We start from the raw sequence: 72,089 nt of genomic DNA on the forward strand, positions 1-72,089 counted from the left end.
TTTCCAAAACACTGCTTAAAAACATTTTAAACCACATAAAACATCATGCCGAAACAGGCCATAGCAAAGAGTGTGCAAAAACAGCCAATAACACGCTTAAAAGGCATAAAGAAAAATTTCACCAAAAATTCAAGGCTATAGTATGGCAAAAATGTCAAAAAAATGCCATTTCCAAAAAACTGCTGAAAACCACTTTAAACACGTGAAACAGCGTGCCGAGACACGCCATAGCAAAGGATTCTGCAAATACATTCCAAAACACTTTTAAAGAGCATGTCCAAAAATTCACAAAAAATACAAGGCTATAGTATGGCAAAAATGTAAAAACAAATGCCATTTCCAAAAAACTGCTTAAAACCATTTTAAACCACATAAAATAGTGTGGCGAGACATACCATAGCAAAGGATGTTGCAAAAACATCCCAAAGCACACTAGCTAGCATGTCCAAAAATCCAACAAAATTGCAACGCTGTCTAATAGCAAACGTAAAAAAAAATTCAATTTTCGAAAACACTGCTTTAAACCAGTTTAAATCACAAAAAAACAACGTGCTGAGATACCACAGCAAAGGATGGTGCACCAAAATCCCAAAAAAAACAATGAATAGCATGTCCACAAAATCCACCAGAAATGCAAGGCAATAGTATGGCAAACATGTCAAAAAATAACATTCCCAAAAAGTTGCTTAAAGCCATTTTAAACTGCGTAAAATAGCGTGCCAAGACAAAGGATGTTGCAAAAACATCCCAAAACACCATTAACTATCATGTCCCAAAATCCAACAAAAATGCAACGCTATCTAATGGCAAACATGTCAAAAAATGCCATTTCCAAAAAACTGTTAACAACCATTTCAAACCATATAAAATATGGCAAAATGTCAAAAAAAAATCCATTTTCGAAAACATTGCTATTAAACCACTAAACAAACTATTTAAACCACAAAAAAACAACATGCTGTGACATGACATAACAAAGGATGTTGCAAAAACATGCCATAACACCATTAAATAGCATGTCCAAATCCACCAAAAATGTAAGACTATAGTATAGCAAAAAAAATGTCTAAAAATGACATTCCCAAAAAACTGCTCAAAACCATTGAAAACCACATAAATTAGAGTGCTGAGACACGCAATAGCAAAGGATGTTGCAAAAATATTCCAAAACAACATTAAATAGCATGTCCAAAAATCCACCAAAAATGCAAGGCTATAGTATAGCAAAAAATGTCTAAAAATGACATTCCCAAAAAACTGCTTTAAACCACTTTTAACCACACACAATCGCGTGCCATGACACGCCATATCAAAGTATGTTGGCAAAACACATCCCAAGACACGATTAAAAAGCAAGTCTATAGTATGGCAAAAAATGTAAAAAAATACAATTACCAAAAAGTTGCTTAAAACCACTTTAAACCATGTAAAATAGCGTACAGAAAAGGCCATAGCAAAGTTTATTGCAAAAACATCCCAACACACCATTAAATAGCATGTCCCAAAAATCCAACAAAAATGCAAGGCTATAGTATGGCAAAAATGCCAAAAAATGCCATTCTCAAAAACCTGCTTAAAACCATTTGAAACTACATAAAATAGCATGCCGAGACACGCCATAGCAAAGGATGTTGCAAAAACATCCCTAAACACCATAAAATAGCATGTCCAAAAAACAACCAAAAATGCCACATTATCGTATGGCGAAAAATGTCAAAATATGACTAAAAATGAGCTCAAATCCACATAAATTCACTTAATATAGCATGCCAAGACAAGACATAGCAAACAATTTTGTAAAAATGTCCAAAACCACCATAATAGAGCATGTCCAAATTAGACCAAAAATGCCATATTATAGTATGTCGAAAAATTTCAAATTATGACATGTCCAAAAAACAGCTGAAAACCCCATTAAACAACATAAAATAGCATGCCAAGACACGCCATAGCATAGGATGTTGCCAAAACTGACAAAATTACCATAAAATTGCATGTCCAGAAAACAACAAAAATGCCATTTTATAGTAAAATGAAAAAATGTCAAAATATGTCATGTCCAAAACACAGCTTAAAACCACATAATATAACATGTCAAGATATGTCATAGTATAGAATGTTGAAATAACATCCAAAAACATAACAATATAGCACGTCGAAAAAATGACAGAAAATGTCATAGGATAGTATGTCGAAAAATGTCAAAACATGACTTGTCAAAAAAAACGCTGAACACTAATGATGCTGAGTCAAGTCATCGTATAGAATGGTGATAAAACATCCAAAAACATCAAACAATAGTATAGTATGTCAAAAAATGGTCGAAAAAAGCATGTTGCCAAATATCAAAAATGAGTATTTTTTAGCGCACGTTAAAAAACAGTCCAAAAAGTCAATATTTTTACAGTTTTAAAGTGAAGTGGTTGAAAAAATTGTGGTTCCAAATGAGTCATAGTATAGCATGTTTAAGTATTTCTAAGCATGGCCTCTGCCAGGGTTGTCCCTTGCTGTTCCTTGAGCCAGTGTCTCAACTTGCCCAAGGTCCTCTGGCTTAAATTACCCTATCCCAGCCAACAAACAGTATAATCCCATATTGTAACTTACTGAAGCACTAAAATGTATGGAAATATTTTTTTCCAACTTTTTCTGCAATTCTTCAAGCACCAGAACCATGATTCTTTGAGCATGAAAAATTTACTTTGAATGGTAAAAATTAGTTTTTTTATAATTAAATATGCTTACCTCTTATGCCATGTGCCTCTCTTCATCACTGGGTGAGTAAAATGTATTTGTCTTAAAAGAAAAGTTTGACCACATGACTAACTTTGTCTATGGTTCCCCCAGAAACAAGGGGGTCGTTTAACTTCCCCTCAGGCTCAAATCACCCCACTCTCCGCTACTATAGTATGGCATTTTCTGTCATTCTTTTGACATGCTATTTTGTGATGCTCTTGGACGTTTTTTCGCCATTCTATGAAATGACGTGTCTCCACATGCTATACCACTGTTTCTTAAATTGGGGTACACGTACAACTGGGGGTACGTGGAGGTGCTCCAGGGGTTACATGAGATTTTTAGAAAAGGTATTTAAAAATAGCAGTCATGCATAACTCCTAAAAATAATTATATTATAAAAGTTCAGTAAAAATATAAATCTAAGCTCATAAACAAAATTTTATACTCAATATTCAATTTCAGTGAATATTGAGTATAAAATTTATTATTATATTTCAAGTGATGCTTATGAAAAAAATGTTATGCATTAAGAATTACATGATGGCAAAAGAAATGTTTTGCAATGAATTTAGTCATGGATTCTTAAAATTAGAAATTTTTAAAATGAGTATTTTCAAATGTTTGAAATGTTTTTCAGTTACGTTGTTTAATGTCGTTTAATAAATCAGACACTGATGGCACCGTTACACTGTTACACTATAACTTTTTTGACTTTTGGAAGGATGACTTTTTCCACCATTTTTCAACATACTATAGTTTGAAATTTTTTGGACATACTATACTATGACATGTCAACATTGTAAATGTTGCCTTTTTGAACCAATTTTCATCAGGCTATACAATAATCTCCTTCAAAATGCTACTCTATAACTTTTTTGACATTTGGAAGGATTACTTTTTTTTACCGTTTTTCAACATGTTATAGTATGACATTTTTCGACTTTGGAAGGTTGACTCTTTCGACTATTTTTGGACATGCTATAGTATATTTTTCCATGTACTATACTATGGCATGTCAAAATTTGAAATGTTTTTTTATTTTGGACCGGTTTTCATCATGCTATGCTATAATGTTCTTCAACGTGCTATTCTATGACATTTTTTGACATTTGGAATGATGACTTTTTTAACCAATGTCATGCTATAGTATGACATATTTTGACATACTACATTATCACTTTCTAACGACTGAAATCTTGTCCTTTGTGGTACGATTTTCATCATGCTATACGTTAACCTGCTTCTACATGCTATACTTTGGCTTTTTTCAACATTTGGTACAATAACTTTCCTGACTTTTTTCAACATGCGTTAGTATGGTGTTTGTTGACATCCTATACTATGACTTTTTTAAACATATGAAATGTTGACTTTTTCACCAATGTTTTCAACATGTTAAACTAAAATATAAAAAATGCTATACTATGATTTTTTTCGACATTTGGAAGGATTCTTTTGATCGTTTTTTTCGTCACAATATACCATGACTTTTCAGCATTTGCAATCTTCCCTGTTCTGGACTGATTTTCATCATATTTTACTATTATATTTTTCAACATGCTATACTGACTGTTTATTGAAATTTGAAATGATGTCTTTTTTAACATGCTATACTATCACTATTGTTTTTTCAAAACTATCATATGACTTTTCAACATTTGAGTTTTTGCCTTTTTGGACCTTGTTTTGGACATGGTATATTCTAGTCTTCTTCAGCATGTTGTACTTTGACCTTTGATTTGGAACTATTACTTTTTCAATGTGTTTTTTGATAGGCTATAATATGGCCATTTTTCAATGGGACACCCGACTAGATTTTATTGACAATTCTTAGACACATACTATATTTTGATGTTTTTGATGATTTTTTGACAACTACACTGTTGCTTTTTTATAATTTTTGGATTAAATACTATACTATGATGTTTTTGATGATTTTTGGACAACAAACTATTATGTTGTTGATTATTTTTCGACAACTAAATTATGGTTTTGATGATTTCTGGACGACTACACTGACATACACTGACTGTATTTGATCATTTTTGGATGGCAAAGTGTACCAGCCATTTTTGATGATTTTTTTAACACAAACTATGAATTTTGTATGATTTTTGGACAATATACCACACTATGACATTTTTGATTATTTTTAGACGACATAATTTATAATGACGTTTTTGATGAGTTCTGGACGACATACTATACTATGGTGTTTCTGATGATTTTTAGATGACAAAATAATCTATGATGCTTTTGATGATAGTTGGATGACATACTATACTATGACATTTTGATGATTTTTTTGACACATATTACACTATGATTTTTTTTGTCATTTTTGAATGACAAACTATACTGTGATGTTTTTGATTATTTCTTTTTGACATAACATAGTATGACATTTTTTATGATCTTTGGATGACATACTATACTATGTCGTTTTTGATGATTTTTGGACTTGCTATTTTGTTTTTGATCGACATACTGGACTATGACGTTTCTGATCATCTTTGGACGATATACTATGGAAACATCTACTGATTCCAAAAGATTATTTATGATTACTTACAACACCTAAACAGACGCTAACATAAATTAAAAAAATAAAATTAAAAAATAAATTAAACAAATATCTCTTTGCCCCTTTTTCTTAAAGACAACTTGCGTATTCCATTTTTTTCTGTTGTCTTGTGATTTACTCTTTACGTATCTAATTGTTTAAGGCTGTCTACATATTAAATTATGTTTGATTACTGCCCCCATTCAGTTCACTTTATGTGAATGATATGAACATAACCATGATGTGCCTTTTTTTACCTGTTTTATATTAATGTTCAATACATTTCAATATAGATTATTTTAAAAGTCCTGCCAACAACTACTCTTGAGTATGCTCTTGTAGACATGCCTATTGTGCATGTGCTTGCAGACCTCCACTGTGTCTGCAGGCATGTGCCTCTTGGATCTTCACTGATAATTACTAAGGTATGAGAGGTAATGAGATAATGATGGTGTGATATCACCCATTCATATAAATCTCCAGGCCAGCTTTTCTACCAGACAGTCAGTTAATAGCTCAGATTAGACCTCAGGTACCTGAGATTAGAGGCTTTGTGTCGCTGACTCCCTTTCTCTGTCCATGTGTGTTGTGAGTGTGAAGGGTTAACAGTGCAGGTTGGCTGGATATTAATGCCACTCGCTCAGAGAACCCAGGAGAAAGCTGGCTTTAGCCCAGGGCCCAGCCCTCCCAGGCCTCTCTCAAACTCCCAGATCTCTTCAGCATACTTCTCATATTAAAAGAAAACAAGTTACACAAATGAGACAGATGGTTCTTGTTTGTGATGACAGTTGCAATTCTCTCTCCTTCAACCCTCCTCCCCTCTTCTTCCCTCTCAACTTTCCTCTGGTGTCTCCGACATTTACTTTTTTTTTTTTTTTTTTACCCTGAAATGGCCACGTTGTGCAACACGAGCAGAGCGGTCGTGAGAATTGGGTTTGTGGGCATCAAGACACTGACGGCGGGCTCCATGGCTGGCATGTACTAGTGCAGAGGACTTTCTAATAACTGACTGCACTTTACCTTTACACTGCTGTAGGTTTTCTGCCCTTTCTGCCCACCAGTGCACATTAAGTCAATTTTCATTCAGTCTTTCTCCTTAATTTATAGACCTTAATGACAGGCCAGGAATCAGGGGCAGACAAAGAGTTATGCAGGAGAGGAGGTAAAGATGTCTGATCATTGACTAATTTGAAGTCATTGTAGGGGGGGAGTGGTGAGACAAACCCCAGGAGAGGTGGGTGAAGGGGGTTGGTGGTTGACTTTGAAGAGTGATGTAGGTGACCCACAGATTATTGTCTGCATTCCTCCTCTGTGTACCCGTATAACCTTGTGGGTCTTGATGGACAGACAGAAACTCAGATCCTCAGAACGAAAAAGGGAGATGTAGCCTGAAACTTGAAATGACAACATTATAGAAGTTATTTAGTTTTTTTATATAACAAAGACTGAACACATCACTCGGCCATGCTCTTTATCGCCAAGTTCAGGTAATGAATGCAGTTTTGAAACTTGTAAAGGCATCATGACACACTAGCAGTGACTTGTCACCAACACTCTTGTCCTACTCTGGTCTACTCCTTCGATGTCACCCTGAAATCATTAATGAAAGACTTAGCAATATAGTAACAAGGCAGGGTCCAGGACAATACGTTTTTGTCTGATTTAAAATAAACATTGGCTTCAAGAACATTAAAACCTCTTAAAACCCACCAGGGTTGCCACCACTGACCCACCTGAGCTACCGTAGTTCTAAGCAGCTTAGCATCATGCATATAAATATAAATCTTTAATGTTAGACTTTGGTGAGTATGAACATGTTACACATTGTTAGCTCAGTTAGATTATCCTAAATTTAATCAGTCAGTTAGGAAATCTATGAGTAGCAAAGTATAATTCATTCAGATTTACCAGCAAGAGACAAAAAAGCAGTGACTCCCTCCCTCTGAAGTAGTCATTAAGTCCAAATATGCATCCATTTCTTGATTATTTATATTCTTTTAGTCCATAAGGGTCCACCGATAAAAATAAATAAATAAATTCTAAATGGTTTTTCATTAAAAAAAATAATCCAAGTTTCAAATAGTCATGTCAAGTCCATAACTGCTGACTGTGTCTGTCAAAAAGACTATAGTGCTACCAACATAAACAATATTTTTTGTTACCTTTCTGGGTACAATTCAAAAGAAAAAACAATACTGATTCCATTAAAAGGTTAAGAATCTCGTCTTTCCAAGTGTGTAAAACAAAAAATGTGTCAGTGTCACATAAGCATCCAAGATATCCCAAGTCCCCAGGAACCACGCCAGACATTGAAACCAATTTTACATAGTGGTCAAACATGGAATTACAATTTCTGGGTCCAGTAAACAATAACATGGGGCTCAAGGCTTTTTCCAATTTACTTACATTGTGAAAAAGATGAAAAAAAGGTAAATCACAGGATACTTTTCTTTTTCTTTTTAGTTCTACAACCAGCGTGAAATGATTCATTTCATTGTCAAAATTTGATCTATTCAGGGATTAGCTGCTTGGCCAGCAAAAGTATATAGTGCATTTACTCTATTGGCCCCAATGTCGTTGAAGAGCCAGGTAATATTTTACTTGGGAAGTCAAACTTTTTGGCTTTTTGCACTGAGCAGCTTTCATGGGTATGAATGGGGCCCCGACTGTATCAGGTTCACATCCATGTAATATTCTTACTCACTGCAATACCATTTTATAGCGATTGTTTACAAGCAGATCAATTAGCTTTTGATGGCTGCTGCTCCTATACTGGTTCTAGATCTATTATGTTATCAGAGTAACAGCAACAAATACCATCATTGAATACCTTTGAGTGATTTCCGTGTCACAAGCTGGAGGACTGGATGAAGCTCAATCAACAGAAACCAACGCTCTTACTCAGAAGCTTCTTCATGTGAACATATGGGAATAAAGCTAAAACTCTGCATATACACAAACATAGAAGCATGCAATGTGGGCTCTAAGCTGTGCACCTGACTTTGGCCCATAAGTTAAACTGTGCACATTTAATGAGTATGGTTCAGAAAGCTGGAATAATTTCATTCACTCATAAAAGTTTCAGACTTGCCTGGGGAGACTTGAGATTTGACTTGGACTTCAAAAGACCTAAATCAGCTCAAAGGTAAGCGGTGGACAGGTGGACGCTTTGGTTTTCTGAGACATTTACAGTGAAACCAAACCACCTCTGTTTTTTTTCACATCTGTAAACTCTCTGAGCTTTTGATAGTAGTGAATTCCAAGCACTCGTCTTATGGCCACCATCCCAGCATGGACGGATCAGATGAAGACAGATCAGTCAGACGAGTGAAAGTGACGACACAGACACACATGGTGGATCAGGCTGTTGATAAGGGCTTAGCTGCCACAGCTTCATCTCTTGATGCTGGTATGGAGGAGCTTACCTCTCTCCATACACACACACACACACACACACACACACACACACACACACATCCCAACACACACACACAGCAGCAGCAAACACTCTGCAGCAATGGTTTTGGCCGTGCATCTGTCATCAGGGAGATTTCAGCTGAACTGCAAAGAACTTTTCCTTAACACCTGGACACTATGTAGGTGTGTGTATGCGGGTGAAAGGGGTTGGGACGTGTGTGTTACATGCATCTATTAGCCAACAGCAACCTGCCATGTCAAAATAATCTTTGCAGTGACCAGTAGTAGCGACAAATCATGGTCGCCTAGCTGTCATACACGCAGTCGACTCACACAAAACACACAAGCATCTTAGGTTATTGTAGGACACATGCACACACACACACACACACACACGTACAGCTGTTTTAAGCAATGGAAAAAGACATTAACGTGAGTATACAAAGTACAATGATCCATTGAGCTCACAGATCTTGACTTCTTAGATAAATTATGTGCAACATCCCCTGGACCATATTCATATTTAATCGTGCTTAAGGCCAACAGTCATATATCATTATCCCATTGTTCTTTACTTCCAATGAACCCAGTTCCAGTATTGATCATATAGTATATGCCTGGCCCCAAAATTCAAGATGACACAACACTGATAGTGTAATAACAAACTATGAAGATGCAATATTTCTCATGTTGTGCTGTGTTCACAAGAGGAATACAAATATGATTTTGCTATATGTACTGCATAGAGATAGACATTTATATTAAAATGATATTTCTACCTTAAGTGCATCGGAATGCTAAATATGCTGTGCAGATTTGTGTTGAAGAAATACACTTGATCAGTATACACAGGGTAAACGATTAATATAATGAAAATTTATGCTATTGCTACACACTTGCATTTACATTTCATCCTACTTAAACATTTTTTTAATTAAAGAGAAAGTCAACTTTGGTTTCTGTATGTTTTTCAACACTAATTCAGCTAAGTTGGAATAGTATATTTAAAAGGTCGATGCACAGAATTTACTCAGAGATTTAATGAATTTCTTAATTTTTCATGGATGCCTCACCATTATACTGTAGGTTTTATTCACTCAGGTCTGCTTTCATCCTGGTACAGTGGAGGTGCACAGAATTTTGTTTGTCTTAAATATTTGTGATATGAGACTAGGTATTATACTAGATATTGGATGTCACACGTTCTTCTGGTTTTAAATGCTGCATTACAGTAAGCCGCTGTGATTTTGTGACTACTCTAGCTGCACTATTGTTTGTGTTTACCCATGTAGTCATTATATCCACATTACTGATTATTATTTATCTAAAATGTTGCTGTTTAATTTGAGTATTTTGTGAAAGCACAGTCAAGCCTACAACATCATCACAATGTTGTTGTCAAGGTATTTAGTCAAAAATATATATATTTGATTTTCTACATATCACCCACCCCAACATCAAAAAATATATTCAAAAGATTGACAGCATCTCTTTCAGAAACAATCTAATCAGGATAATATGCAAAACCTTTCTACCAACACTTTTCAGGGGATGTTCTTCCACAAAAATAGTTTCTATAAAATGGTTACGGTTAGGGGTACTGTTGACAATGCATTAGATTATTCAGAGTATTGTTATTTTAGGAGAGACGGGCCATAATGTTTCGAGCGCCACAATCCATTCAGTTGAAATCTCTGACGCATCATTCCCACTGCACAAAACTCGCTAATAACTGCATTTTTAATGCAATGACAAAGTGTACAATCGCCACTCACACCCAGGTCAAATGACTCTGCAGGAGTCAATGGGTATTTAATGTCTCTAGCTCCAATTGGCAATGTTGGAGCACAACAGGTGAATGCACTAATTTTAGCTCCTTAACCAGCGAGACGCATTGATGAGCCAGCAAAAATTGAGACTGAATAAGTAAGAGATGTATAAAGAGAAGTAATCACTGTTAAGTTTTCACAGACCTCTGTCCATGCTGCTGTCTACTGTCAACCTGCTCCCCAGTCTGTCCATGATGTCAAACGACACACCAAAACAAGCCACACACACACACACACACACACACACACACACACACCCTCAAGAGGCAGACAGCTCAGACGACGACAGCATGCTTTTCAATTCATACTGCAGCCCAGAGATAACTTTCCCCACATGATTTATAATGAGGTAAAAACAAAGATGGCCCCTTTCCATTTTCTCTTACTTGTGCCCCTCCTGCTACCTGCTGGAGACCGTTTAAACCAGGTAGTCTGGGCCAAACCTGCACCTCTACACCGCTGCCAACATGTACATGAAAACCACATTGTGTTCTGTGTGTTGGCAGGATCTCTGGACACTGGAACAGCAGAGACTGTCAAAGGTTCAGCACAGGCACGGCTAAGCAGGCTGCGTCCTAGCCCGAGCCAGCATCAGAGATTTATTTTCATGCACACACATAGCAGCCGTACCCTCGCACAGTGTACAGCTGAGAAGTCTGAACATTGATTTACAGCTGAGCTCTGATAAACTGCTTAAATCCTCAGCATGTTTTTCATCACAAGTCAGTATCTGTGCAGATCATCATAAAATCGTCTCATAAAAGTGGGTGCAGCACACACACAGACAGCCAGCACTGTGTGTGTTTGTGTGTGTGTGTGTGTGTGTGTGTATTCTCAGTGTCCTGCATGGTCATTGTATCCCCACCTCTGCCTGCTCGTCCCACCCAGAGGAGACACCCGGCCAGGCTGGATGCTGATTGGACAACCCCAGAGGACAAAACATTTAGACTCATTTGTCAAACATGATGAAGACCAATGGAGGCCAGGTGGTGTCTCTCTGTGTTTGTGTGTGTGGACACGCAGGGCTGCGGAGCGTGTGTGTGTGTGTGTGTGTGTGTGTGTGTGCGTGTGCGTGCGCACGCGCGCGTGTGTGCATACACCAATATTTCAGCAGAGAGGAATGCCCTTCGTTCAGCTTGTGTGATAATTAATGGCTGTCAGCGTCTCTTTAGCGGAAGAAGGCGCTGACAGACAGCACTCCAGAAACGCAGGGAATGTGTGAACGCCTCACAGGGGTGGATGAGGGTGGAGAAGGGAGGATGACGGGTGGGGGCTGCAGCTTAACATCCCTCCTAACTGCCTGTTTCAGATGATTCAGGTCACCGAACCTGGGATATCACCCTCATTTGCTGCCATTTGAGGAATTTCCAGGACATCTGTGTGAGTGTGTGAAAGTGATACTGATCTCTCAACACCAACATTACAGCAATACACTGTCAGATACTGTAGGTATGTGTGTGTGTTTGTGTTATGTGTTTAAGTATAATTTGAGCAACCTGATCGCCCGAAAAAAAATGTTGGCATTGTATGTTTCTGCGAACCACTGATACATCACATTTGCATGCTATTATAGTAGATATGTTGAAACTTCACGTTTCTTTAGGCTACATTTCAGTAACGCAAAAGTAAAACCACTTGGTAATAATCAGGAAAAGGTCATGTTTGGGATAAACTAGACTTACCAACTTTTGTGAAAGATGGTGATTCAGTGACCTTTGACTGGATTTTATTGATACCGATACAGTTTATTGATACTGATATTTATGGATACTACACGATATACGATATTACACTCTATAATTGGGTGTAGAAATAAAGACATGGTATGTAAAGCTGTGTTAAAAAAAAAAAAAAGTTATTTCGCCACAAATTGGGCAACTGCACTTCTCGTGTGACACGGGCTATTCGTTGGCGCTTAAATATAATATAATAATAATATATATAATACCGACCCAATCACATAAAAGCACCAATTAATACCGGCTCTCGATACCAATCCCTACCTTTGACCTCCAGAATTCTCATTTGTTTATTCTTGAGTTCAAACTGAAATTTGTGCGAAATTTGAGAAAACTCCCTCTAGGTGTACTTGAGAAATTGCAATCACTAGAATAAGTCGGACACAAGGTCATATCAACCATGACCTTTGACCACCAAAATCTAATCAGTTAAACGTTGAGTACAAGTGGACATTTGTGCTGAATTTTAAGAAAAACCCTTGAGGTGTTCTTAGCCATCACGTTAACAAGAATGGGATAGATGGACAACCTGGGAACATAATACCCCTGGTTGCAGCTATCGTTGGCGTGTCCACATACAAATTAATACATTTTTAAAAAAGGAAAGATTTGGTGGCACGATTGCTTGTGGAGAAGCTGTCAATGTTTTGGTGAAAAAAAACAACAAATTACTCTTTGTTGTAGCACAATCTTGGCTGGCTAGCTAAAAAATGTTTAGAGGCTAAAAGGTCACAGGAAAGACAGCAATGGTTTGCTTAATTGCAACCATTTAACTGGTTACAAAAAGTGGTCCAATTTAATGCGCATGAAACATAGAAATGTATCATATTCATGGTTTGCTGAAACATACAATGTCAATCTTTTCCTCTGGCAACTTGCTGCATTTTAAATTTATCTATTTCCATACAATGACATTTTTACTGTCTTTAACAATGGTATGGAAAACATGTCTGGAAAGGTGCTATATATATATAAAGTTATTATTAAAATAATTATGATTAATCTAATCAAGCAAGCCATTTATATCACATACCAGAAAAAGGGTTTTCTGTAAAACATCTTAGTCAAGATCCAGCTATTAATAAGCTGAATGTTTGCAGGTTTAATTTCCAAAGCTGCTTTAACTTCATCTGGACCCCTCTGTAGCCTCTATGTGGACCTCTGTAGGTCTGTTAATATAATTCTGGCCCTATCAAGTGTTACCTTTAGTCTATTTTATTATTTCATGTATTAAATATATTGCTGGAATCAATGCACTTCAGTGGATTGTGGATAGCATCAGTGACTGTGACCTACAGAGGGGTACCAACACCTGGGGTGATAACATTTGGGTGGACAGCACCGCCTGCTGGCCAAACACACAACAACAGGCTCATTCAGGGGTCCTAGAATACAAACAGATGAACAGTCCATAAACAGGATCAGTGCATCACAAAGACATAGCACAAGGTCCACCAATATATGGGTTTTACCACTGATGCTGCTGAAAGCTCTGGTCGAGAAGAAGTCACAATAAAAAAGAAAGAAACAAGAACAGTGAGCAAAAAGTGGTAAAGGCAATTAAGGTATAAGTTTAATATTTTTTAAAAGAATGCATATACAAAGAACAAAGACTTTAGACAGAGCATTTGGTTTTGCACCAAAACAACAACAGGTTATAATAATTATACTGACTTGGGCTGGAAATCAACCCAACTCTAAGCCACCAGTAAAGAAAAACAAGAACCAACCAATCACAAATAATCTTTACCAAACAGTCTCTCTGCCATTGGAGGTTTTTATTCAACTGAACCATTCAGAGCTTTTCATGGTATGAACTGGCAGGTAAGAGTTCAGATGGGTTCCGACCCCTAAATGTAAAAGGAGTGAAAGTAACCTTTTTTTTTTTATATATTTATATATATAAAATAAAAAAAAAACAGCACAAACAGAAATAATGAAGAAAAAAAAAATTTGGTAAAAACACCTGGAGCCTACATCAACATTGTGTGCCAGCTTACATTATAATTACATCTGTTAAACCTATCATTTAGAACAGAGACCAAGGCTCAGCTACATGCAGCACCGAACAGTCTGAACGGGAACAACAGACCGGACAGCCCATTCCGTGGCCGTCTCTGTTGTACCCATTCTAAGTGTGAGGTGATGACAATGTTAAAACAGTATCCTGCTTTACCCTCCCTTGGTCCCCGGCAACGCATTAAGAACACACCGCTTGTTCTGCTAACACTGTTTAAGTTCCCTGCATCTAGAAGGCCAATTCCTGCGGTCGACTCGTGGACCCGTTACTACTGGATGCCTTTAGCTCTTCAAGTGATTACCACACTCCAAAAATGGACTGTAACTGCGCTGTGAACGTCCACACTAAGAGGACTGGATACTAGATGGCAATATTGTCTAACTTCTTCAATGTGGAGCTTTAGCTGTATTGCTCTGAATTACTGAGTCCTGTCAGACCTTTCCTTAGTGGTTAAGAGCGCGTCTCTGGAATAAATATCTCACACTTGCGTTTGAGGAGAAAAAGGGGTGTTGGCAAACAGAAACAAAACACTACTTTGTTAGCTTCTGGTAGTGCTGAGGAAGAGGGATCGGCTGATGAGTGTGCTCGTCAAAAAAAGGGGACGGGATCAGCAGCATGGGAAGCCGCCAGTCAGGCGGCTGGGAGGGAGCTGGGGCAGGGCTTAAATCCACAAAACCTTTACATTGGCTGAGGACTTCTATATAGCTGGGCATCTAAAAAGTTGATTAGGCCACAACACTGACTGAATCAAAATCAATCTATCAAACGCTCGACAGAATGAGTTCTACTTGTATGTAAGCTCTGTGTCTGGATACCCGTCCGAGGCTAAGCCACCCAGCCCCGGAGCCCGCAGCAGCCTGTTGGCCAGTTTAGGTTGATCTTCTGTCCCAAACTCAAGACTTAAGAGTGAAGCTTCTTATTATTGCAGAGAATTATCTGAAACGTTGGAGGCTGTTTTCTTTCTAGTCGTCTCTGTGGAGGACAATGCTGTCAACCAACCTTAGCAGAGCGAGGGAAAGGGGGGCTGTGGCGGGGGAGGGTGTGTGTTTGTGAGTGAGTGAGTGTGAGTGTGAGTGTGTGTGTGTGTGTGTGTGTGTGTGTGTGTGTGTATTTAAGGTGTGTGTGTGTGTGTTGTGTTATGTGTGTTATGCTTTGAAAAGGTAGGAGCTTCTCATAGCAGCACACATTTGCGTTTCTTCTTGGGCTCTGGGGGCTCCAATGCAGCCAATATCGCCTCATCAAACACATTCTTTAGGCCTTTCTGTGAACACAAACACACAAATGCAACAGGCTCAATGAGGGGGCAACGCAAACACACACAGGTCAATAAAAAAAAGGCAGAGCAGAGGGGAACACAATTGCGGCTTAAACAGAGGGAAAATAACTGGGTGAAAACAAAGCACCATTTAACCTCTTTAGGTGAAGTGTCAGAAGAAACACTGACTTTGTTAACATGCACAAAGTATTCCAATATTTGCCCTTATTTTGAAAAAAGACACTATTCCTACTAAGCTGTTTAAATGGCTAATGATAAATGTTGGTGTGGGAATCATCAGAGGCCCCACAATACAATATTCTACTTTAAATACAAGACTTCTGTTACGACATGATTTTATGCAGCCATGGATAATCCACATGTTGTCTTATCACATCAATATGGAAAATTGGAACAGCTGGAGCAACTTTGCTTGCATCTTCATTATAACTTTTTTTTTGTTTTTCAGTTTTCCAACCGTTGGTGGACTCGTTTGTATGCAGACAGCCTCCCTCTTTCAGTGCTACAACCACCTTCTTTAGAAAGGTCAGCATTGTAATGTTTGCTCATATCTATAAAACTGCTGATATCGAAGTCTTTCATGTTTAAAAGTAGATGTTTTTCTCCTTCTGATCAAAAATGTGGGCTTGTGTACAATGCATCTATGATAACACAAACACTGCCATAAAACTGCAATTTAGAGCCATGTTCAGAATATGGAGTATGCATTTCCTGAAACCTAAATTATCCCAACATATTCCATAGGTCTTAATCAGAAAATGCAACATTCACAAAAAGGCCAATATTAAAACAGAAAATGCTGTTTACGCGACCCTTATCAAATTCAGAATATTGTCATATTCGAAATTATAGTGGAATATTATGTGTACATGTTACTGGAGTCACTGGAACATGCGAGTGCTGTCGGGGACAAGAAATAATGATAATAATGTAAATATGCAAATTATTTCAAGATCATCCAATCAGATCTGAAAAAAAATATCATTAGAATTTTCCACTTTCCTATAAATGTGGTTAGCTGTGTGAGACAGATAAGGAGTTAAGTGTCAACAACACAAAATCACATGCGTCTTTAAGTGCAAAGTGTAGCTGACCTGTGACAGCTGAAATCAAAGGCAAGTCAGACAAGAAAAGTGGAGGAAAAAGGCAGCATAACCCCTGAACTACAACACAAAAATGGAATGTGAGGGTTTCCATTCCACGCCACCTGCTTTTCTTCATCGGCTCTGCTCTTCAGATTGCTGACTGACTCACTACAAGAGGCCATCCAGATTCAACATATTTAATCCAGGTCCACAACCTGGGTCTACTCTCAGCCTCAGAAGTGAATGTTTCTTCTCTCTTTGAGTTTGCCCCAGAGCCAAGCTGCTTACACCATGAGCTTGGTCATGTGAAATAACCAGAGCTGCTCTGACACAGAGCTGCACTATACAGTAAACCAGAAAGAACCTCAGCGTTGCTTCACTCAGTTGACCAACCCTACCGAATTCTTCTCTTACAGAGCACTGGAAAAAGAAGGGAGGCAGAGAGGAGAGCAAGTTCATCTGTCCTTTATTAATTCATTTCACAGGTCATTTCACACAATTTTAGCTTTTTGATTATCTGGTTATGCACCACAGTTAATGGCACGTGTCATATATAGAGAGAGTTGTGCAAGTAAACAAGAGTAATTTTCAGAACTAAGACACATTAAGTGTATCTTAGCTATAAACCAGATCTATAAGACATGACCACCATCAGGTAAAGCTTTTAGTGGTTACATGACCCAACAATCCCTATATATGACTCAAGTACTTATAAGCCCTACATGTAACCATAGTCAGACTCAAAGTTCTGTTTCATCAAACATCAATAGTAGTACAAAAAATACATTAGCATTAGAAATGGAAGCTCTGTTTAGTGTTGAGATCAATCTCCACGTGCAGCCATGTGAAGCCTCCGCCCTCACTTTAGTCCAAACCCTCCCCACATTAACTACTACAGGACAGAGGGGAAATACTAACTTAAACAATAGCTGCATCCCAAATGACATCCTACATCCTCTGTAAGATGCCCCTCTGCTGTTGGCCAGGACCCACATTAGGGCTGGGCGGTACAACGACTTTTCCACAAGACATAAAATGAGACTAGACCATTTATATTAATATAATTTGACGTTGTTTTACTTTAGGCCAAGTGTCCACAAACTTATTTTTTCCGAGCACCAGCTACTTTTTTCAAATAAGGAAAAAGCATTTAGACACTGCAGACAATCTGAGTGCACTCCAATTTTTCATGCATCCGCTTCAAGCATTTCTAGTTAACATCGGCACTGGTGTTTCATCACTGTCATTTATTTTCTAACTTTTTAAACGTAAGCTACCTGGCTAAAATAAATGTCAAAATATTTGTCATATAAAAGTAGAGTTGTGTCAATACAGAATGCCCCGCCACAAAAATGAAATCATTGTCCATCACTGTGTTTTAGCGTGGACATCGTCAATTGGCAATTTGGTAGATGTTGCCCATCTTTACTTCTATCTTCCTGGCCAGTGCTTTACTGCCGGTGAAAAAACGCAATATGGAAACATGCCCTAACCTGTTTCCTCTTTGAAACTGTGCAAGTATGCACACAAACCCAGCATTTGCGTGTCAGAGCCACTTGCTTGTGTGTGAGAAGAATATGAGGTGACAGTTGCAGTCACTGTAGTCACTTGAACAACAGTAAGGCGCCTGGATGATGGATGCCTTCATAAAAATGCAGCGCAGTGGCAATACAGACATTTCCTCCACATGACCTAACACGAAAAAAGTCTAAATCTCTCTTTGTCAATGCTACGTGTATGAATAATTAAGATTTTTAAAACAATGACTGCATTTTGTTCAGCACAACATTAACTTGAAAGGTCATGAAAAGTGACTTTATAAACTCCCCCTAACAGAATTTGAATAATTGCAAGCTACACTGGCTAATACTCACGCTTAGGACTAGGCATCTGTGCTCGATGCTTTAAAGGTATCAGCCAAAATAACTCTGTACCAAGTAGTATTGAACCATCTGTAGTCAACCAATACCTGCATTCTATCCTTTTTGCGTCAGGAGTTTGATCCAGACTCCCTGTCACATTAGCAAACTTTCTGTTACTGGAATCTCTCTACTCCCAGAGAGTCTACTCAGTTAGCACGAGCTAACACAGCAGCAGCTAACATCCAACACAGTCCCAGCAAACTTACAAAACAGCTAGACTCTGTTGTTTAACCTGCTATGTAACTTTAATCACATTGTCGTCATCAAATTAAGTATCTACTGGTATCAGCATCACTTCAAGGCTACTGGTATTGGTACTGCTATTCTAACTTTTTTAAACAAGACCCAGCACCACTCATGCTACAAAGCACTCAACCTCTGTAGCGCCAGTGCTATGTGTAAATAAAGTTAGCATATAGCACTACTATTCATTTATATACTTATTCATTTACATGTTTTGCAGCTGTAGATTTTTTGACAGGGGAGGAAACCTGTGTTTGCATTTTCATTTTGTTCTCAGTCTATTTTATTAAAATAGTGCGTGTAACATCTGACTTACAACTCAACATATAGCCCACTTAACAGAAAGAAAATGTATGACGTGCATTGCCATTTAGTCTAAAAATATTGAGGTATTATTTTTAGTCCATATCGCCCAGCCCTAGGCCACAGGAACGAGCACTGGGCTTAAATACGAAAACTAGGAATGATACAGTGGTGAAGTGCCAGATTTATGATGTAAAATGAAGCTGTCATAAACCACTCCAGAAATCAGAACATTAATACAACAACCAAACAGACTGTAATCAGTTACAGGTTAGAAGAAGGCAACAGGTTAAGTCACTGAAGTGCAGAAAGGCCCACATGAGTCAGTGATTGAGGCCATCAAACAAAGATTAGTTGCAATGCACTCTGACTGATGGATTGGTTAGTTTGATGGCTGGGACTGAGATTGGTCTAGATTTAAAAAGCAGCACATGTAAATACATTGAGAGAGGAAAAAAGAGGGGTGGGATAAAGGAATGAAAAATGAAGAAGATAATGGCAACCGAATGAGGAAGAGATGAAAGCAGCGGCACAGAGAAAGTTTAAAATATACAGCATTTCCTCTTTCTCTGCGTCTCAGGTGGCTCTAGGGCAGCTAGGATAGCTTCGTCAAATACATTCTTCAGCCCTCGCTACAACGACAGGAGAGGGAAGAGAACAACAGCACGATTAGCACAGCAAACACAGAAAGAGATAGAAGGGAGAGGAGGATCAGAGGAACATGGCAGAACAAGGAGTAAAGTATAGGTGTTAAATACAAAGAAGTATGAGAGCTATAGGACATCTGTGTGAAGCAGATACATAGCGCAAAGATGATAGTGTTGACATGAAGGCAGTCGCTGAATAGTGAGCTGTGGAGTGCTGAGATCCCCGACAGGAAACAGGATATTACATCAACAGCTATGCAACAGTAATGCCAGGGAGAGGAGGGGGAGGAGGAAGGAAGGGGCAGAGCAGAGAGGAGGGGGCTCCGCCTCAACTCCATCAACACTATTGTTCTCTGCCCGAGTGAGGCCTAGCTCAGCTGTACTCCTGTGAGTCATGTTCCCTCTCCTCGCTTTCCTCCTCAAGTTTCCAGCAGTGATGCACTAAAGCCTACACAAGTACTCAGGACTCACTGAGGCAGACAAACTCATAAACGCACAGACTGGTTTATTAATCAGAAAAGTTGACACAAGTACTGACTGCCACAATATTAAATCGAATATTGAGTTAAAAAACAAAACCGTCCACCTGCCACTGTGGCTGATGGATTCCAAAATCTATCTGCAACTCAACCGACCACATTGTTTTTTTGGCTGTTGAGTGAAAGTAATGTGGCAGCCACTTACATATTTTACCAGCATTTAGCTGGTGCTAATTTCAAACCCTGGTTAGCAGCCCTGAACAATCGCATGCACAGGTGCATGTAGAGGTGAGAACTACATGCACAGTTCAAATGTTTCATGCACTACAGTGCATGTGCTATTTTGAAGCCTGAACTCTTATTAAAAGGTTTGCCTGCACAACCAAGGTGTCGCTCCCAAATTACAAAAGGTCTCCTTTTAACTTCAGTAACAGCAGTACTTTCACATTTTGCCCCCAAATGAAAATTACAGCTATTTTGTTGTTAAATTACTGATATCTTAACATTTTGATTAGCTAATCCAAGTCAGTGTCCTCTAAAGCTGCACTGTGCCCTTTTTAAGATTGTCGACACTATCAGCTCACCTTTCACTCTGCAGGACAAGGCCCAGGGTCATGTTGTACTGGGATACTCCCAGGTAAAAGGAGCAAAAGACCAGATTAGTGTCACTCTCACTGTACTTTTGTGTTGGTGGGGCTTGTAGATAACAAATGGACTTCACTCTGGAGGGTCACAGATTCTAATACATACAGCTTGAACTGCTCCCTTCAGCAACACTAATGCAGTCCAAAGCACCATTAAGTCCACACCTAAGAGCATTCACTGAAACCAAACTGGCATCTGGCAACTCATCAACCATAGCATGCACAGACCAGGGGAAATATTGACATGTTCCTCTTTCCTCCTTTTCCTTAGTTCTTGCCATTGAGTTGTGGATCATGTGTGTAAAGAGTGTGTGTATATGTATGACTGTATAACTGCAAAAAATCAGATATATTACCTGCGTGAGGGCTGAGCACTCCACATATTTCACAGCCTTGAGGTCTCTTGCAAGCTTCTCAGCTGTCTCCGGAGTGATGGGTTTTTGCTTGTTCTTAGCCAGCTTCTCTATAGTGGAGGGGTCATCCCGCAAGTCAATCTGAGTCCCAACTAGCAGGAAGGGGGTCTTTGGACAGTGGTGGGTGATCTCTGGAACCCACTGCGTGCAAAAACACAGGGTTATGCAATGGTCAACACACAGCACAAGCATTTTAACATTTTACGGTTCTTTAACATTTTATAATTCAGTGGTGGAGGCCCATTCAAAATAGCATGGGGACAGAAAGCCAACTAGCTTGTTTCAGCTTACATTTAATCAAAGTTTTAGGTATTGTTCAGCCACTGACCAGCTCCTACAACATATTCTACAGCAAATGTTATAATAAAGGTAGCAAACTGTGATTAATATGATTGATTATCCTATTTTTTGTTAAGGAAGATTTCCAATATAACTGAGTATTTTGATTTCAATTTAATTTATAAAGCTTAGTATCACAAATCACAAATTCCCTCAGAGGGCTTTACGACACAGGACATCAGTCTGTCCTTGAACTCTCACCACAAATAAGGAAAAACTCCCCAAAAGCCCCTTTAACAAGGAAAAAAATCCAGAAACCTACCACTTGCAGATATTACAACAAAGTAAAACAATATATCCACATTTCACAACAGACTGGGAAACAGATCGATGGCAAGAAAATAAGAAAGATTGACTTGACTTGCCTTTTCTTTGACATTTTCAAAGGAGGAGGGGGACACGACGGAGAAACAGACGAGGAAGACATCTGTCTGGGGATAACTCAGGGGTCGTAACCTGTCGTAGTCTTCCTGACCTGGAGAAACCACATACAACCAGGTTTAACTCACAGTCTGGCCATCAAGCACCAGCACTGATCTACTGAACAAAGCAGGGTATCTCTGTTGGTGAAATGGGGCACAGCACCAAAACACAGGGCACTCTAAAATTTAATTGCAATCAACACATATCCTATGTTTTTAAAAGTAAAGCTAAGGACGCAAAGTGGAGGAATACAAATCATATCTGTTTTTATTATTTACATTAAATATCACAGAAACACTTGACTATACAAAATGCTTAGAATGACAATGGCTTAATGGGTAATAGGCACATAAAGTGGATATAATGAATGAACAGAATTACACAAGTGTAGGTTGGAATAGGAAAGACGTACCTGCTGTATCAAATAAGCCCAGAGTGTAGGGCTCGCCTCCAATCATTACAGTTACAGCATAATTATCAAACACCTACAACACACAAACAAAAACCAACAGTTAGCTCATTTGCTCAAGAGTGAATTATCTAGGCATTTTATCACCACAAGAAATTGACAGATATTAATTATACATTTTCATATTCAGTATCTTGACCATCTTAATGCATCGGGTTCAAGCGGATGTGGCTTAAAACTGTTTACGGTAGCTGCAATCAGAAATTTGATAACACACCAGGAGGTCAACCAGAGTTTGATACTTTTTAAGTGCAGCGGAGATAACAGAATAGATTTCTAGCTGTCTGTTTCAAAGAATCATAATACCACAGAACAGCATGTGAGGTGGGGGTTCTTCAAGTGTTGACATCTTTTTTTGTTAATAATCAGTGATGCTAGTTGAAAAGGCTGGGTTGATCTAAGGACTGACACATAGCCCTGGCTTTTACGAATTTAGACCTTAGAATTTAGTCAATATGTGTAACAATATGGCCTGAAATTAGGCCAATGAGACTGCAATTAATTGGTTCACAGGGTGTACCAAACCAAAAAAAAAAAATCACATTCCAAACTTTACGTCCCATTTTGATTATTCAGAATGAAACTAAATTTTGATTCAGTTATGCAAACGTTCAACCAGCTCTGTGTCATGGCAGTATAAGCAGTGACGCAGTGTCAGCTGCATGACACTTTTCATGTCATCAATGACATGTTTTGTGTTTTCCAGATGACCAGGGAGGTCCAGGCATTTGTGGCACAGGGTAAAGTTAAACACTGTTCATCTGAACACACTGCATTCACGAAGAGCTGGTTGGAAATCCGCAAAGTTTCCCTTGAATATCAGTTAGTTGTGCAGCAAGCTAACCAGAGCCAAATTTTAAAAACTATGAAACTCTAAAGAAACTCATAACATCACAATTGCAAACACAACTACAAAAGGTAGAGCGTATGAGGTTGCTTTGAAATTAGCAGGATCTGCCAACTGTGGGCACATGGTAACTAAAAGATAGACCATATTCAGGCCTACCAGTCAAACAGGCTTCCACACACTTACCGTAGGTACATATTCAGAAGGAAACTTGTTTGTAGTGTAAGAGATGAGCAGGCAGGTTTTACCCACAGCACCGTCCCCAACTACAACACACTTGATGGTCTGCATAGCTGTGTTTTGCAGTCTTTGCTACTCATTCAAGATCTGAAAGAGAAAAAAAGATAGAAAGGAAGCTTGATTAATTGATACCATTGTTCATTTGCTTTAAACTGAAAAGTCAGTCCTAGCAAAGGTAACATCTTATAGAGTATATGATTTTTTTAATGTCAGAGTTTCGAGCCTTTACTCTCTGTGGATTGCTTAGGTCTAAAATAGTACTGTACATAGTGGATACTTTGTGTCGACAGGACACAAAAGGAAAAGAGTGTGGGGGACAATCGAGTTCCAGGGAAGACCTTGGCAAGCTCAACACCAGATAGAATTTTCTTTGCTTGTCAATGAAAAGCTGTTGATAAAAGCATTTTTATGTTTTACGTAACTATAAAATTGGAGCCTGACCTAAATCTGAAAACTTTGACCCAAGCCCAGACAAAAAATGCAATTATGTACATGACATTAGGATGCTTATGGGGAGATAACCTGTCCAGTCACAGATGAATAACTAGACCTCCATGATCAACCACAGGGTCAATGGAAGTGTCCAGATGTCCAAATGAGGTTTTCTCATTTAAAGGATTGCGAGATTGTTTAGACCCACAGCTGTGCCCAAATAGACTGTGAGTCTATTTGGGTGACAAATGACACAGTATAAATGTGCTCCACACAAAGTCATTACACATTTTGTGGCTGTGCTATCATAAATTAAGAATGTTTGGGTGGAGGAAAATTGTGGAAGGAAAGGAAAACCAGCAGACTGGGGTTTACTCCTTGCAAGAAACAGATTACAAATCAAATAATTTCATAAGTTTGTCTGACAATACAGAGGTGTGAGATTATATGATCCTCAGCAGATATTTAACAGGGTTTTACATTAACAAGTAATAAAAGATTAATAACATGTTCACAACTTGTAAATATGTAATGACAATTAAATATGATGGTGCTGGTGTTCAAGGTGTTTGAAGCTTACAGAATTGGGCTAACACTGTTTTTTTTTTTTTAATATATCTCTCATTAAATTACAGGACACTTACTGAGTCTTTCATCATGCCAACAATTTATGTGTAATGATGGTTCAAACCCCACCTCCCAATTAAGCAGCACACCACAATTGGACCAATTGTATTATAACACTTGCAAATTTTGAAAATGGCAGCTGGGCAAAACTGGTAGACTCCAGAGAAAGTACTTGAAAATAACTTCTGAGCCTAAGGCCAAGCAATCATTGCACAACAGCTGTCAGATTCCAAACAGCAACATGGTCATTATGGGTTGCAGCAACCAGCAAGGGCCTTCCCACAGCCATCAGAATAATGATAACAATTCCCACAAGGAACCCTTTGACTAACATTTTTACTGATCATAATAGGAGAAGCACAGGTGTTAGTAATAGCATTGATGATGGCTCTTTTCTATTCACGTGTAATCCGTGACAGTGTGACAGTGAGCCAGCATGAACAATACCAGGACTCTGAGACTCAAGCGGCAGCACAGAATTCAGCTAAAACTGAAAAACTCAAACCAGCTGCTTTCCCTTTAATAGTAGACTGAATCTCTTTGGGTTTTGGCCTGTGGAAAAATTGAATTGGCATTTTTTTCTGGTTTTTCTCGACCAAATGCTTAATCTAGAAAATATCTAATATAAAAAACTTTAATTAGTTGCAGCCTATTCATTTTATTAGAGATGCACAATATTGGATTTTTTTTGCAGATATCCAATATGCCAATAAATAACAAATCATTAATACCAATGCACCAACTTTTCCCCACCTAATTTTAGTGATCATCAAGTCTTTACTGTGGAGGAATTAACATCATAATATGCATACTCTTATTATGATGGCCCACCCACAAATGAAGACATAAACTACAATGCTTTTTGATGTATGTAATATTCATTAATTGTGTAAAATACAAATACTTTGACTTAGCTTTGACGTTTAGTTAATGTTCACTTTGTCAGTAAAAAGAAATAACCTGTTTGTCATATCAGCAGAAATCAGCATGTCATTTTTTTATATTTCCAATATTTTATTTTACCTACCGATACCAATGACATTCCAATATTATTGTGCATCCCTACATTTTATCATTTACATGTGCGCTTTTCCTTCACTGACATAGGTAAAAAAAATACAAGTTGACCTTGAATCCAAGAACAATGTGACGCATGGTGCTGTATTGTGCATTTAGAGACAACACGCTATATGTAATATGTGGACCACAGTATTCCCCTGTTTCCCCTCCACGTTACAGTATGTCAGTGCCAAGCTACTGCAGAGCTCTGCACCACTGTGTGGGGGTGGGGGTGTCATTGGGTAAAGCAGAGGGACAAAACTGCAGGCGCCAAATGTTTCAGCGTGAACGTGGTTTAACAAGGGAACAGAACGCAGGTGGATGACCTGCAGAAACACAGGATAACAATGGCACTTCTTTTTGCAAAATTGCTGTTACATCAGATTAGTCAAAGAACAGTTACACTGCCTGGCGTTCATTGTTCTAGTCATACACCAGTGTGTCAGCCTCTATGCTGTATTTGCTTGATGTTTAGAGGAAATGAGGGACTAAATGGCTGAAATGTGAGGCTATGACACATCTGTCACTGAACGACATTTCAATTTAGATCTTGTCAACATGCATGTGTCATACTCTTATAAAATGATTTGTTCCAATATTTTCCTGGTGGTCATTAGGAGAGAAAACAGAGGGGCATTTCCTATCCCTTCTTCATACAACTCTTTAAGGTAATTTTTCAATGTAATCAAACAAATGCTTGCGGTACAAACATTTCTCCAAAATCACTTGCAAACTTTGGTACCAAAGTAATTGTTTTCCCACACCTTAAGTTACTATTACATTACCAACCCTGAAAAACATTTTTTGTATTAGCCAGATGGCAAAAAAATGAACTATTATCAAGAAACACCTGGTCAAATAAACAAAGACGTTATTGTGTAGAATTCTAAACAAAATTGTGACCACAAAGTAGAACTGCTTTGGTAAAGGGCGGCTCGATGACGCTCATGGTGGCAGCCCAGACTGTGGCACAGACTCATTAGATTGCAACCTTGACCAAATGATTGTTGCATAAAGACACAAGAGGTTAACTTGCCTCCCAACTAAACTGTGCTGCCAAAACGTAAGAACACAGATGTGAAAAGGTTAGAGTATGCCACTACACATGATCAATAAAATAAAGGCAATGTTCAGAAGACTAAAATATTAAGACTAGCTCGCTGCATTTAAGCTTGATGTTAAGATACATCTATGGACATGAATTGAGCCCTCTGTCTGTACTCTCATTCATTTCATCCATATTTGTGCATGTTTTGCTGAAAGCTTACCGATACGGTAAAACAAAGCAGTAACACTGGAGATCATGGGGGCAGCGTTCAAGCGACATACAACCATAGCAGATAAAAAGGGAGATGCCAAAGACATTTTAAAAATGATGGAATGGAACGAAATAATAACATCGTGAAAGAAGTCCATATGACACGATGTATCATTTCCACACACACCAACAGCGTCCACCATGCTGCCTCTGTTTAAAAATACATTATTACAACCTGTGCCACTGTCACCATGTTTATCGTCTGAAACTCTTGACTCTGCCCTCTAGTGCCATCTATTGGTTGTATCTATGCCATCATAAAGGACACATGGAAGTATGAGGGCAGTGACATGTAGAATGTTCATTTCATCTGACCCTCCTCTACTGTGAGTGTTTGGAGGGGCAAAGTGCCACCCTCTGAAACACAAGAGACATATCAATAAAACCAATTATATTCGATTATTAAATGTGCTGGCAACAAATAAAATTATCGTTTCGTTGTGTCGCGCGATAATTACGTCACTCGCTGTGTCGCAGGACTGTTTACGTCACATGCAGACGGAAGAAGTCGGTGTTTTGAAGAGGCATGGCGAAGGAAGAGAGGACATTTCGTACGAAAACTTCAAAAGCTTCACATTATGCAAAACAAGTAAGTGTGTTAGCCGCAATATATACAAAATGACACAGCATGGCACGCAAGCACAACGGTCATGATGCTGCATCTATATTTAGTTTTTGAATGTTTCATATTTGAATTTGTAGTTATTTATTATTTCTAATTTAATATTTTGACAGCTCAGGGATGTTCAAGCAACCGCCTGTTTATGCACTATGCAACTTTTAGCACTGTTGTCAATGATAATCTGTTTTGGATCAAAGTGATGGGAGAAAAAAAATGCTTTTTTATTATTATTTTCATTTTTATTTTTTTAATCCCATTCACTGATTAATCAAAAAAAAATCAGCTGATTGATTATCAAAATAATTGTTAGTTGCAGCCCTACAAGAGAGGAGTGATATCAAGACGCAGTTGAGGCTCAGACAGAGCTGAAATGAGAGTGCAAATAAGTTACGTCTCAGAACAACCACACAGAGGCTGCCCACAAACACAAATCCTGGATTTCCAAAGGAATGGATATTTGGCAATATTTTGGCATTTTAGGAAATATATTAGCAAATAATATTTTAGCAAAATATTTTTTGGCTAACTTGGGAATCTAGTTGGCCTGACGGCCCACAAGGTCTTTGCAATTAAAGGACAAACACTGATGACAAGAAAACGTAATAACTGATTAATCTTAGGGTGCTCAGATGAAACGTTGTCTCTGTTGCATCATTACAAAATTAGGACTGAGAATTGAAAATCTAAGCAGTACTAGCTTTATGTTTGAGGGTTAGGTGTTGCTTCCTTGAACCTTACAGTGTCATCTAAACTGTGGTCTCTCCGCTACCTGAACAGCCCGGTGTTCCAAATGGGGAGAATATTTCAGTGTTAAAAACATGCTCGTAGACTGTGCTCATAACTTAGGATTTTTCCCAAAATGTATTCATGTAAAGCAGAAAGTGTCATTTTGGTCACATAAATTTGGAGGGACTTTCACTGGGCTGGTATCCAGGTGATCTGCAATTTTCTAACACAAAATCGAGTAAAGCTGTGCCTAAGGCACCAACTAAATCAGTTGTTAAGCAGGGGAAAACCCTGACATTGTCTGGAGGAATCCTTTTACTACTTTTGCCAGTGAAAGAACAGTTAGTTTTACTGCAAGCCGATCACTGTTATATCCATGCAACTTAGGTATCCAAGCCCTGAGGGCTAATATGGGTTTCATAGAACACTATGTGACTGAGAAAAATGTAAAAACACCTTCTAATGAGAATACTTCTGGAATATTTGACAAACCCTCAGCTAAACACTGCAGTAAGCCGGTGACCATGGGCAACAGAGGGTGGCTGCAGCTGCAATAATGCTTCCAGACTTAATCCACGCATTTGTGTTTGTAGGCCAGCAAGCTCTCTGAGGGCAGGCCAGCTTAAACAGTAGTAGTAAAAGCAGCTGACATTTAGTTTAATGAGGCAGTTTCCCCACAACATGAACTCCAAATATGAATATAGCTCTAAACACTGCATTAAATGCGTTTTGTAAGTCTGATAATATCATCAGCTCTGATCAGTTAGCACTTCTACTGCCAACCACAGAACCAAACATCATCCATGCACAAAGCTTCATGCCCGCGATGTTGTGACTGGCATTACATCGGATTAGATAACATTTCTCCAATGGCTGGTCACAGCTTTCTTTTACATTCATCTGAAATAAAGATTCAGGGACGCCCTCAAGCACATGCTTGACAAGTTAAATCATTAAACATCTAGCCATTTGAAACTTGACACAGATAGACTTTCAAAAAGCTAAATCACAAGCATTTTTTTGACGTCGACACGCATATAGTTCCCTAAAAAATGACTTTCTGTGACATTATTATCCTCACAATTTATGACACGTCTTACTGTGAGTAATTTGTTACCATCACTCTTACGTGTAACTATCGATAACTACGTAACAAACACTTAAAGATCACACCTTAGTGACTGCATCCACTGAGAGCTACTGTTAGCTTGGATGCCCTAGCCTTGCTGTTGTATTCTGACCACATCCCCGGCCTCAATCTGGCCTAATTTCCTGCCGGCTGTTGAGCCTGACGATAAACTAATTTATATATCTCTGATTTCACCCACAGTATTGTGGACATTTACCATAGCATCCAAACATTGTGCTAGACAACAATAAACCGTGACCGTCCTTAGATTATAAAAAGTAACGCTACTGACCTGGCGTCGGCTTTAGTTACGCCTTCTTATTTCGTTCGTTAAACAGCTAGCAGGAAGCTAGTTACTATTTACATCGTTTTTGCTAATAAATGCTTTACTTGCGGGCACAGAAGTGTCAGTTCTCGAAACATTTAAATCACCAATAAAAACGATGTGAAATATGGGTGCTGCATGACCCAAATAGGTTTATTTACAAGCCGGTCCAATGTTACAGACTGCCTGTCTGCTTGCCCTGCTAACTACAGTCCTCCTCAATTAGCTTGCTAGCTAGATGGCTGGGCTAACCTTAGCGGATGCTGTTGCTGAATGATATATCCAATTTGGCTATTACGATCCATATACCGCATATATACAGCATGCATGACTTTATCAACATTTAAAGTAAAACCAACCACAGTAATATCCCAATAATACTTAGAAAAAAACATTATTTTTCATACCGTATCCTCTATTTGTGTCTTTACGCCGGGCGTTGGCAGCTCCGCGCTAGGGGCTTCCCAGTCAACAGAACAGGGACACGTTGCGTACGTAAAGATGCACTACGTCATCGCGTTAATCAATTTCACTACAACCAGGCTAATTTTCTCAGACGATGGCCTAATAAACAGAGCAAGTCACAGAAATGATTCTGTGGGGTTCAGTTTTAAAGACAAACAGATAATGTGTGGTATTTCAAAACTGCATTTGACCCTCTACACATTAGTCCTTAAACCCCAGGAAATTGTTCGTGCGTCAATATTCATCCAATGAAATGGATCAGTTATATATAGCTTGGCAATTGTGATACGCAGCACAAGATGCTTATGTAGAGTATGGACAATCTGGACATGTTTGAATTGTGTTATGCAAGATTTGTTGTTTTCCACTAATTCTGCTTTCATGCATCCTCCAGTGAAAGTCGTTTAAACCATTTAACACTGCACCAAAAAGTACTCTAGCACTTCTCACCATGTTTCACAACATTAAATATAACATTATAGGAACATTTCCCACTTCACGATACATGCAGCCTCATTGATCATCCCTTAACTAGATGTATTGTTTGTCGGTAAATGTACAATTTGTCTTGTTGCAATTTATTTGGCGCTCGGAGTTTGACCTACATAGGAAAACTGCAATATAATTGTCAGCCACTAGATGTCACTGAAGCCCAATGACCCACATATTCTGCAAACAACTCAGGTTGAGAATCATTTAGTTGGAACTGAAACGGGAGAGGGCACAGTCCCCAAATTAGCAAGAAATTAGTAAAACGTTATGAGGAAATTACTTGAATATAACCAAAAAAAAAAGAAGAAAAACAAACAAGAAAATGACCCAAAAGAAGTGCTGAAAAAAATAATATGTATATATACTGGACATTTTCCCTTGTATTTCATAATTTTTCAATAACACTTATCATTTTAACCCTCACGTCTTAAACAGAAATCCATCCAATTTGCTTAGGTTTCAGAGTTACAAAGCTCATGAAAGGCATCTGAATGCAGCACAAGAAAACTTATGTCAATCCAGGTTTAAAGGGTTAAAATGCAGACAACAGCTGTAGGAAAAAAAACATTTATTCTCAAAAAAATAAGAAAAACAATATCCATGTTATATGAACACAAACATATTCACTATCATTTGCAAAAAAACAAGACAAGATTTTTCTTTTTCTTTCTAGGAAAGGTGAGATTCTTAGGTGTCTCCATTGTCCTAGTTGGACACGCTCTGCAGCAGGGTAATGTTGTCTCCTTTCAACATGATCCTCCCTGGGAGACATAGATGAAGAAACATAAGTGGAGGAGGATCACAATAGGAAGATGATTGATGGAGAGAGATACAAAGTGTCACTTTTGGAGACATCTGAATGCTACAGGTGATATGGAACCTAGGAACAATACATAAAGGATCTGTATAATGTCTGGTTTCCTCTGACAGCTCAAGTGAGTTCATTAGGTGATGTGCATGCTAAAAAAAGGGCTTTATGAGTCAATACAGCAATCTCTACTGGGGGACTTTATTAGATCATTCTCAAATTTATTTACAGTGGGTTTCATGAATTCGCAGTCAACCAAAAGTGTTTTGTCATCTGTTAAGTAGCCCCAGAAAAATAACCTGCCAGATATACTTCAAAAACACACCTATTTGTGTTTTGAGGTTAAAAAAATAATGATAATTTCACACATACACTCATAATAACCATGTTGTTTACTGTGCAGGGCATTACACCCAGGCACAATATGAAACATGTCAGTTTGAATTAAGCTTATTTTGGAAGACATATACTTAAACATAAAACACCCAGCCTTTGGAAACAAACTTTTAAAAGGCATTGGTTCTAACTTAAGTTTATAACAGTAGACATTTTGACTTGTCATAGCATGTGAAACAAATGTCTCATGATGTATGTCCTGAAACCACCTGTGCTTTTCATGTTATGACATGCCAAAAAAATGATTTTTTTGCAGAGTCTCATAAAAGAAGCAGAAATCATGGCCTGTGTGTAAATTGTGCTGATATGCATGTTTGCAAGTCAATGTTCAACACAGAGAAAAAGCGACAAATAAACAAAGGGTGGTCCTTACCCAGAGGCTTTCTGTTCTTGGTCTTCATGTGGACTTCTTCTGCATCATCGAGAACCAGGTTCATGTACTCATCAAAACCCTAAGAGAGGGATGAAACAGTGAGCCAAAAATTAGTTTCAAGGTAGCAGCATTTTAACAGTCTTATCCTAAATCCTTCTATTTGATAGTGGAAAGTGCAGTGAAGACAGGAACCATGGGGAGAGTGATCAAGAGGTCTAGCCAGAATCTGAACTGTGAATGTTGTAGTCTTTAGATCTGCTTCATAACCAAAAGGTTATCAGGTCACCTGCAACAGAGGATGTTGTGCTGGACAGCAACTTGCAGAAAAACCCCAGAGGTAGTGAGTAACTGTACAAATTGCCATAGTACAGTATGCCATAAAATCTTTACAAAAAAAAAGAATAAATGTAAACGGGACTGTTTAACCTTTACAAATGTTGTGATTCAAAATGTTACAATGTTGGATGTTCATATCAAAAGCGGCCAAAGTTTCAAATAATGAGAAAAATGTATTTGAAGTAATCCATGTGAGAAAAAAATCTCAGGCCTCAGACTATTCTGAACAGTGTTTCCATCGTTTTTTTATACTTTGTCAAATCATGACAAAATTATTAATATGGTCATCTGATCCATGCTACTGCATGCATTTACATTTTGTTCATTGCTACATAAAAATGTCCGGGAAACATGTAAACTTTGTTGCGGATGTTGTTAATGTCTCCTTCAAATACATGCTCACACAATGGAACACATGCCATGTCGGGACTTTGGCTGAGTTGTTGTGTAAAGTAGGCTGAGGCGGTATGACGGTGCTCCGGAGTATCTAGAAATACTAAAGTTGTGATTATGAACAACATCAAAAATGCGGACCTTCATCTTTCTATTAGTTCACAATGGAGAGGCTGTATTGAGGATGTTTTTCATGCAGTGCATATCACACTCCCTGGCCACACTGCATGCTTGAGACATGTGTGTTCACATTGGCAGCATTTGTTGTTGCGTTCCTGCTGCAGAGCTGCCTACTGTTTAAACTACTGCATTTCCACAATTAAAAGCACATATCATTTATGAAGCCGTGCAAACCACTGCGTTGTCACAAACGCGGTCCTGCAAATATTTCACAATAAGATGCCTTGTGTCAACAACTGAAGCAATTCTGTCGACAGAAACACTTTAGAGTGGGTTTTTAGTTTTAACAGAAACAGGACAGGTTGAGTAAAACAGACACATACATATTTCCTCATGTCTGTGACAGATAAAGATATTGAAACCGCAGTAAAAGGTGGTATGCAGTATAATTATCCAAAGATCATGTTCACTGTGTGTTTTTGCTGAAAACCACAGCAGTTCTGGGGTTTTGCATTGCACACTGATACACACCATCACATACCAAATACCCCGGTGGATTTCCAGGAAGGTATGATGGTGTGAAAAAATAGATACCGCCCAAGCCTAGTGTTAAGTCCATGTGTAAGCAGGACTTTGTTAAATCCATATAACCAGTCCCTCCAGGATTTTGGTTGCAAATTCACTTTTTTTGTCAATCTACCACTGCGGCTGGTGGACTCCAAAATCTACCAGCCACTCATTAGATAGCCTCTTTGTAGTAGGTAAACCCATGTTTGAAAAACAAGTGTGCACAAGTTGGGGTATTAGAATAATCATGCGAGCCTGTCAGTGACAAAAACAAAGTCATTTAGTGGATATACATTGACAGTGTACAAATGCCCTGGAGTGGTTTAAGTGCAGCCAGTTTCAATGACATGAGCTGCTACGGTCTCGCTCAATACTGGACCAATTTCAAAAAAATGTTTTCTCCATTGGTCAGTTGGACACAATAAGATAGGATCCAAGATGAAAAAATATCAAAGTTTCCTTTTAATGATGTGATTGTGGGAAATCAAACTTATTATTTTTTATTCCACTTCAAAAAAATATGATAAAGATAACTTACAATAATGCAGCCCTCTATCCGCATGTTGACCTGTTCATACAGCCAGACCTGGATCCGTGAGCGCTAGGAATGAGAGGAACAAGAGATAAAAATTACATTTCATTCACACAAAAAATCTGAATAAACTGTGGAAATGGTTTATCTAAATACTTACATTTTGTAGATATCTGAAAATTAGGTTCTGATACACGGAGTCAAGGAAATTCAAGTTTCAAGAGCAAACGCACACACATGCACATTTATTGATACAGCTAAATATGTTCACCTTAAAGGGTTATTGCACATAATTGGCTGATAATAATGTTGCATGGTCGCATCTCTCAAACTCTAGAAATAATACGCTAAACAAGTAAAAATACTTTTCATTGAAATACTAAACTACTTATCCCAGCAGTAAAATATAAAAAAATCTACTGTATGAATGCATGTTAGCGTGCTAAGAGTATGTAGTGTAGCTATGTGTCTTTCTCTCTCTCTCACTCACACACACACACACACACACACACACACACACGTACAGTTGTTTTAAGCAATGGAAAAAGACATGAGTATACAAAGTACAATGATCCATTGAGCTCACAGATCTTGACTTCTTAGATAAATTATGTGCAACATCCCCTGGACCATATTCATATTTAATCGTGCTTAAGGCACACACAGATACTTTCAGTGCACTTTGAAGAACTAGAACTGGTTGCGATATTAAACATCAACACATGTACTTGCAATAAATCTGTAAAACACTGTATGGCTATGTTAAAACTCTCTCCTCATTCACACCACGGAAAATAAATGACTAGCTTGCTAACGTTAGCTAATGAGAAATGTTAGCCTAGCCGCTAAGTTATTGTAGCAAGAAATTCAACCGCGCCTTTTGTTCATTGCAATATAAAGGATACAATGGGCTGCACCATAACCTTCTGGACTTTCTGTCCTTGTCCCCTGTACGCCATTCTTCCAAGAAAATACCAGCGATAGGTATGAGTAAAAAATTGCCCCTTTTTGAAAGAGAGCACTTAAACGAATCACTCACGTTGAGAGCTTGCTTTAATGGCGGTTTGCCTTGGTTGCTTCCGCATGCAAACAAAAGTTGATGTGCTGTGAAACAGCGCTCCCGCAGGTAGGAGGTCATTACTGCACTTAGTAGTTGCTCCAAAACATAACGATTTACAGACTACGCTCCAAAACAGCACTTGTACTGCTGGCAAGCTGACAGTTAGGAAAAAAACCTTTCTATTCACACATCAAGCGCTGATGATAGAATAGAATAATGACAACGTAATGTTTATGCACTGCAACAGCCAACCACAAAAAAGAAAAGACTTGCTTTGGCTTATAGGAGCTTTAAAAACAAATGTTGGAAAACAAAACTCTTAAGAGTAGAAACAATTCACAGTCATGGTGCACTGTATGAAATTACTTTGTTTACTATGTAAAAAGCTCCAAATCCACCACCATAGCAAAATGAGCTGCTCTGCACATAATATTGTCAGTGTCCTTTTGCTACCAGCGATGACGTCTGCATCCTTAATGTTTACATCCTTCCTGAGATTTAAATGTGTTTGCCAAAAGTCACTTAAAGCTGTGATTAGAAATATAACAGTATACACTTTTAGGTCATTGTCCAACTTGAAACATGCACATAGCTTGTAATTGCCTGAATTGATTTCGTTATTATTTTTATTTTTATTTATTTATTTATTTGGCAGCCATGGCCAGAATATCCCACAAGGTGGCCTTCTGAAAAAGAAGAAAATATTTTGACGTCTCACTTACCACAGCTGCCACCGGCCCTTGAGTTAATTTAAAGTTTTCATGTAATGTGCATCAGCACATATTCTGAGTAAAATTAAATAAAACAAACAAACACCTGTAACTTTCAGGATCTTGATGGCCCAGCACCCATCTGCCTGACAGTTCTGCGCATGGTCCAAACATGTGAGTAACATCACACTGGACGAAAAGGACCTGTATCTGGAAAGATCTGGAAAAACACCATCGACAGATTTTCAGGCAACTGCAAATACAAAGAAATCTGACATATTCATGGATCTGCAATACTGTCTCAGCTGGCCAAAAAGACAGATCACCTATAGTCGAGAACAGATATTTACACAAACATGTTAGGCATTACATGTTTAACATTAAATATTACGCGCGCGCACACACACACACACATACACGCACACACAGGACCTACAGACCTATATGTGTAAATTGTAGAGAGATATCAGAGTGATGAAGCTGACACATAGTCAGAGCTCCAAGCATTCAGATCCTTGGTGCTTTGCCCAAGAGCACCAAAGCAATGTCAAGGAGGTAAACTGGCACATCTCCAGCTACCAGTCCACCCTCTGTAATGTGGTCTAAGCTGGACTAAATTATCAACTAGTTAGTGAGATGCAATGCAAATTGAACATTTTCTCCATATTTTACACTGTGACAGTAAGTATATCATGCTGGTTTGCTACATAAGCAAAAAATAAAGCTACTTTATATCTTTTCAGCTAAGTGAAGGATAATATTTGAGCATAAACGCTAAACTGTTTAGTCTTGCTCAAGACTGACAGTTTAGTACAACCTACAACCAAACAATTTAGGTTGTCGCATTTACACTGCATTTAGACTGTCTAGTCTATGTGTAGACTGTCTGTTTTTGTCCTAAATCAGCCAACAAAAAAGACATTGAAAATTGGTCTATGTTTAGACTGTCTGACCTTGTGTAGGCCAAAAATGGACGTTAAAAATTGGGCTGTGTTTAGACTTTCTGTTTTTATCCTAATTTAGCAATGGAAATACGGTCTTATACAGCTAATGTGGAGGTTTTCTGAACATTTTGATTGCTGTTTAAATACTTCAATACTTAAATATATAATATAAATATACACACTGCTTATGGACATTGTTTGGATGACCACTATAGCTCCTTTTAGATCAATTCCAATATTATACATTCATATTCAGATGTGTGTGTGTGTGTGATAATGGGACAAATGTAAATGGCCCAGTAACTCAGACTGACCCCGCCTACTGCGCATGTCAGCGAAAGAGGGATAGCATCACGCAGTAAAGCTCTGGCGTCACGTGCATGCTGTGGACCGCCAGATTTTGAAAGCTCCGACCATTAACTTCCTGGAGCTTTCCGGACCATTATCTTGATGGACCCTTAACTTTCTGGAACTTTCTGGACCGCTATTATTCTAAAGGAACCCTTCTCTTTTGGTGAGTTTTGCTAAAATGTTATACTGTGGTAAAATTGTTTCTCTGTGATTGGAAAACTAGTATATTTTGGACAATTTGAAACTGTTTTGAGTAACTTCATTACCACTGACATGAACGTGCTTGATACGGTGCTGCGTCGTGGTTAAGCTAACGGTAGCTAGCTAGCTAACGAGCTAATGTAACTTTAAAGTAGCATTGGCTAATGGTGGAACAAAAGGAGGAAACTTTACTAAAACAGTAGGGTTTTGCTCGGGGGCGTTCACGTTCAGCGTGAATGATGCGCGTCGGCTGACATTGAGAGCCTCTCCTCACTTGTTTGATAAACTCACAAGCCATAACCTAAAAGGTTGTTTGTGAACTTAATATTTACCTCTACCTACTTAGTAAACTTAAAGGAGAGCTCATGCACAACTGTAACATCACACAGAGATGACTTTGTAATTTTTATGATCATTTTTTCATGAAGAAACACTCTGTTTTTAGAAGGTCCTCTATAAGGTATGCTGCTGTTACCATGCTTACAAACCAGAATCACTCTCAACTTCCATACACTCAGTTGTAAAGTAAACATTTACTGATAAGCTGAGGTTCACTTAAAATTGGTGACAAACTGATGTTGAGGTTAAATGATTTAAGGTTAACCAATTAAACGTAAATGCTACCAAGCCTTTGTTTCCAAATGAAACCTGTCAGTGTGAAATTAGCTTCTTAACAGTAAACTAACGTAAGGGAATAAGCCTGGTCATGAAGATATTATAAATATTATGTTAAAGAAGCTTTTGCAAATTACATTGCTGGCTAACTAATTCAATAACATTAGCTAATGGAGGTTATTTTGGTGAGCAAGAAGGCTGAGGAATAAATGAATAATCATAATATCAATAATATCAATACATAAACCAATAAAAGTCCTACAATAAAATAAAATAAAAAATGAATAATGGACACTTACAGAAGCAAACAAACAATCCAAAAAATCTCATTCATATCACATCACAAGGTGTCACCAGATAAAATTTTGTAATAGTCCTAAAGATCTGTTGTTGTTTTTTTAATTTGTAAAAGCAAGAGAGTAAAGTGTTGAGTCCATCCAATAAAAACTGAAAGAGGGGCGTGAACCTAACATTTTTTGTTTATGGATAAAGAATTTCTATATTAAAATAAAATAAAAACAAATAGAAATACATAGTTCAAATCATCAAAACAGAATACATATTTAAGGGTAAAATCATGAGTTTTATTACAATGATTGAAAACATGAAAACCTAAATTAGACCAAAAATTCATTGTTATTTTACACTGAAAAAAAAAGAGATTAAAATCTCATCAGCCTGCCCACAGAAAGAACATGAGTCTTCTGGTTGTAAAGTAACATAGGCTATTAGCAACATGTGATGAAGTTAACACAACAAGCTGCTTTAAGTGCATGTCAATAACACTATATATATAAAATATGCATTTGAATAACACAGACATTGTCAATTTTTTTGGACCAATGTTTTTTCTTCCAGTCTGCAGATGAGATCTATTATTGGCAATCTAGTGGCTGTAAGTACTGAAATTTGACCTTCAGTGTAAGTGAGGACACAAGCTGCATGGTCTCTTAGTTAGCTACACCTACAATCTAATGCTATCCAATACAGCAACAGCTCTGCTTAATTCTACCTTAAAGGAAACAGCCGTTAAAAAAAAGAAGAAAAAAAAATATTCAGGAGGCTATATAACATTATGGAAGAAATACTAGAACCTGCTCATGAATGCACATACTGCCACAGCATGCCAGGAAGTACTTTTTTTATCAGTTGTCTCATTTTGAGAGAAAAAACAGCCTCATTATCACCCATGAATTTATGAATATACATTAACTGTGTTACATATTTAGTATTATATTGTCAGTAAATTTGGGTAAAACACAGCCATCGCTTATCCTGTGCGAATGCGCTCCATGAAACACAGATGTAGGGGGGTTGATTTCGACATAACATGAGATCCCTAGGTAATAATAGACCCATGTGAATGGGCTTTATGTCTGAGTTGTGTTTTTGGCCGCTGTGTGATGACTATCCCTTTATAGCTCCTTATTCTTTGTCTTTCTACTAGTCCACACTCCGTAACATGGTCCACGCTGGACTACTGGACTCCAGCCCAGCACCAGACTGAGCTAGTGTCTCCAAACTAGATCTACGAATAGTAAGGGCCATCTTTATTTTCTTTAAGTCTGTGTTGTGGTTTTGGTTGGCTGCTGTGCCAAATGATCTGTATGATTATTGATCGTGGCTGCCGTGCCATGACTGTCCACCTCTCATCTCTGTAGCTATCCCTTATCTCTGGTTTTACCTCTCTATCTCTCTGTCTATTCCTCATCCCTCTTTATCTATATATGGCCGCCATGCCCTGGCTATCTCTCCATATCTCCTCTATCTTGCTGTGAGATACAAGTGTCATTTACATTTTGCCACCTCAGAATTATGAGTTTCTATGTCTGCATGCTGAGCAGTTTTGAGATATTGAGCTTCAAAGTTTTGCATGCCAAAGAGCAAAAATTATGAGAAGCTTTTTTGTTTTCTAAATATAAAGTCTCAAAATACATATAACTTCTATGAAACACCTCATGTAATGTTAATAAGTAGTCACAGAATAAGAATATTGACCTCATAATGCTGAGGTTGCAATTTGTGTTGTGTATGGTTGGTTTGATTATCTGTCACGGCCGCCGTGCCATTACTATCTGTTGTGTATTTGCGTGGATCTATTAGTTTAGATCTATATGAAACAATACTTGTAGAAAATTGAATATTACACTCTGTTATTATTATTCATACACACACACATGCACACACAGGATAGACATGCATTAGTTGCAGGGAGATGTTGGACTGATGGAGATGACACATACTCAGAGCTCCAAGCAGTTAGAGCCTCAGTGCCTTGCTCAAGGGCACCATCCTTTAGTTTCCACATCAAGTCCCTGCTGACTGAGCTATCACCACCCAGCAAGGTCTACAAAAAGTAAGTGCCATTTTTATTTTTCATGTTTGTGTTGTGTTTTTAGTTGGCCGCTGTGCTGACTGATCTGTTTGATTATCTGTCATGGCCGCCGTGCTGACATGTCTTTTTGGTTATCTTTAATGGCCGCTATGCAATGACCTTCCCTCCAAATATCACCCTACATTGTCTTTCCCTCGTCTTTCCAACTATATCTCTATTTATCTCTATCTCTGGATCATCTCTCTTGCCTCTCACAAAATATATATAGTGTTTTCATTTTCTTAAAATCTGTTATGTGTTTTTGGTTGGCTTATCTCTTGGGATGATCTTGTATGGCCACCATGCCATGACTGTCTGTTCTGCTTCTATATTTTTTTTTGCTTGAATCAATATTGATACAATAATTATATTAATTATTAATCCCTCGATGGGGAAATTCAGTTTTTTTCACTCTTGTAATCCTTACATACACAGATACACCAAAAATACACACATTGACACACAAGACCTGCAGGCATGTTAACAATTGTAGAGGGATGTCAGAGAGATGGAGCTGCTACATAGTGAGAAGTTAAGCAATTATGGCTTCGGTTCTTTTTGGTTTTCACCATAAGCTGTTTGTGCGTTCCGATACCCATATTACCATAGACCAATTTGGAGTGGACGTCACGCTGATGTCACTGGAGTTGCGCACGCATAGTGGTGGCAGAAAACTAGTGGAAGTGTCAGGAGCAACAGTGGAGGAAGTAAACAGAGAGTGCTTTTCATTATGCTTACCTGACTCCCTGCTTCCTTCACTTGCCTCCACCCACAAAAGGTGCGAACGGAGGATCCGAGGAGACATGAAGAGAGAGGAGGTGAAACTCTAAAGCGAGAAATCCTCAGTTCCACAGCGTCAGTCTCAAGCGATATCAGTAACATATAACGTGCTGCACAGCTGATCAGCTGTCAGACTGACAGGGAGGGAGCCCTTATTGAAGAACAATTTCAAAAGCTTTCAAGATAGGAAAAAGTCTCGTTGCCCAATAAAAGTCTCACATAGGCCTATAGCTACACAGGAAGACTTTATACACTTGTGTAAATTGTTTAACAGCCGATTATTTGTCGCCTAGTGGGCCTGTTATTATTACTGAAGTGGATTTAATCACCATTTAATATTCCTTTTAAAATCTAACCCATATCAGTGTTACAATTATTTAGGCTACTTATTTACTTATTATTATCTGCACAGTAATACACCACACAGCCTCTCAGTGTAAGAATGTGTGTTAGTGATGCTTAGGTCGACCCGCAGGTCTCCCCCTTGGACACATGGGTTGGCAGGTACGGGTGAGCTTATTAGAAAATATCGCAGGTTTTGGGCAGGCTGGTCATAAATTGACAAAGCAGTATTCTGAGTAATTTATTAATAATTAAAAAAAAAACAAAACATTGTGCCACCACCTCCTCCTCTCCTCTCTCTCCATCTCTGTCACACAGCAGCAGATTCATCATCAGTTAACAGCTTCACTATTATCAGGATACGTCAAAGATACATTTGATATATAAAGCTCATTAACAGAATACATTGCAGAATATTACATGTATTTCAGGATATCAGAGATTCATTATACATATGAAATTACATCCGCTGGGTATCAGGTCCATTTATATCTGATATCTTTAAGAGGGTATGCCAAAGATGCAGTTAATATATGAAAAATGCAACGAAGTTCTTTAGCAGATTCAAATTCAAGATATATGTGTATTTCAAGATATCAGAGATGCATTAAATATATGAAATCATATCCGTCTGTATCAGGTACATTTATATGTGATATCGGAAACAGGATTTCACAGATGGGTATCCTGAGTACGGTGCAATGCGTATTCTTGTGGATATTGTCTGCATCTCTGACACTATACATACATATCTGACCTTGGATAGCTCCATATTTTCTGGTCGTTTGTCCAGTCCTAGTTACTGTAGTCTGATAAAACAGATATTGTACTGTACTTTACTTTCATCAAAAGAAATGGATATGTAGCTACATGGGAGCAAATTCTTGCAGCCAAGTTGCAAATCCAAAGTGGAAAGCTTGAGCAAGAATACTGGAGGCGGCTATAGAAGCACATTAATGTCAAAGTTTTTGAAATGACATGTTCATTATACATGTTGCTATAATGTTCGGGTGTCCACACACTTTTTTATGTCTTTAGTGTTTTTAATCCACGTGTAATGAGCTGTAATGAACAGGGACTCTAGTTTCAAGTCCTGCTGTATGAAAGTAAAGAGATGCCATAACAGTTTGATTTTATAAGCGATACACAGACCATAATGGTTTCCATTCAGGCCTTCCTTTTGTTGATATTTCACATGCTTTAATTAGAGGGCAAGAGCGTATAATAAAAACTACATAAATTCAGATAAATGGTTTTAAATTTCGAAATTAAATAATAAACAGTTGAAATTTAATAATCAGGTATTCAGTTGCTTTTAAGATTCCAGTCCTTATTGCTTTTCTTTGCCACCATATTGTTGAGATATCCTTGCACGGGTCAGTGTACTTGAGTAATGCTATTTGCTGATCTTGATCTTTGTGCTCTCTGTACAGTGAGCTCAAAAGAACTTGTTTTAAAGTTAATTTCATTTGTGTGAATTCTGTGTATCTACACAAGCAATTGATATGTGAAATTAAAAGTATAATATAAAAAGGAAATAATACATTGAAATGAAATTATGGTTAATATGCTGAAATCTAGGTGCCAAATATCATACAAAATAATAATTATAAAATAAAGTAGTTATAAATTAAAGTATGCTCAAAATCACTCCCACTGCCAAAGATCCAATATATTGATAAAAATAATGAAAGAAAACAAAAGTCATTAAATATGTAAATGCATAAGTCATAAAAATGTATAGTATGTCATAAAGTAATTAAAAATGTCAGAATGCATTATGTCATATAAATAATTTTTAAAAAAGTCGTAGGGAGTCCAAGTGTTATACTTTTCCTGTGTGGCCCTCAGTCATATGCTGGCTCCCTCAAATGGCATTCAGTCGAGACATTGAGAACCGCTGATCTAAGATTTCTGTTTCAAAATGCACATGGTCAGTTTAAAATGGTTAGTTTAGCTGTTAAGTTTCTAAAACTTTTTCCCTGGGCAGTGGCATGCCCAGACTTATTTTTTTACTGGGCTGGCCCAAATGGGCCACTGAGTTATGCAGGGGTGGCATTGAATAGGAGTGCTGCTGTGGCCACCAATATCCACTTTGATTACGAACATTGCAGTCTCTTACGTTCCTGTTTATAGTTTAGTTTAGTCCACACAGTCCATCAAGTCAAACCAGACAGTCCTTGTTGTCTCAGATGGTCTGGACTTCTGGTTAACAATCTATCGGTTTAGGCTCAAATCTGTGTTCAAGAAAACATCAGGTTACCAAACCTTCTGAACTTTCTATGAGAAAATCATTCACAGTTTAAAGAAAAGCTCTGGGTCAAAACTGTGTGATGTTTCAAATACTGATCATATCAGAATGATGAAGAGAAAACAAAGACATATTTAACTACAGCAGGAAGTGAACCCCAGTTCTTCAGGTGAAAACCAGCAGTCCTGACCACTAATCCATAGGGAACCTTGTTCCTCTGAACTTCAACAAGAATAACATCTACAGGACACTTTGTTGTCTTCACAACACTCAGACAGGAAGTCCATTGGACTGGGCTGACTCACTTTAGAGACTGAAAAAACAGAAAATCTCTTAAAGTGCAAAAACTGACAATCTGAGGTAAACATTTTAGGCTTCATTTTAGGCCACAGTTTTTGCTGGTGCTTATATAATTAAAAAAAAAAAAAAATTCCAAACCTGGAACTGAGCCCAGGCCAGTAGGGCATAAAGTCTGGACCACTAGACCATAGTGAATTATGCATTGGTCTTCATCATGAGGACTAATACTTTCAGCACTTTTGCTAGGTGATTGTCATGTTTTGTGTTTTGCTTATTTTCAGGTGATTTAACCTTTTTTTTTTTTTTTTTTTTAACTTTTTTTTGGCCACTTTTTGGGCCATGTCTTGTTAAGTTTCCGTTTGCCTTTCCCAGTGTTTTTTGAAAGAAATGGAACCCGTTTGATCAGGTTTCAAAGAGTTTAAAAAAGTCCCAAATTTTCACAGCTCAGTCCAAAACATTACTCAGATTTCAGCCTCTAGAGGGCGCTGTGTCACACCAAAAGTTACAGCAGGCACTGAAGCAGCATTTTGACTGAATTTCTGAACTGTTTGGTTAAGTTTGCAGTTTTTCTGGATTATGGGAAGATAAATAGAAATGAGCATTCACTCCTTATCTGACATTTTTTTTCTCTTGCAGATTGACTTCTCACTTTTAGATTAAAATTTTAGAAAAAAAACCCCTCTCCCAATCTTTAATCTCAGAAATCACCACAGTCCAAACACTCCTCCTGCCCTCATGCCAAGAAGAAAGCCTTTAAGTCTGTTGCCAGCTACATCATGACAATCGACCTGCATCTAACCATAATTGGCCAAGGCATCCCCTCTGATATTTATAGATGGTATTATATAAAGCAGGATTGCCAATTTCTCTGTTGTGCACAATATACCTGTAACATGATGAGCTGAGTCAGGGAGGCCAGCCTTGAGTGTGCAGTTAACAATAGTATTAATAACATACAACACTGCTTGTCCCCCTGCTCAGGAGAGAAAGTGTGACGGAAATTAGCAGCCGAGGACAGACAAGAGTCCGCAAGTGGGGGGAAAGAAAAGACGCAAGGAGCCTCGGTGGCGCAGGCCGAGGTGTCACCTTTCAGGGCAGGGACCCCTCAGGCTGTATCTTAAAAGGCAGGGCTGCTGCGGCCTGGGGTAATGTGCGTCGCTCATCGGGCATCGCTGTCAAGTGCCACATGCTTGTCTTTGTGCTATGGGAACAGGAATGGGCTGCTGACTCTCAATGCCACACGCCTGCTCACATTCTCAAGGAAGACTGGGAGAAGGGAGACACTGCAGTCACTGGTGCTCCAGCTGGCCGCCATACAGGCCCTGGAGTCAAAATAACAATGAGGAGGCTAGTGTTATCATGCACAGTGTGGTTTCTCAAACTGCTGCCATGGCCTTGTTTACTGACAGGGTCATGTGGGCATCTTCTGAAATCAGGAGAGGAAGCAATGTTCATGATGATCAAATTTTTACGGATAAATTATAAATGTTGCAGAAATACGCAACCTCAGTTCCAAAAAATGTTTGGGTGTTGTTTGAAATGTAAATAAAAGGCAGAATGCTATAATTGGCACATCTGTTTTGCCCTATATTCAGTATTTAATATATATAGTCAATATAGTATAGTAGTATAGTATTCAGTTTAACCCTTTGAAACCTGATGCAACATCACTTTTGTTTTGCTGCCTTCAGATGCCTTTAACAAGTATTTTAAGCCTTTGAACTCTGAAGACATTAGGAGATTTAGAAAATGATTTTTTAAAAAGCTAGGAGAAAACGTCTAGGGAAAAGAGGAAAAACTATTTTTTAAGCGTATTATCTTGATTACATATTTAAAATTATGTTAGAGGATTATTATCATTTTTAAGCCCTTTTGGGGAGGTCATTTCTTTTTTCAATATTTTAACTTTCATGTGCTTTTTACTCACTTTTTATCACTTTATTGCAAATTTTTGGGTCATCGCTTCTTTTGATGCTCATTTCCTTCTTCCCATGTTTTGGAAAGAAATCAAGCCAACTTGCTCGGGTTTCAGAGGGTTAAACTGATGAACTTAATTGTTTTTGTTGTTGCTTTATCAAACACCCTCACTTTGAATTTAATGCCTTGGACATGTTTACCACTGTGTTAAATCACCTTTTCTTTTAATAGCATTTCAAAGTGTTACCAAACCCACATAGTTATATCCATTATACAATTATGTTGGTTTTTAATGCAATGCCACATGTAGGGTCAAAGGTCACGGGCATTCATTGTTGTTTTGTTGTGGATTGCTGATAATGAAATCTTAAATTCTTTGCAATTGTGCAAAGCGCCACTGCCCATGCAGTTTTTCACAAAGTAGTGAATCTTGTGCCATCCTTGCTTGTGAATGACAGAGCCTTTCGAGGATGTTCCTTTCATACCTAATTGTGACACTTGAATCTGTTATCAGTTAACCTGTTTACCCTTGGAATGGTCCAAACAAGTGTTTTCGATGATTCTACAACTTTCCCAGTCTTATGTTACCCCGGCCCTAACTTTTTTGAGATGCATTGCAGGCATCGAATTCAGAATGAGTGTATGTTTACAAAAAAGATCTCAGTTTAACCATCAAACATCTTGTTTTTAATTTAATAGGTCAAAACGGATTTGTAGATCATAGAATTCTGTTTTTATTTATGTTTCACACAATGTCCCAACTTCTTTGAGATTGGGGTTATAGTTGAATGGAACTGGGTAAATACAGTAACCCCAGGGAAAAACATTCTTCTATTTAATACAAGACACTGTTAGTCACTACTAAACACCAAAAACAACAGTAGACTCTACTGTAATATTCTATAAATAGGAAAAGATACACACACCCAAACAGGATACCCTGCCACTACTTGCCGTGTGTGTTTTCTATCTTTTCCCAATTCCACGCCTGTCTTTCCTACCTTCTCTTTCCCCGTCTGACCCGGCCAACGGAACTGCCCCTGGTTAGATCAACCTCCTCTCTACATCACTTCCTGTTCCTGTTGGTGGTGATTGTTCTGAGGGGAAGGGAAGGCAGACGGGATGGGGAAAGAGGAGGAGGGGGCTGGGGGGGAGTTCTTTGTTTCACTATCTGCCTCACCTGCCCGGCCCCAACCTGACAGACTTGACCCCTGCAGCCTGGTAGAGCCAGCCAGACAACCCGCTGGCTGTCTGTTTCCTGCCTCGCTGACTGACAGGATATTCATAGTGTGCTTGGAACACAGTTCAACTTTGACTGCTACTCTGAGCCAATGATGGCGTTTTTCTTAAAAAAACCCCAAAACATTTTCATAAAATGTTTATTATGTGAGTTATTATTCAATACATTAGAATAACATTTTGGGGCAAAAACTGGGCACTTGAATATTACTACTTTAAAAAAAAATGTCATGTGCAATAATGACAAAGAAGCACTCATTGGCAATGAAATTAATGTTCCAACAATATCTATAAAAAGAAGGGGGAAAAAACACACGCACATATTAAAGCAATAACAGGTTACATTTAAAGCAATAAAACCAAACTTTTGCCTCAAGGGTACATTTGGCGTCTTTTGTGAAAATAACTTTTTATCATATTTGCTGAGACTGTCACTATATAGTGACTGTCACGGTCACTGTATAGCACTGTATGCTGTAGCATTACATGAGATAGTCTTAGAGGAAAAAAAATGTTCCTCTGCCTCCTCCTACTGCTTCTAATGGCATTTGCAAGAAACCACTGCGGCCTAAGCAAAACAACAAAAACAGTTGTCAATAATGTAAATCTTTGCTCGTGAACTGCTGTCAAACTGACAAACAAGACTGAGCTGATCTAACAGAAATCTAAACTGTTTCTGCATTGTCTTTTCTCACCTCAGATGTTTTCAGAAACATATTTTAGTGTACGGTTTTACTGTAAAATTAGGAAGTTTGCTCCAGCCAGTGGGTGGTCCTTGTTTTTTGCTAGACTATTTTCAACATCACAGCCGGATCAAAAACCTCTCTAATTTTAACAAATATTCACACCAACCTCTGGCCCTAACTCACCCACTAGGTAAGCTGTCCAGTCAGGGCCTGGTTAGTTGTGGCTAGATAGAAGTTTTAGACTTCTCACATCGCCTGCCTCTTTGCCAGTGCAGCTGTTAGCAACAACTATGAACAAATGTGATTTCCGCTGTGGTTCTGTTTGAGTATAACCCGATCCTTGTTGTGCAGACAGTGAAACAACAAATATCATCCATGAGTCCTCAAAGTACGTGATGGTAATGATTCACAAGTGAATCCACTAATTATGCAATCCCATTAAAATAAGCAAAGCTTTGGTCTTAGTTTTAAATGCTTTATTTAGTCTGGAACAGTATGACTAGTAGCTTACGGCAGCCACTTTTAGCAAACACAGTTTAGATAATGCTATATAACAAACACTACTGAGTGAGTTTGCTGACTCTATGGCTCTCAAAAAAAGAGAGAGAACTTTGTTTTAGTCAGCGTGATGAAATGAAATGACCATGACCTCCTAACACTGCATTACGTGGCCGTGGCACATGTGGTGGTGCCGTGGTTAGGTTTTGGGCACCAAAACTACCTAGTTAGGTTTAGAAAAACATTTTTGTTTCAGTTTAAAAAAAAACCTGTTAATTATGTACAGGGTGGCACGGTTGTGTTTAGCAAACAAAACTGCTTGGTTAGGTTTAGCAAAGGTTGTGTTTTCAGTTATAATTCCTGGTTATGTACCAGATTTAAGTACATAATAAAGGGATGTAAGTATGTACAGAAAGTTAAGTCAATGTTGAATTTTAAATTCATAAGGGACACAAACAGCGGTCTCCTGGGTGAATGTCCTGTGTCTGATGTTTGATTGATCCATCCACCACACCAACCCCCTGCCTATGCAGACTTTCTTGCTCTGTTTTCTACCCATGGTAGTGTATATCCATGGCTGTAACATGTACCACCCATTGTGTGACATCACTGAACCAGGGAATTAATATGTCTTCATGTCGACATGTCTGATGTTGCCTTATTAAAATAAACCTTTTGGCAGTTTGAGAGCCTGGATTTAAACTGTTAGGGCAATGCACTACATAGTATCCCTGAAAATTACCACAACAAAACAAAAGAGGAAAACTGTGTCTAAATCACTCCCTCGCTTACTCCTTCACTACTACTATTAACTACTAACTATTAAGGCTTTTAAATGTTTAAAAGCCTTAATAGTTCACAGCAGTGTTCATTATTTGCACACTCAGAATCCACTCAAATTATGACAGTAAACATAGTAAACAAGTGATTTTAGATGCAATCATAGCTTGTAAACTTTCCTCATGTAATGCAATACTTCAAATTTCTTTCATGTGTAATTTAGTGTTATGCAAGTCAGTACCTGCCAGTGATGGCTTAAAATGATTATGATTCATAAAGGGCAACACACACTGCTGATGCCAGACGTGTCAAAATTCCTACTCCCCTTGTTTTTGACAGAAGCTTAAATCTCTTGTTACTGCTCTTTATAGAGTGTTGGTTTTCTGTCATAAAGGGTATAGTGAATGAGTGAACAAGGGAGTGATCTGGAGCAAGGGAGCAAGTCTTGCTCGCAGTCAGGACATTTTATGATGGTGTTACATGTGCAGGCTTTGAAAACAAATGTACATAGTCTCACTTTAAAGACTAAATGTTTATATTTATAGACTGATTGAATCAAAATTTAGAAAATTTTACATATCTGTATCACTTGAGAGCCCCAAAACCTATTGCAGCCTGGCCTCACAGAAATTATTGAAATGCCCATGATCTATTAACACCACATTATGTGGTGATGGCATAGGGCCAATGCCAATGGAAAGTCAAATAGGATCCTTCGTCATGGTGGACGCTAGACTTCCCTGGTTCAACAATGTCACGTCATGGGTGGTGGTTAATATTATTACATTCCACATGACAAGGAGGACACAAGACTTTCACCTAGGAGATCACTGTATGTGTCCTATGAGAAACTATAAGGCAATATTGACTTCTTTGAACTTTAAATACAAATGTCCTTTAAGTACTAACATCACATTACGTGACATACTTATATGACTTTACAATGTGCTTAACTTTTTGTACACAACACATGTAGGCCTACCTATTTTAACTGGAAACACAGTCTTGTTATAAGCCTAAGCCTATAAATAATGGACATAGCTACCATGACGTCACCCATTGCTTTAGTGACTGCAATGTTGAGGCTTTAAGTTTGGAATTTCGGCCATTGCCATCTTGTTTTTTTAGAGTCAGAAGTGACCATATCTGGAAGAGAGGCTGGAGCTGTGGAGGAGCAAGGGGAGGATCTTACTCACTGAGTGTAGCAATGCCCTTATATATGCATAATTTTGGGCCTTAAAAAAATGTTAACGGGTGAGTTATCAACATGTTTATTTCTGCTGTAAAGTTGGGCATTTTAATTGGGGGGTCTGTGAGGGTTTACTCTGTTTTGGAGTCAGCCTCAAATGGCCATTCGATGAACTGCAATTTTCTGCATTTCCAAACTGGCTTTATTTTTTGGCCTTGGAGGTTGCCATTTGGCCTACACCCAACTGTGTGTGCTAATTTAACACATTACACACCTCCGCCACATCATGCACTGTTCAGAGGTCAAAGTAATTTTGCGTATTTCTGTGAGATTGCTTTGGCATTTTTGTCCCCAAATGTACAGCGATGGACGAACTGTTAAAGTCAGTGACTTTGAGTTAGAGTAAGTGATTTTGTGCGTATTGTGAGGGCGCGTTGTTTCAACCTCGATATGAACCCTCTACCTATTCAAGCTCAGCGTGACACACAGATCTTTTTTTGTGGTGCTGTTCTTTTCACTCGATGGTATCACTCAGGGAGGTGATAGCAGTCAGTAAACCCTTTACTAAACAATGATTACTGACATGTTTATTCCCTTTATTCAAAGTAGACATTCAGTTTGCTTCTGTACAGGTGGGAGTGGAGTTATTGCTCTGCTCTGGGAAGCAATTATAGAAACATGTGTAATCATGTTTTTATTTTCTGTGCCTGATCTTCACCAAATATGGGATTTACTAACTAGAGCATCAAGTCATGATCTAGTTTTTCTGGTACTGTGCTACTTCAGTTTAATGCCTTTTTCTATATGTAGATGCTTAAAAACCAGGTTATGGTTTGCAGGGTGTTACTGCCGAGCAGACACCCATATGTGTGATTGCATTTAATACACAAACAAAAATATAAACGCAACACTTTTGTTTTTGCTCCCATTTTTCATGAGCTGAGTTCAAAGATCTAAAACATTTTCTATATACACAAAAGACACATTTCTCTTAAATATTGTTCACAAATCAAATCTGTATAAATCTGTGCTAGTGAGCTCTTCTCCGTGGCATATCAAGATGCTGATTAGACAGCATGAGTATTGCACAGGTGTGCCTCAGGCTGACCACAATAAAAGGCCACTCTGAAATGCTCAGTTTTGCTTTATTGGAGGGTCTGGGGGGGTCAGAAAACCAGTCAGTATCTGGTGTGACCACCATTTGCCTCACACAGTGCAACACATCTCTTTCGCATAGAGTTGATCAGGTTGTTGATTGTGGCCTGTGGAATGTTGGTCCACTCCTCTTCAATGGCTGTGCGAAGTTGCTGGATATAGGCTGGAACACGCTGTCGTATACGCGGATTCAGAGCATCCCAAACATGCTCAATGGGTGACATGTCCGTTGAGTATGCTGGCCATGCAAGAACTGGGATGCTTTCAGCTTCCAGGAATTGTGTAGAGATTATTGCAACATGGGGCCGTGCATTATCATGCTGCAACATGAGGTGATGGTCGTGGATGAATGGCACAACAATGGGCCTCAGGATCTCGTCACGGTATCTCTGTGCATTCAAAATGCCATCAATAAAATGCACCTGTGTTTGTTGTCCATAACACCCCTGCCCATACCATAACCCCGCCGCTACCATGGGTCACTCGATCCACAACATTGACATCAGCAAACTGCTCACCCACAGGACGCCACACACACTGTCTGCCATCTGCCCTGAACAGTGAAAACCCGGGATTCATCCGTTAAGAGAACACCTCTCCAATGTGCCAGACGCCATCGAATGTGAGCATTTGCCCACTCAAGTCATTTACGACGACAAACTGCAGTCAGGTCGAGACCCCAATGAGGATGACAAGCATGTAGATGAGCTTCCCTGAGACGGTTTCTGACAGTTTGTGCAGAAATACTTTGGTCATGCAAACCACTTGTTGCAGCAGCTGTCTGGGTGGCTGGTCTCAGACGAACTTGAAGGTGAACGTGCTGGATGTGGAGGTCCTGGGCTGGTGTGGTTACACGTGGTCGGCGGTTGTAAGGCCAGTTGGATGTACTGCCAAATTGTCTGAAACGCCTTTGGAGACAGCTTATGGTAGAGAAATGAACATTGAATTCACGGGCAACAGCTCTGGTGGACATTCCTGCAGTCAGCATGCCAATTGCACGCTCCCTCAAAACTTGCGACATCTGTGGCGTTGTGCTGTGTGATAAAACTGAGCATTTCAGAGTGGCCTTTTATTGTGGTCAGCCTGAGGCACACCTGTGCAATACTCACGCTGTCTAATCAGCATCTTGATATGCCACACCTGTGAGGTGGGCTGGATTATCTCGCCAAGGGAGAAGTGCTCACTAACACAGATTTAGACAGATTTAAATTTGTGGACAATATTCGAGAGAATTGTGTCTTTTGTGTATATAGAAAATCTTGGAGTTCAGCTCATGAAAATTGGGAGCAAAAACAAAAGTGTTGCGTTTATTTTTTTGTTCACTGTATGTACTCTGTTTACACTTCATATTTTGTACTCTAATGACCTTGAAATCACAGTTTAGTGGATTTTCATGATCTAATTTGATATATGAAAAGTGTAGGATCATTGAGCTCATGAGACCTTTCTGAAACCTAAAAAAAAAATAAATGGCCAGTCACCCACTAGAGCTGCTTTTGTTAATTCATGCAAAGCTGTCATTTTCTCAATATAAGGTGGCTGTACTTTTCGAGAACAAAAGCGAACAGAGGTGAGGTCCTTTGTGGCCTAAGGTGGAGAAAAGCTTGACAGCACCTGAAAATGTAACAAAAATTCTCCATGTAAGTTAAGAGAAATATAACCCACTAATTCAGATTCATCTTACCAGTCTGCAGTCTGCAGTATGTTGCACTGTTAAGGGGAATTCCACACTACTATACATTCTTGTCGTGTGCGGTTGTGTTATCAAATCCGTTTGTTTTGGGTGGTGAATGTTTTTAATTTCATCGTGCCTGTGTTTGATTGACCTCTGACCTTTGTTTCTTGAATGCCAGAATCAGTGACAATCAATAAATGGCATCTACCAGGGGACTGCCAAATTGGTCACATAAGCCGTGCCAGGCCTAGGCACCACAGAAAGAAAGACAAAAACAGTTTCCAACTTGTTCACACTTTCTCTACTAAACAATTCATTCAATAGCAACTGCCTCGGACTTGCTCGTGTGGTTCTTATCTTGTTTTAACAGCACCGTCAAGATGCACAATACATTTATTTTCCCTCCAATTAACACAGTGAATAATACGCAGGTCCGATAAGGGCTTTTTGTTCCAAACAGTGTTTGTGAAACCGAGGAAATGTGGAGGCATTTTTCATTGTGAGGTTGTTTGGCTGTAACACTGGGGATCTGATGAACATGTCGGCCAAAGCTGCTCCGGCAGTGGCAGGGGTCAGTGAGCAGAGGCACTGGTGGTGGTGGTGGGGGAGGGTGGGGGGCCTCATCAATATCTCAGACACTGACCATCCTACTAAACTCAGATATTAATCAACTATTGTCCCAAATAATATTTTTTTTCACACTCTTGAGAATAACATCCTCATCCTCATACACAGCACATTTAACAAACTTTCTAATGGTATATATTATGCAGAATGGTACCAACCTGTCATATTTTTGTGCTGTTTGATATGTCCCAATATCACAGTCAATTCACAGTCACCATGGCTGGAGTCATAGTGTGCTGCCAGTTGTTTTATTATTCACTGTGAGCACCAACAGGATTTGTCTCAAGATGACGTCATCACTACAGAAGCACCATCATTTTAAAGAAGAGCACTACCTAAATTAAGAATTTCAGTATGTTATCCATGGCCTAGGAAAGTTCAGTCAGTCCCTGTGAACATGAAACCAGAGAAGGCAGTCTCAAACTTGTGATGTCATAGGGTTTAAAGTCTGGAGCTGCACCACAGACAATGAATGGGAGCCTGATTTTGTGTGCCCACAGAATTTTTTTTTTTTTATTTAAAAAACCAAATGAGCTTTATTGTATTGTAGTGTATCAGTTTTTTAAAAAAGAAAATGTTACCCTATATTCACAACATCCTTGGCTGCTATTAGCGTCATCTAGAACATGGAGCAGTTCCAGACTTTAATTTAGTTTAGTTTAGTTTTTTTTTATGAATTTGAAAACTTAAATGCACAAGTAAGTGTACAATAAATAAACAATAAGCCATTGCACAAGACCAAAAAGGTGTAGACTGAAGTCTTAGCTCATTATACCTACCCTGTATATATATATATATATATATATTTTAAGTTTATATCCTGTATGACATCACAAATTTTCAAGTTTTAGCACTCAAACCCTCCCAGGTTTTTTGTTGTTGGATCTTTCCGATCACTTTGAGGAGTGCTAGGGTTTGCATATTCCACGTTTTATCGTAAGTGTGTCATGCAGTGTGGGTGTCACACTGGTCTGGTTGTGGTGTTTACTCGGTCACGATACACTTAATAAGACTTGCTCTTCTGGGCTACAACACTGCCTAGCGCGTCAGAATCATGCGTCGATGGCCACTGACCAAGCTTCTATATTTGACGCTCTGAGAATGAGAACGGGCAAGTCATTCCTCACTCGTGACCAGCGGCAGCCCTCGCAACCTCCCACCTACCTGATTCTTTCCTGCCCACACAACTGCCCCTCATCAGCTGCTAGCATGCCCTTTGATTTCTGTCTTTTGCTGGCTTTTTTTTTAGAATTGTTTGCCTCGCTGACTGCTTACCTGTTGCTGAACCTGCTTTGCCCTTTTGACAAAGTAAACTCCTATTATCCAAGGAACCATTACAGCTCCTGCTTTTTGTATATGCTCAGCATCTCACTGACTGTCAGAGTCAACATGTTACACTGTGCTGCAGTGTGCAATAGCTGCATCAATCTGCCAGTCTACATCTAATATATTTGTGAGTGAGACTGCTGTGAAGGGTTGGGATTCATGCTTATTCTTTTCAAATACATAGTGAAGAAAGTTAAGTTAGAGTTTCCAGTTAAAACACATGAATGAAGGATGATGCATGCTGTCTCACTGCAGGCTCAGTATGAGGTGTGCTCGCCCGTTGAGCCACTGTTAACCGGATTAGCTGTCTCTGTTGGCCGGGCTGGCTGCTGTTGTCTATCCAGTGTTAGCCTGGTTAGCTTCGGCGTCTAGTTGCCGCGGCAGCAGCAGCCAACCTGGTGACCGCGGCAGCTAACCACATTCAGCAGCAGCCTGATCAACCCATTTAGCCTGGCTAACAATGACAACCATCCGTATAAAGTACTGGGGGCCAAGGCCTGTCTTCCTCAAGCCATCTACCCATGCTGCTGTCACTGTAGTTTTCTGTTATCGATCAACCAATAGGCGAAAAGTTGTCACCCTCATTGCACATAGGCCAGCCCCTCTCATGCATGAGGTAGAAATGCATGTGGAAATGTAGGTGGGAAAAGAAAAAAGGAGGTAAATATGTTTGTGAAAAATAAATGGAGGGGGATGCAAATAGAAAAAATAATACATAAATAAATACATAAATAATTACACAAATAAATACATTTAAAAATAAATGAATAATTGTGTAAAATCAAAAATAAAATGGGAAATTAAATAAATAGGGGAATTTATACACAAAGTGGAAAATAATACATAAATAAGCAAATAAATCTGAAAATGAATAAATTCATAAATAAAATGGGAAATTAAATGGAAAAAAATAAATATTGTAATTTTTGGCATTTTCATGTATTTATTGACAAATGTATTTATTTTTGATTCTGTCAGTTTCAGTCCTCCGTATTGGTGAGGTTTAGGAAACACAACTACCTTGTTAGGTTTACATAAAAAAAATTAGGGGGTTAAAGGTTAAAAAAGTACATACATGACGTAAATACATTACATGAAAGACAGTGACTGCGTAAGTTAGTTAGTCTGTGTAATGTTACATCAACACAGCATTAACTTTTGATTTCATACGGGACACATAGACTTTCTCACTCTTTATACCACGTAATTTGCTCTGAATGTCAAATATTTTCATATTTGCTTTACATTGGACTAATCCTAGTGTGACTCAAAGTGATCCCCAACGGTACTTTCAGAGTTAATATCACATGCCAGTGGGCTTGACAAAGCATTATTTGATGACTTTGGACAGAGAACGGGCTAAATTACCCAGTATATATTGAATAATTATGAAGTAACCAGGGTACCAGCAGATGTTGCCTATATGCCCTTTTTGCTGCAGCTTTGCCATGAGAAGGAGTTGAGCTACGTCCGACTCTGTAATACTCTGTAACTGCACCATAATTATAGTGACAAAGGGGTGAACAATGTAGGGGTTAATTTTACCACACAGAATGCTATAATCATTAGACACACCCTTTTTTCCCATGCTTATCCTAGATATGAACTATCTTTAAAAATATAGGTCCATATACTAAGTAAGTAAGTAGGCCTTTTTCCAATGTCACATTTGCACACGTCTTGTAATTGCATGTCAGTATCAATGGTGTTAACCTACTGTCCCTTCTGTTTTACTCAGCAATAATAATAAGAATTGTTATAGTAATAATATTAATATGAATACTACTGTACCATGTAGTTATTAAATAGGCACAAAGAAAAATGACAAAAGTTAGGGATATTTAGGGGATTTATTCTAATTACTAACTGCATATGTTGCAATGAGTATTTTATTGATATCCTGGATACACTAAATAATTACACAGTAATAGCTGAGCTGTAATAAAAGTGCTACCAAACTAAGTACTGTAGTAAACCTGCAAGCCTGTACAGTTCCAATTCAGCAAATGTGTTTTATTTTTAAATGCAAAACTTTTTCAAAAAGCTTCGCAAGAGACACAAACACACAAAACATACAAATAGCAGGAAAGATTCCCGCATGTAATTACCACTGTTGAATCATTAAAAAACACAGTGTGAGCCAGAACAGAAATCAGGAGCCATGTTAAGTGCTGCCATGTCTACAATAAATCCTTGTTGTGTTACAGGTTTATAGATATTGTCTGTCAAATTCAGTCATAGTAAGGATGCCGCACCCTCTAGTCTCTCAGGGTGAAATGCTCACATATCCACTGTGCCTTTGAAGTGTGCTGGTTGATTTGCTGACACTAAAGAAGTTCAACGGAGAGCATAATAATCATTGTTCTGAGCAAATCTTTCAATCAATGTGACACGTGTGACCTGACTTGTTAGTGCACAACAGAGGCAAAATAAGTTGCCATACTTAAATTCCACTTGCAAGAGAGACACAGGAACAATGATTCATTTGTCTTCTCTGCTGCTGTCTGTCAACCTCATATGTCTCACTCTAGGTCGACAAATTGCCACAGGAGATGCGTGTGCTTCTAAACACGTTGACCATATTAAGAGCAATACCTCCTTCTAATACCTGGTCTATTTGTCAAACATAAAATGAGAGGAAAATTAGCCCAGCTTGCAGCTTACACACCTCGACATAGAACTGTGGGGGCATGTTCTTCAGCAAATTTTAATCAATTATTGACTTCTAAAAGCTCTCCAATATAATTAACAATTAATCTTTAACAAAAGTTGTGCTGTGTTCACACTACCAGTGACACAGCAACAGGCCTCAAGTCATTTTTGATGGAAGTACCTGAAGGTACAAAGGCCAACACTTATTGCTGTGGATGGGCTTAATGCACAGTAAATCAAAGCAGAGCCGGTCTCAACTGTTTTTAGTGCCCCCTTGATGCTGTGATGTGTCAACCAATCATATGTTTTTGTTCCTATCTGTGGTATTGTGTTACTTAGCTTAGTTAGCTGATGCCATGCTAGCTTTCTGCGTGCCAAAGTGCAAACAAGGATGCAGTGTGATGTTAAAATTGGGCTCAAAGACCTGGAAAACATGGATATTTTTTGACCAAATAAAAACTGCAGATGACATTTAGTTGAGGTGTTTTGTTGCATGTAGCAGACACACACAAGCCCATGACAACGTAACTAGGTAAATAAATGGATAAGCAAAACTTCAACAGTGACTGCGATAATGTAGCTGGTCACAAATTTGCATTTTTGCTTGTAGTGTGAAGATGGCATAAAAGTTGCAGTTTCGCAGGAAGCTTTGGTCATAAACCAAAGTATGGACACATTTTGACATGGCAATGGCACTAGATGACAAGATCAGAGGGTCATCATAGTCAGTACAATTCATCACAAGGCAAACATGAATATCTTAACAGAAATTTATGACAGCCCATCCAACAGCAGATTTGCCTCAAAACCACTTGCCAAAGTCATGGTGGGAAAGAGAAGGTCAGATGATCAACTAAGTCACTATCTTTTGGGGACCATGAATGTCTGTACAAAAAATGCACCTGGATCTGGTAGTTGTTGAAAGGCTATATTTCAGTCTAGACAAAGTACCAGCCAACAGCAGAGCAACATTGCCATCCCCCAAAACATCTGAAAATTTGAAAATCTCTTTATTAGACTCTTGACTGGAAAAAGAAGATGCATTTACAATTCCATTCAGAATTTGAATGCAGATTACTTTAAAAGTCTAGTGTGTAGGAATTATTGGCATTTAGTGGTGGGGTTGCAGAACCGTTCTAGGAATGGAGGAGAACAGCAGTGGCAAACACAAAAATGCAAAAACATGAATGACCTTATCTAGAGTTGTGTTTGGGGTGTCAGTTCTGATCTACTGAAAAGGAAAACACAGCAACTCTTATTTTAGTTTTCAGCAAATGGTGTTAACGAGGGGTGGACGTTAATGCTTTCATAGCGACGCTATCCAGATATCAGTGGTTAATCAAACCTTTATTTTTACAGGTAATCTCATTGAGACACAGAGTCTCATTCTCAAGAGAGAAAACCGCCATATGAGCGCAGTACAAAGGGGCAGCAATGAGCTAGCCAGTGTTATACACACATGCACTAATATGCACGTGCAATTGGACAGGCTAACCACAACAAAATACAGAGAAGCTCGGACTACAGCACACACAGAAGAAGCCTTACTTCATTCTCTGTACATGGCACCATTACTACACTATATCTTTAAATAGCATATAGTTATTTACTGCTGTATTTATGCTTTAAATGTCCCATACAGAACCTTTTGGAGAATTTTAAAAAATGTTGATTTATTTTGTTTAAGCTAAATCTTTCCAAACCGTTGGTAAACACAACATAGTGAATAGTTTTTTTCAACCTAATACTGGTATGGCCTTTAAAAAGCCAAACTGGTCAACCACCACTCTTAGATTAAAAACACCTGGTTAATGTGGTTTACTAATTTAGTTTTTTTCCCCCCAACAGCGTAACACTTAATGCAGACAAACCTTTATAGCCTTTTGCAGTTTTTGTTAAACCTGAGAGAAAACAGTTCAACTTTTGAAAGAATCATGTATACAGCAGTTGTAAGCTGAGGAGCAGGAGATTCTTCAGCATACAGCAACAGGTTTGTCATAGCCAAGCACAAGTGTCCCAGGCCTCCGGTGCATTACTGTGCCTCCCCTCGGGTTGACTAGCCCTGTCAGTCCCATGAATCATGATCGGCGTTTGCCTTGTCCCTGCCAGATATCTGTGTCATTAGGTGATAGGTTGTCCATAGTTTCTAGACATGGGCAGGCCACAACAATGTCAACACAGACTGTAATTCACTCCGGACAAGACCTGTTGTCCTCATAACCGCTTGTCTCCGAGGACAACAAGACATGGGGGCCGTGTTTCATATTACCAGAATCAAGAGCTCCACATGGATAAAACCAATCTTCCTCTCTGTGATGCCTGCAAGGGCTTTATTTCATCTCAGAGAACTATTTTATCTTGCTTCCTGTTTTTATCTCCTCATGAAACTGACACCTGCTGGCACACACACACGCCTGCGTACACACACATGGGCAGCAGATCCCAATGAAGTGCCTAAATATGGTGAACAAAAGGTCTGCAGGGGAGTGAAAGGAGAAGCGGAACAAAAAACAAATAAGTAATGAAATTATAACAATACAGAGAGAGGGGGAGATAGAGAAACAGAGAAAGAGAGAGAGAGTAGGGTTGCCACAATGGCGAGGAACAATCGTGCCGCGTCAATGGAAAAAGAGAGGTGGGGGGGGGAGAGAGGGCTATCTGGACAATAGAGCCGGTGACAGGAGCACAATGGCTGCAGTGTTTTCAATTAGACATTATCTCATAGACAGAGTGGCAGGTCTCATTGTGCAAGGGGGCTATTTCAGGGCTGCCTTTGTGTGGGGCAGTGCCATATTCCCCCACCCCTCCTCGACCCTAAACTCCCTGAATCCCCCCCTCCTCACACCCTCGCCCCCGCAGAGGCCCTGTTATCTTGTGCGCCGCTGTGTGTATTTGTGCATGCATGTATGTGTGAGTCCGTAGACAGAGAGCAGGCCTTTTAGAGAGAGCAGGCCTGTTATTTGCTTTCCATCAGCACAGGGCAAAGTGTATCCTGCTACATGCACCAGAGATGGAGCGAGAGGGGAAAAACTGGGAGGCAGGAGCTGATGGGTGTCTGATGGCAGGGAGGATCTGACCCTGTCCGGCTGACCTGGGATGTTCAGGCTCACCGTTGAATCGCGTTTGACGACACCGACTGCAGCGCCCTCCATCCTCCGGAGACTTTCTGTAGAATATTCGCTATCGACTCAATCAGGTCATTGTGGTCTCCGTATCTCTATAGGGTAATGTGTGCGAAAAAGCAGCCCTCGCCTTCGGCTTCACATGCTTCCGCTGTGTTGTGTTGCTGCATTCAGCGGATGGAGGGTCGGAAAAAATGGTGTTGCGGTGTGCTTGCTTCTCAGAAATAATGCGAACTTTGCTTATCGGGCGGGAGCATCTGTAACATGTTGACACGCTCATAAAAAAACGGTTGTTTTTCGATAGTTTCATTCAGCCGCTCCCCTGTGCGGTTTGGTCTGTGTGTCTATGTGTGTGTTGTTTATCACTTTGGCTTTTTGCATGTTGGTTAAGACACCTTGTTCTGTCTAAGTGCACACATAAGCAGAGTTGCGCTATCGCTGTGATATTGTGTCAGCTAAGCAGAATAATGTTTTGAGGTTTTTCCACCCATGGTGGTTATCTCAGAGGGGCCCTGCCTCAGCCTCACATTTGGGCTGGGTATCATTGGTCACACTGTTGCAGGTAAAGAAGATTGCTATAAAGCTATACAAATTGCCTGGACGTAAAAGGTTGAATGAAAAGGAAAAAGCTGTCTGTGTATTCACACTTTAAGTGCTTGTGCATTCATGGAGCTTTTTGTTAATAAATGAAATGCACTCAATGACCTACAACCTCAAGCTCAGGAAAAGTGTATAGTTTGTTGTGAAAGAAGACTTGATGAAAACAGATGTAAGTGGGGTATTATTTAAGTCACCAATCAATGCCACCATCAGCTGCCTAGCATCATCTTTCTGTTGTTTGCATCATATTGAAGGACTTATAGGTTATTGTAATTTGTGCACTCATACTGTCTTGTTTGCTTGCTCCACAATTTTTTCATCCTGGTGACATTTTAACATCTACATTTGACTTACTTTAATATACACATTCAGTACATCTGATGGTGCTAACTGATGTGTGCTGATTGTGGTCAGATACCAACAAATGGAAAACATCTACTATAATACCTGTTCCAAAATCTGATAATCCAAGAGAATTGAATGACTTCAGACTGGTCGCGCTAACATCCTTGGTGATGAAAATCTTTAAGAAAATTTTAAAAGACAGATTTAAGAAGCTAAGATCTTCATTTTGGACAGTATAGCAGTGTATAAGCACCTTGAGAAACCTAATTGCTGATTTTTCCTCAGCGTTCAATAAGATGCAGCCTCATATTTTAATAGAGCAATTTGCTTCTCATTTTAATTTACCAGATCAGTTTTTACTACAGCTTCTAAATTTCTTAACAGATTGAATTCTGCAGGTTTTTGTGAATGGTCACACATCCAACATCATCACCTCAAGCAAAGATCCACTGTGTCTAAGTACAGGTACTTAGGTACACTGTTTGACTCCAACCTTAAGTTTGATAAAAACACAGAGTAAATTGCTAAGCAGGGTCAACAAAGAATCCACTTGATGTGGAAGCTTAACTCTTTTAACGTGTCTGTGAATATTTTATGTAATTTTTTTCCTTTTTTTTAAGGAAAGTCTGTTTTCTTTTGTGTGCTGGTTTAATGCTGTCTGTGAGGGACAAGAATAGTCTTAGCAATATAGTAAAAAAATCTGCTCCAAGATTATTGGTGTCCACTGATTTGAGCTCCCTGTGGAAGAGACGAGCTGTCCAGAAGGCTAAGGGAATTGTTAGTCCGTCTGACCATGTTCTATCTTGTGAATTCTCTTTGATGCCCTCTGGACGGCGCTTTCTTTCCCCTCTAAGGAAAACTAACAGATATTCAAATTCTTTTATTCCTTCCACCATCAGACTTTTAAATGCTGCTGACAGCAGTAGGCCTCACTAATGGTCATAAGGGTCAGTGCGGTAAATTTGGGGAGCAGCACGGTTTATGGTTCATGGTTTATGAATTTATTTTATTCTTGTCACTGTATGTGTAGGGTCGCTTTATGGCTGGGTATTTTTGTCCATGTAGTGATCTGTGTGTTGTTGCTGCTATGCTCGGGTTGACCATCTGTTGATCTGTTGCACAGACAGGGCTATGTTTGAATGCTGCTGTTGACTGTGTGTGTTACTGTATACTGTGTAAACTGTCTTTACTATTTTGTGCGATTGGTCGACTGTAAACAGAATTGACCTTTTGGGATAAATAAAGTTGTCTTGATCTTGATCATATAAGGGATGTCCCAAGAACAGAATCAGAATCAGCTCATCATCATAACGTGAAAACTGAGAAAGATTAAATTAAACTGAAATTTTTACATGTTTAGATTTAATCTTTAACCCTTTGAAACCTGTGCAAATTGGCTTGATTTCTTTCAAAAACAGGGAAAGAAAGGGATGAGCAACTGAGAAAAAAAATACCATAAAACAGAAAAAAACAAAAAACAAACAAACAAAATTTAAAATATTTTTTTAAAGTCTAGTTTCTTGCTATTTGTCGGACATTTCTTGTCAAGGTGCTCATTGTCTTTTCCCCATGTTTTTGATACAAATCAAACCAATTTGCTCCGGGTTCAAAGGTTTAAGATGTGGCTGAAGTATCTCAACTTACAGGTTCTGTCTGCAACATTCAGAGCAGCAAACAACAATTTGCTATGTAAAGATATAATGGAGTAATGGTGCCCTGAGTGGAGAATAAAGTTTTAGTTTAAAATTTAGTTTTAAAGTTTTTGATTTTAAACTGGAATTGAAACAATTTCTACATTTCACCTTTGACTTAGTCAGCATAGAATTTTAATGAATGCAGGGGAAAAAATATTAATAATATGAAACCAGACCATCTTTTTAGTTAGTCACTAAAAAATCAGCTGATTATTTCACAGCTGTATTAATGTTGCAAAATGCCGAAAAAGAATAACTATAATAATCTTCAACATCAAAATAATTATAACAAGTTTTACAAAGGAAAACCACAGAATATCCTGTACCAGCACAACATGTCTTCATATGTATGATATTGTATGATACTTAACAAATTTGCGCCCCACAAATTACGTTTTGCACTTGACATTAAGTTACGTACTTAACTTAAAGCCATGTAGGTTAGGTTCAAGCATGTAGCAGGTTTGGTTAAAGTGAGTAAAGTTAGTTGGGTTAAGTTTGGGAAAAAAACATGGTGACAACTTACCTTAAATAACTCAAAGTTCACTTGCTTTCACACATTCCTGAAATCTGGTCTCTGGGGTTAGAGTTCTGGGCTTGTTTGATCCATCCTCCACCGAAACTGGTGTCTTTACACAGACTTTTGCGTTTTTTATTACTTGATCAGCATATAGTACCTGATCATCATTATATTTAAAATAGAGGTGGCAACGAAAAATACCGCCAAGAATGATTTGCGGACTCAAACTCACTGCTGGGTATTAAGTAGGATACCCAATATGTCCCTTTTTGGTCACAAACCTTCATTGTTTTATCATAAATTTGTCTTTTACCAGACTGTTTCTGTTTTTGTAAAACTCTTCAGATATCAATCTGACAAAAGTTATTTAGTTATTATAAGCAAGTCTGTTTCAGTGACCACTGCTGCTACAAAAACTGACCCAAAACCTCCCCACGGCAATGGCTGTAGGCCTACTTTTTACTCTTTCGTCCAGTGTTTCTCATGGTTTATTTCTGTGCTCTGAACCAGTTCTGTGACCCAACAAACTTTGTGTATCTTTGTGAGAGTCATTTTGTGAGGATGAAAAGTCTCTTGTCAGTGGTTTCTAGTCATCATAAAGAGTGCAGGTTTTCACTCAAACCTCAGCTCTATGATAATCTCTTATAATCTAGTTTTATTGGTGTTAATCAGTGAAATGGGTGGGTGTCGTGTTTGTATTGGTGAGAAAACATGACTGAAAACCATTTTCAGTATTACATACAACTTTTTGCACTTTGCAACATCCTATGTGATGGTCTCTCAGATGCACCCAAAATGTCAAAAGTTCAAAGGTCTGCAAAAGGAGGATGTATTCTGAATGATGATATTAAAACTCACATTTAAACAGCTTTCACTATCCACCCTGTCATAAAGTCATGCAGACTGGCACAACGGACATCCACAGATGTCTAATATTTTGGTGCAATCTCTGCGAAGGTTTCCATTCTTAATATTAAACAATTTGCTGGTTATAATCTTGGACCTGCCTGGTTTAAGTTGTTTAGTGTGTGTTTTGTGTGTGTGTGTGTGAGAAGCAGAGAGAAGCGGCAGGTATAGGCTGTGCAGTCAGCAGCCCTCAGATAGAGCAGATATCTATCTAATGGCTGAGTGGAGATAGCAGTCAAGTGACCTGATTCCAATCTCTACCATCAGGATCTGACAACCCCAGAAAAGAGGGGCAAACTGGGACACAGGAAGACAGTGTGGGTAATTGACTTCAGTTGAGGTCGGGGTTGTTATGACATGTTGCACCTAGATTACGTTGGGCTGCTCATACACAACAAGCCTCCAGCAACTGCCACTGCAGCCAGAGGGGTGTATAAAAAAAACACATATTTGCTCCCATAACATATTTTCTGTTATTTGTCATATATCTCAGCTTATTTCAGGTCAATGTCAGACATTGTAAACAGATTATAAAAAGCATAAATAAACTTCCCTTACTTTAAATCAAATTAAGCCAAAGTATATTCAGTGTAACATGATGACACCAACCTTACTGATATATTTATTTGCTTTATTATATTTTCTATTATGTATTATAATGCCTTTTACAGTAAATGAGCAACAGTTTATATAGCCTGCAGCACATGAATTCACCCATTATCAACTTCTTCCACATTTTCTCTCAAATTCTGTATGAATTGCAACTATGTTTGTATCTGCACATCAACTTTAATATAGGTTGGTAACACATTTTATCTTCAATGATCATTGTCATAGATTCACCTGGATTGACGAGCAGCACTTTTTAAAAGATATTCCCTCATTTGCATCGATGAAGGTTGCCTGAGAGTGCCGTCTAACATATATCTACACAATTTCCCATACCGTAAGAGTTCAACTGGGTTTATATCTGTTAACTGTAAAGGCCATAGCAAATTATCATTTTTTGCACATGTGAAGTATGATATTTCACATCAGTATCAGGTCAAAGTTTTTGTTCACATGTGAAATATCTGTAAGTGAAATGTGTAAAAAAAAAAAAAAAAAAAAAAAAAAAAAAAAAAAGTGTGAATGGCTTTGACATATAATACATTCTCCTGCTCTTTTGCAATTTTTCAACAGTGAAAAAAAAAGTTGACGAAGACTTCAATTATTGATGAACATGTCTTTTGTGTCATTTGTGTTTATATGTCACTTTTGAGCATTTTTTCTATCATTTTTTGTCTGTTTTTGCAGTGATAAATGCAAATATCAATAGCATTTTGTTTTTCAGATTAATAGTATTTGCTGTTAAAACCTGAATAAGCACGGTAAAAAGGAACAAAAAGGAACTGACGGCAATGAGCTGAAAGACAGAAAGCTTGAGGGGAACTATACAGTGAGGTAATAATTTTCTCTGAGTTCGTCTCTATAAGCAATGCCTTTCATATAATACCTAGTCTTTCTGAGAAATTTATGAAAACCGAAATTTGAGATGTATTCCAGATAAACTGAGAATCAATTTGTAATTGGATTACAGCACTAAAAATCTAAAGTAAACTGCTGAAAGGAGATCAATGGCCCTAACTTAAAATGTATCTTGCTGCCTGTGACTCAGTAACTCATTTTTTATCATTAAACAAGGTCAAAATAAGATGTGCAACAGGTTGCTGTATGTTTAATACCTATTTACTCTGTAGCTATTTATATTCTCCTTTTCTCTGCTGTATTATTTGCTGTTGCACTGGCTCAATATCCTCAAGAGAATAATTAAAGTTTCATCTTCTAAACAACCTGGCACACTAACATGGAAACTCTTGTGCTCTAGGAGTACAAATAGAGGTTGAGGCTGTATAGTGCAGGGCATGGTAATACAAGGCTACGCTTGAACCTACAGCTAACAGTGGCTGAAGGTGCTGCAGCATGGCCCAGCCTGGCAGAACAAACAGCAGGCTGGCACTGCTCAGCAAGGCTTGGCTGGCTTCAACAGCACAGACAAAGGTACACGACCTGAAAGGCAGGAGGGAGAATAAAGCTCGGAGATTGTAAAGGCGCTATGCTTTCTACCAAAACAAAAACTGTGTGGTTTGCATGGACACATTTTCAGGAACACAGAACCATCATAGATTGTGGTTTTTACAATATAAAGTTTAAGCAAGAACAAGAGTTGAGCTCCCATCATCTGTATATAGTCTTAAATAACTGTTTTGGTTTTTTTTTTATAGGTGATCTTATTCAGGAATGATTCATCTTGTGGCCAAGCTGTTCCGCAGTATAAACGATTTCCTAATCTGACACTATTGGCCCCCCTCTCAGACAATGGTGAGTCAAATGTTTTGTCTTGATGCTTTTTGGGGCAATAATCATGTTTTAAGTTTTTGAATTATAGTCCTCATGAGTTGGGCGCTTTGGAGGATGGTAACCAATCCCCCAGCAACAGCAGGAATTACAATATCTGTGTCTCTCACGTGATGTCATTGAGCCCAAAAAGACTTTTTCCCATAGACTAACTTTCATAGGCCTCCAATGCTGTATCTAGTAATATTTATACATCCATGATGGTAACAGGAAATGTAACGATGCCATCGGTTAATTAGCTAGCTGCAACTTTATCCTGATATTTTTGACTGTATTTGTTTACATTCTGGCAAAGTGCACTTCAGTCACCAGAAATATAAATGGTGGCATTGTTTGATTCTGCAAACCACATGAGGCCAGATTTGTTAATTATTATGATATGTGGAAATGTATATTTATAAAGGCCTTGACATACCAAGCCAACAATAGAGAGCTAGCGGCTATGAAAGCCCCCTGCTGAACACATGAACGCACCAAACCGACGGCCAACCAGCCTGTACACTGTGCGCCTGTGTGAGAGGAGATTTCCCTCCATACCAGCAGATGGCAGTCCTTTGTAATAGTAATTCAAAATTTGGAAAGTGGAAGAGCGCCAGTTAGTCACCTAACATTAGTTAGCCAGTTAGCACAATAAAAAAACAACAACCTAATATTGAAAGAACAAAGCGTATTTACTGTGCACCAGAGAAAAACAACACAAACCATCAGGAGAGGTTTCTGTTAAGAGCTTACTGGCAGAAGAAAAACAATCTTACCTCATGTAACAAGTTTGTTTCGACCTCACTCTTAACCTTAGCTGTTTATTAACATGTTTCCCTTCCGTTTCTCCTCTTGTGCACTGAGCTGCATGTCCAATCAGAGGGATTTCATTTGCAAATGGGCTGCCAATTCAACATGCTGAATCAGCCAGAAAAAAAAAAAAAGCCAACGAGGGTTGACAAGGGCCAACGGTGCGGGACACACCGTGGCAACCAGGGCCGCTTGCCGTCGGCCCAGACATGAGCCGTCGTTTTAGTGTGTCACGGCTTTAACAATGCTGTGGTTAACATTTGGGGTCTGTTCAGGCACATAGTCAAAAAGCAAAAAATGGCTCGGACACTGGGCTCCAGTAATGACTTAATGCACCAAAGTAGAGCCATCTATATTAAACTTGTGAACAGTCATGTGACGATAAACAGTATTGTTCACATGATTGGTAACTTCTACTTTGGTGCAGTGGTAACTGGAGCCCTGCAGTGTGTGAGCCATTTTTTTTGCTTTTTGACTATTTACTCACCTTTGGTTCAGCATCTACCCCAAGTTTTGTTTGGATGTGCGTGCATACTTTTGCTTCAGTTTAGGCACATAACCTTGGTTATTGTCAGAAAAAGATAATGTTTTTGCTTAAAACACTCACATTCACTGGCACAAAAGCTGATGGAAATGCGATGACCAGTTGCTAACAAACTGGTGCTGTTATTTGTCAATCTGTGTGTGCTCTGCAGTGGTCTGTAACTACCATGTCACGGAGACCTTGCAAATTCAGCTCATATACTACTATGTCACTTTAGAAATGTTGATAGGTATGACATGTACACATGTAGCATATCTGTGGTTTGCAGAAAAGTACAATGCCACAATTTGTTTTTGGCAACTGGGCTGCAAATTGTCGCTATAAATGTATGCAAAATGTAATGCTGTTTCAAATGAACCCATGTGTCTACAGACAACTTTCACTAAATAAATGTGTAACTGAAGTACACTTAAAAATGTCATGATTCACAGACAACTTCCGGGGCATTATTGTGACTGAATTTGACTGAGTTATGACTTCCAAAGGGGGATACAAACGTCGATGAAAATTGCAGCAACCAGGCCCTACATTATTTTTCCTCTTTTGCTACTGCTTCTGCCGCTTACTGTATTAATAAGCAGATTGAATCAGTGGCCAATCCACAATAAAAAAAAATCTTGTTTTTAGAACACCTGCATGTGTGTGTTTTATCTTTTTTGATCTCATACAGTATCTTTGCTCTGGACCAAGACTGTACAAAAGCATAAAAGTTCATTTTTAACTGTGAAAATCATAGAGTCACAAAACATTTTCAGCACACTGTCTACTTGTAACTTTTTTAAACATCTAAGCAAATTCCATCTGCTGATGACGACGAAGTAATACTTGATTAAAGATTATTAAACCACAGATATTTCTTTTAAAGGAGATGTTTTAGACCATGTTTTAATGTGAAACATCTTTTGAATGTGTGGGTGTGCCGTTTTTCTGTCCTTGAGAAAGACAGTTTCAGACCTTTAGCTTTATCATAAAGGTTAAACTGGTCAGCCCCACTTCTTTAAAAGATTTGTTCAAGGTTGCTTCTTAATTTTGTCAAGAATTGGGCTTAAGTTAAGGTTAAGGTTAGATATGAAATGTTGAGGATTACATCATGAAGCATTCAGTGAAAAAAATAATTAGTTTGAGCTGGTCTCACATGGTGGGCTACATGTATGTCTGTGGAAAGCTAAGCGGGTTTTTGACATGAGGTTTTTAGAGGCCGTTTTCATGGCAACGGTTCTTGCATGAAACGTTAAACCTTTGTTGCAGTTTGGCCCTTCGTTCACATGGCAACGTCATTTTGGAGGCCTGAAAATGCAAACTTTTGGAACTGGGCTCCAGGTTTTGAAAACGCTATCCCGTCTGTCACCATGTAAACTGGCAATGCGCAGATCCTGTGAGAATGGTGACATCACGGCTGCATTTCCCACATGCACATTATATTTCAGACAATTAGCCATGAGCGAGTCGGAGGACAACAATAACAACAATGGCTACCAAGCTGTGTTTGTGCTGCTGACTCCACTGCGTTCACTAATCTGTCGCTTCGCCATCATCTTCTTGTTTGTGTATACTCACTGCTTTGTAGCAGAGCACCTTTATGCGCAGGCACGTGGTGTTCTTTTATGGTGCATCATTACAAAGTTACACCCCCAACTACTGGCCTGGCATGCATACTGCAGCATTTTTGGTTGTTTTTGCAGATCCACATACATGAGGATTGTTTTTACAGTGTTATCATATTAACGCAGATTTTCTTTTAATTGCAAAGGAAAGACTTTTTTGTTTTTTGTAGGGCCGTTCTTGTCTAAATGTGGCCATAGTGTACGTCAAAGCATAAAGACCATTACCTTTATAATGTCATAATCACAGTGAGTCTCCCTCTATTGCTTATTGCCAATGATTTGGCTGATTTACTGTTTTACTTGTGATGTTTTCTCTGATTAAAATTTGGTTGTGAGCAATAAAACTGTAAAACCAAGTTTAAAATTCCTAAGTGAATCCAAAACTATGTTTGGTGAAAAGAAAAAGTAGTGGTATTCTTGTTTATAAAGTCCCTCTCACACCAGCCGTGGCTGACGAACATTAGCTTATAGCTTATATGACTGAAAAGTCAGAGAGAGAGAGTGTGTGTGTGTGTGTGTGTGTCTGTGTGTGTGTGTGTGTGTGTGTGTGTGTGTGTGTGTGTGTGTGTGCGCGCCTTTTTGTCTGCAGGCCGTGACAGAGACACACCTGCCTCCACAACACCAGGATGAGAGCAGCAAGTAGCAGAAATAACTGTGTGTCTGTTTTGTGTTGGCAAACAAGACATGGTGAGTGACTTTTGGTCATTTTGAGGCCAGAGGCACATGGCACACCTGCAGTCGAGCTAGCACTGAGGAGGAATACATTGTCAGTAGATATGGCAAGTCTGGCTTCATTTGAGACTAATTAAATTCACCTGTCCTGTGTGCAATGGCACCTTGATAGCTTCCCTGTGAAGGAGAACAGTCCAAAACATGTTCACCAGAAACCCCTCAGAGAGGAAACTTATATTGTAGGTACAGAATTTCTACAAGGAAATTCACTTGCCACTATAGGTACACCTGTAGAATCTAACGCAATCCAGTACAACTGTCGATTTTTATGAGGCCTATTAGGTTCAGGATTTTTTTACTCTATCAAAGAGACAATTAAGTTATATGTTTAAGCATTGAGGTCATAGTTAATGAGGATGGGTTTCAACAATTTTAAGGCATACATGAGGTGAGGATGCAAAATGTGTAAAATAATGGACAAATGTTTAAGACCATGACATCACCCACTGGAATGCAGACTTCCAGTTCAAAGCCTTGAGTTCTGCATTTTGGCCGTTACCATCTGTCACAAACCGGCTGAGTGAATATGACAAGGAGGGAGTCCACACAAGACATTTAGTAAAAACATTTAGAATTCTTAAATAAGCCTTAATAAAATATAAATGGGGGAGTTATATGAAAATTCACCCTCATACAGTCATGAAGGGGAAATTAGCTATAAATATGGCATATATATATATTTTTTGTTTTTTTTGTACCAGACTGTAAACATGTTTATTTCTGCTGCAAAGTTGGGCATTTTTACATGGGGGTCAATGGGAATTGACTCACTTTTGGAGCCAGCCTCCTTTTAAACTGCAATCTTCACTG

General features: G+C 38.7%; 2 protein-coding genes across 3 annotated transcripts; both read right to left on the bottom strand.

The window, feature by feature from the left end:
- Positions 1-13,835: 13,835 nt before the first annotated feature.
- Positions 13,836-30,350, bottom strand: cdc42 (cell division cycle 42). Of its 2 annotated transcripts, none has more exons than XM_042499480.1 (6): positions 30,280-30,350; positions 23,581-23,721; positions 22,491-22,563; positions 22,021-22,130; positions 21,260-21,457; positions 13,836-15,565 (listed from the first exon to the last, which is right to left on the bottom strand). In XM_042499480.1, exons 2-6 carry the CDS (start codon positions 23,683-23,685, stop codon positions 15,476-15,478), a joined length of 576 nt encoding a protein of 191 aa, XP_042355414.1. In that variant the 5' UTR covers positions 23,686-23,721; positions 30,280-30,350; the 3' UTR covers positions 13,836-15,475. The 2 variants fall into 2 exon arrangements, with proteins under 2 accessions (XP_042355414.1, XP_042355424.1); XM_042499490.1 differs by lacking the exon at positions 13,836-15,565 and adding an exon at positions 17,115-19,765.
- A 1,030-nt stretch (positions 30,351-31,380) lies between these two features.
- snrpe (small nuclear ribonucleoprotein polypeptide E) lies at positions 31,381-35,434 on the bottom strand. Its single transcript, XM_042497564.1, has 5 exons — positions 35,260-35,434; positions 34,515-34,541; positions 34,361-34,423; positions 32,407-32,485; positions 31,381-31,590 (listed from the first exon to the last, which is right to left on the bottom strand). Exons 1-5 carry the CDS (start codon positions 35,311-35,313, stop codon positions 31,535-31,537), a joined length of 279 nt encoding a protein of 92 aa, XP_042353498.1. The 5' UTR covers positions 35,314-35,434; the 3' UTR covers positions 31,381-31,534.
- Positions 35,435-72,089: the final 36,655 nt, after the last annotated feature.

This window comes from Plectropomus leopardus, chromosome 2 (genome assembly GCF_008729295.1).
Source record: "Plectropomus leopardus isolate mb chromosome 2, YSFRI_Pleo_2.0, whole genome shotgun sequence".
Classification (NCBI taxonomy): Eukaryota; Metazoa; Chordata; class Actinopteri; order Perciformes; family Serranidae; genus Plectropomus; species Plectropomus leopardus.

What these genes read in the sequence shown, in the direction of transcription:
- cdc42 (XM_042499480.1), bottom strand. Translation starts at nt 23,685, where the DNA reads ATGCAGACCATCAAGTGTGTTGTAGTTGGGGACGGTGCTGTGGGTAAA. An exon ending in CTTCTGAATATGTACCTACG is followed by an intron (nt 22,564 to 23,580) that starts GTAAGTGTGTGG and finishes TGTGTGTTGTAG; the next exon opens with GTGTTTGATAATTATGCTGT. An exon ending in GGGCTTATTTGATACAGCAG is followed by an intron (nt 22,131 to 22,490) that starts GTACGTCTTTCC and finishes TGGTTTCTCCAG; the next exon opens with GTCAGGAAGACTACGACAGG.
- snrpe (XM_042497564.1), bottom strand. Translation starts at nt 35,313, where the DNA reads ATGGCGTACAGGGGACAAGGACAGAAAGTCCAGAAGGTTATGGTGCAG. An exon ending in TTTTCAGATATCTACAAAAT is followed by an intron (nt 34,424 to 34,514) that starts GTAAGTATTTAG and finishes TCTCATTCCTAG; the next exon opens with CGCTCACGGATCCAGGTCTG. An exon ending in GGATAGAGGGCTGCATTATT is followed by an intron (nt 32,486 to 34,360) that starts GTAAGTTATCTT and finishes TCCCTCTCTTAG; the next exon opens with GGTTTTGATGAGTACATGAA.